The sequence below is a fragment of the Populus alba genome, chromosome 18 (assembly GCF_005239225.2).
Source record: "Populus alba chromosome 18, ASM523922v2, whole genome shotgun sequence".
In the NCBI taxonomy this organism is placed as follows: domain Eukaryota; kingdom Viridiplantae; phylum Streptophyta; class Magnoliopsida; order Malpighiales; family Salicaceae; genus Populus; species Populus alba.
In genome coordinates, this window is record NC_133301.1 from 12,125,831 (window position 1) to 12,195,216 (window position 69,386).

At 32.9% G+C, this 69,386-nt stretch overlaps 11 protein-coding genes across 15 annotated transcripts in view; 6 read left to right on the forward strand and 5 right to left on the reverse strand.

Annotated features, from left to right (window-relative positions):
* Nucleotides 1-230: 230 nt before the first annotated feature.
* Nucleotides 231-2,782, reverse strand: LOC118034216 (cytochrome c oxidase subunit 6b-2). Its single transcript, XM_035039453.2, has 4 exons — nt 2,578-2,782; nt 2,121-2,209; nt 1,933-2,014; nt 231-461 (listed from the first exon to the last, which is right to left on the reverse strand). Exons 1-4 carry the CDS (start codon nt 2,587-2,589, stop codon nt 408-410), a joined length of 237 nt encoding a protein of 78 aa, XP_034895344.1. The 5' UTR covers nt 2,590-2,782; the 3' UTR covers nt 231-407.
* Nucleotides 2,783-3,958: 1,176 nt separating this feature from the next.
* On the forward strand, nt 3,959-5,280 carry LOC118034232 (tetraspanin-15). Its single transcript, XM_035039467.1, has 2 exons — nt 3,959-4,534; nt 4,993-5,280. Exons 1-2 carry the CDS (start codon nt 3,959-3,961, stop codon nt 5,278-5,280), a joined length of 864 nt encoding a protein of 287 aa, XP_034895358.1.
* Nucleotides 5,281-8,235: 2,955 nt separating this feature from the next.
* LOC118034279 (uncharacterized) lies at nt 8,236-9,036 on the forward strand. The gene has a single exon (XM_035039520.2). The coding sequence runs from the start codon at nt 8,359-8,361 to the stop codon at nt 8,839-8,841; it is 483 nt and encodes a 160-aa protein (XP_034895411.1). The 5' UTR covers nt 8,236-8,358; the 3' UTR covers nt 8,842-9,036.
* A 4,836-nt stretch (nt 9,037-13,872) lies between these two features.
* Nucleotides 13,873-15,050, forward strand: LOC118034276 (uncharacterized). Its single transcript, XM_035039519.2, has 2 exons — nt 13,873-14,737; nt 14,787-15,050. The coding sequence occupies exons 1-2, from the start codon at nt 14,386-14,388 to the stop codon at nt 14,846-14,848; spliced, it is 414 nt and encodes a 137-aa protein (XP_034895410.1). The 5' UTR covers nt 13,873-14,385; the 3' UTR covers nt 14,849-15,050.
* A 4,282-nt stretch (nt 15,051-19,332) lies between these two features.
* Nucleotides 19,333-21,040, forward strand: LOC118034275 (UDP-glucuronate 4-epimerase 1). Its single transcript, XM_035039518.2, has one exon. The coding sequence runs from the start codon at nt 19,520-19,522 to the stop codon at nt 20,813-20,815; it is 1,296 nt and encodes a 431-aa protein (XP_034895409.1). The 5' UTR covers nt 19,333-19,519; the 3' UTR covers nt 20,816-21,040.
* A 5,580-nt stretch (nt 21,041-26,620) lies between these two features.
* LOC118034274 (cinnamoyl-CoA reductase-like SNL6) lies at nt 26,621-28,934 on the reverse strand. The gene is made up of 6 exons (XM_035039517.2): nt 28,553-28,934; nt 28,296-28,453; nt 28,002-28,190; nt 27,359-27,512; nt 27,036-27,228; nt 26,621-26,957 (listed from the first exon to the last, which is right to left on the reverse strand). Exons 1-6 carry the CDS (start codon nt 28,674-28,676, stop codon nt 26,876-26,878), a joined length of 900 nt encoding a protein of 299 aa, XP_034895408.1. The 5' UTR covers nt 28,677-28,934; the 3' UTR covers nt 26,621-26,875.
* A 1,500-nt stretch (nt 28,935-30,434) lies between these two features.
* LOC118034273 (uncharacterized) lies at nt 30,435-41,369 on the reverse strand. 4 transcript variants are annotated; one of them, XR_012168703.1, is made up of 17 exons: nt 41,216-41,369; nt 41,086-41,122; nt 40,589-40,780; nt 40,358-40,494; nt 40,116-40,265; nt 38,879-38,980; nt 37,567-37,731; nt 37,301-37,411; nt 36,416-36,513; nt 35,246-35,369; nt 34,209-34,298; nt 34,060-34,104; nt 32,852-33,172; nt 31,911-32,094; nt 31,544-31,584; nt 31,228-31,446; nt 30,442-31,140 (listed from the first exon to the last, which is right to left on the reverse strand). XR_012168703.1 is itself a non-coding variant. In XM_035039516.2 (14 exons), the coding sequence occupies exons 1-14, from the start codon at nt 41,258-41,260 to the stop codon at nt 32,065-32,067; spliced, it is 1,647 nt and encodes a 548-aa protein (XP_034895407.1). In that variant the 5' UTR covers nt 41,261-41,369; the 3' UTR covers nt 31,689-32,064. The 4 variants fall into 4 exon arrangements, 1 of the variants encoding a protein (XP_034895407.1); XR_012168704.1 differs by having other exon boundaries at nt 30,435-31,446; nt 31,544-31,642; XR_012168702.1 differs by having other exon boundaries at nt 30,438-31,446.
* A 1,094-nt stretch (nt 41,370-42,463) lies between these two features.
* LOC118034272 (uncharacterized) lies at nt 42,464-45,531 on the forward strand. The gene is made up of 5 exons (XM_035039515.2): nt 42,464-42,865; nt 42,961-43,143; nt 43,254-43,380; nt 43,463-43,576; nt 45,146-45,531. Exons 1-5 carry the CDS (start codon nt 42,566-42,568, stop codon nt 45,259-45,261), a joined length of 840 nt encoding a protein of 279 aa, XP_034895406.1. The 5' UTR covers nt 42,464-42,565; the 3' UTR covers nt 45,262-45,531.
* Nucleotides 45,532-48,857: 3,326 nt separating this feature from the next.
* On the reverse strand, nt 48,858-55,211 carry LOC118034271 (uncharacterized). Of its 2 annotated transcripts, XM_073406328.1 has the most exons (16): nt 55,193-55,211; nt 54,954-55,042; nt 54,385-54,671; nt 54,199-54,278; nt 53,804-53,904; nt 53,540-53,662; nt 53,262-53,331; nt 52,774-52,860; nt 52,607-52,672; nt 52,406-52,498; nt 52,217-52,273; nt 51,972-52,100; nt 51,794-51,884; nt 51,343-51,431; nt 50,325-50,518; nt 48,858-49,290 (listed from the first exon to the last, which is right to left on the reverse strand). In XM_073406328.1, exons 3-16 carry the CDS (start codon nt 54,593-54,595, stop codon nt 49,158-49,160), a joined length of 1,524 nt encoding a protein of 507 aa, XP_073262429.1. In that variant the 5' UTR covers nt 54,596-54,671; nt 54,954-55,042; nt 55,193-55,211; the 3' UTR covers nt 48,858-49,157. The 2 variants fall into 2 exon arrangements, with proteins under 2 accessions (XP_073262429.1, XP_034895405.1); XM_035039514.2 differs by lacking the exon at nt 55,193-55,211 and having other exon boundaries at nt 54,954-55,186.
* A 9,454-nt stretch (nt 55,212-64,665) lies between these two features.
* LOC118034270 (uncharacterized) lies at nt 64,666-66,783 on the forward strand. Its single transcript, XM_035039513.2, has 5 exons — nt 64,666-65,040; nt 65,128-65,321; nt 65,544-65,628; nt 66,365-66,430; nt 66,529-66,783. The coding sequence occupies exons 1-5, from the start codon at nt 64,957-64,959 to the stop codon at nt 66,619-66,621; spliced, it is 522 nt and encodes a 173-aa protein (XP_034895404.1). The 5' UTR covers nt 64,666-64,956; the 3' UTR covers nt 66,622-66,783.
* Nucleotides 66,784-69,375: 2,592 nt separating this feature from the next.
* LOC118034269 (autophagy-related protein 18b) overlaps nt 69,376-69,386 on the reverse strand; it is a 5,499-nt gene continuing 5,488 nt past the window's right edge. The window contains exon 13 of the transcript XR_004684998.2: nt 69,376-69,386. This exon is cut by the window's right edge and continues 101 nt beyond it. The gene's annotated coding sequence lies outside the window, so the exon portion shown is untranslated.

Consider the following 69,386-nt stretch of genomic DNA (forward strand, 5'->3'; position numbering starts at 1 on the left):
CCCTGGTTGCTGTTCTAGCTTCTTGTCCTTTCCACCAAATCCTCAAAGAGCCATCTCAGGCTTGTTGATATCCTATTCTAGATTCCAGAGAAATCCACCCCAAACTCTGTGATAGAACCATTTTGACCTCATTATATGTATACTTTTTAAGTTCTAATAATCAACAAGGTAACACACTCAAAGGTTGCACCCCTAACAGTGAAGAATAACAATTAACAGTACAATGAAAATAAACAAATTAGAAACCAGCACAAAACATCTGCAATAATTCATGTCAATTCAACAAACTGACAAGGAATTCCAAACAGTGCCTTATTAATTCATAGTCAAAGCACAACCACAAATGTAGCTAGAAGAAAATGAGAAGATGAATACGGCCAGAGACTGTTCAGCTCACTGATGTGAGATCAAAGGGGACCTGGAAATGTTCCATTCTCCCTCTGCTCATTCCACCTCTCGACCTGCAGCAATTCATTCACATGAAAAAGAAAGAAACAATGATCAATTACAATGGTAAAAAAAATTTATTGACTCTAAATGCAAATCACTGCCACTTCAAGCACTAAAGACAATATTCTACAAAACAGATTCCATTTAAGAGGCTGAAATATATAATAGACCAATTATGGTATATTCCAAGACAACATCTCACTGACTACTGACAACTCAGAGAGATGACATACAATGTTTGAGTCAAAGTTAAAATAGTAGAAGGTATGATTCAATATACAAGAGTGGTGAACATAGCATTGCAGCATTAATCAAGAACAGACTAAGTCAGCACATAAAATATTCTGTCTTATAAACTTTTCATTCAATCCTAAACTATATCTTACCACTGACTGGATGCTTCCACATTCTAAGTAATGGCATGTTAAAGCACCAAATGCAGAGATATTCTGTTTACATGTAATCTAGGCCCAAATATTTGTCTATGTTGGCCAGGGAATGAAAGAAAATAGGTCATGCAAAAAGATCTCTATTAGAATCTCAGATTCATAATACGTCAATCAGATACTAACAAGCATAATCAACATGGAGCTTTACTTAGGAATTTTACTTTTCTTATTAGTCTAAAAAACCTGATGTCATTTGGATTAAATATTAATCATATAACTTTCTAAGGATTCTTTTTCCAATAAGGATTAGGATTTAGACCTAGTGCTAGTACAAATAAAGCTGCCTAGCTTATTTTTCAGACATGTTTTGTATATTATCGATCATAATATGTTTAAAAGGTTGTCTGCAAACCCTAAACCTATTTTTCCAGTTCCAAGTTCAATTTTTTTCTAGTTTTTGCCATCAATTTATTGTTCTTTGTTGTTTTGAGTTGATTTCTCTTCCCACACTTCATCACTAATTATACTCTTGAGAAATTGACCAACAAGTTGTCAAACCTAAACTTTTATAGATAGAACAGCAAATATAGATGGCTTGTTGTTCCGCACAGATGACATGTGGAGAGCATGATGCTTGCGAGGTAAAATGGGTTTCTAACATAAAGGCAAGCTTGTCTAATTTCTCAATATTGTAAATAAGCCCTTTGCTCAATATTGTAAATAAGCTCATACAACTGGTATCAGTGTATTCCGATAGCAAATAGGAGCACTACAGTTTAAAACAAAATTGGCAATGTCGTGAAACACACCACATCATGCAGCATCAGACAGGCATGTTTACATTTAGCCTGACTCCCAAACCATGAATGATGCAATAACATTCACGATAATGCTACAATGCAAAGATGACATCCCACGTGAGTAAGAAACCACTTAAATTAATTCTAAATTCAATAATTTGCCTTTTTTACTAGCAAACTTTCATTGAAAATCATTTGCCAACATTTTACAGAGAACTACAGTATATTAAAAAAAATGTCCTTGGCGGATCATAAATTAATTGAGACAAAAAAAAAAGGCTCGGTATGCTCACCCACTCAGAGGGGCAAAGGGAACGGTAGTATTTAGCAAAACGTTCGCAATCATTACCTTCATCACCCTTCGCTGCCACACACCTGCAGTCAATAATAATTACCGTTTATGGGGAAAAAAAAAAAAAGATAACCACTAAATAATAGACAGATAAATGAAATAAAATCGACAAAGACTAATGAACAATACCTATGAAATTCAATGTAGCGGGTGAAACAGTGTCTGGTTTGATTTGTCGTAGGGAATCGATAATCAGCTGGAGCTGTTTTCAGCTCAATCTACGCAGTAAAACAATACCGTTATTACCCGAAGAAACATCACATCATTCTCAAACAACAGATAAAAAAAATAAAAATCAATCACAATTTTCAAAATGTCTCATCGCTGTTTCCTTATTCTTAATTCGGAAAAAAAAAACCTAAATCTTAATGGATCACCCAAAAATCGTAAGCAATAGGAGGAATCAACCTAACTTAAATAATCAATTATTTGTAAAACATGAAAACATAGTACGTAAAATATAGAACACAGCCAGAAGATATAATAATTTTTTTGCAGATCCGAGGAATTGATTGTATGAAAATGAATTCGATTTCCTTTATTTTCAAATCCGGAAAGTGAAGATAGAGGAGAGATTGAAGAATACCTCTTTTCCCATGGCTGCCAATAGCGATCGAATTCAGACAAGAGAAGCGAGAAATCAATCGAAAGAGTTCGAAGGGGGAGAGAGGCTCAGTATTGACTAATTAATTCTATTTTTTTTCCTGCGGTTCGCCCGATTAACAATAAAATTGGGACCCACGTGCATAACGAAACGAAAAAATTGAGAGAGTCATGTTTGGGTACAAGAAGGCATGGACTATGAATCGGGTTATGAACTACTGTTTGGTTGGCTTTGATATATATTAAACCCGAATTACAGTTTTTTTTATTGGACAAGACCGAGACCACTTAACATTTCTTTTATATATATATATATATAAAGTTGCAGTTCGAATCGTGTTTGATTAAAATTTAATTTTTTATATATATTTTTAGATAGTTTTAATGTGTTATGTTAAAAATAATTTTAAAAAAATAAAAAAAATTATTATTTTGATATATTTTTAAACAAAAAAAATACTTTATATCACAACCGCTACAATATTTTTAAATACACCCAAAACTTAGATGATAGTTGATAATGCATTTCTACTTGGAAAAAAGTGAAAATATTTAAGAATGTTAATATGAAAAAAATTACTAAACGCCATGTTTAATATGAAAAAAGAACTAATATTTTTTAATAATTTTTAATTTTTTAATATAAAAAAATTAAAAAATTATTTTAATATATTTTAAAACAAAAACAATTTAAACCATGATATCAAACACCATTAACCTACCTCCAAGGTTGTCTAGTTTTTGGTTTCAATGATACATAATAATCTCTTATGTGATTTACTCATTTTAAATAGTTTAATTTTCTTGCTTTAATGGGAAAATAAAAAGATAAAAAAAACATAGAAGAGTCAGATTATTATTATTATTATTATTATTATTATTATTATTATTATTATTTGAGTATCAAAATCTCATACTTAAAAATTAATATTATGAAACCCGAATCTACCATTAATTAAGACAAACATGTGACTTTTATGTGACCCATAGCTCAAATCAAGTTTAAAATTAAATTTGATAAAAGTTAATGCAGCATAACTCAATCAATCAATAAAATCTTATTTAATTTTTTTAAAAAAAATATTCAAAAATATTTTAAATATTTTAAATAAATTAATAATATTATTTTAAATTAAACTAAACAGAATAAATTTGGATTGATTAAAGAAAAAAACAAGAAGAAAGAAAGCTAATTCTTGATTCCTGTATTCCTTAAACAACGTTGACTCCTTACTTTTTATTAGGATCTCTTTTCCCTCACACTTATGATCCGGAACTCTTAATAAACAAACTTGACTTGGTAAACACCTGACAATAATAAAACCGATTACTACTTGTTGATTTTATGTCAGCTCATCTCAAAAATGGCAGAAAATTCTAACCCTGCAGAAGCACTTGCAGTGAGAACAACAAAAGAGACTACCAAAACTAATAAAGGAATTGTAGAAAATACAAAGTCTGATAAAGGAGCTCAAGTAAGAAAATACGCAGGCTTATTATCAATATTCACTTTTGTGCTTTCTGTTTTGATCATTGCCGTAGCTATTTGGTTGCTTTACATGAGAGATTACGACTGTGAGAAGCTCTTGAGGCTACCGAGATTACAGATGGGCATTGGCATTGGATTGATATTTGTTTCCTTGATTAGCAACATTGTTGTGTTCTTGAGATCACGGTTTGCAGTGCCAGGTTTCTTCATAGTTATGGTGCCGTTGATCGTGATGTTCACAATGGGACTTGCACTTGTGGGAGCTAACAAGATGGAAAGCAAGAGATTGGTGGCGACACCAATGTGGTTCAGAGAAAAAATCCGCAATCATGACGACTGGGAAAATATTAAATCTTGCATTTTCAGTTCAGGAACATGCGATGATTTGGTGTCCAGGTCCTTGAATCTCAAAGCATTTGATTTCAGTATCAAGAAATTATCATCTATAGAGGTAGTTTTATTGCATTTACACATGTTATGTTGTTATCTTTGAATCATTTTTTGCGCCTATTTTACATGGATATGATTTCTATAGGAAAATCGCTACGCATATACATGATTATAAATGCATATTTAACCAATGTTTTCTGCTCCTACAAAAAGAAGAGAGAGGAGGGAGGAGTATGTTTCGAACCCATATTTTTGCTCTTTATGAAGAATTAGAAAGAAGAAAAAAGTTCATATATATATGACCCTATCATTATAGCAAACGTCCTTCTTAATCGCAGTAGCCATGCTTTTTCAAGTGATATGCAATATTAGTTATTTGTTGATTTGTGTGTGTTATTTTAAGCTTTTATGGTATTGAGTGCAACTAACTAATAATCTAAAATCTAAATATATTCTTGCATATCAGCTCTGCTTCCAAATTAATTTAATATATTTTTATTTTGTTTTGTTATATGGAAGTCTGGATGTTGCAAACCACCATCAATATGTCAAATGGAGTATGTGAACGCCACATTTTGGATAAAAGTTGACGGCGCAGTGGATGAATCACAACTGCAATATAGTGACTGTGCTACATGGCGGAATGATCCAAGCAGCCTGTGCTACAACTGTGGATCTTGTAGACGTGGTTTTGTGAGAATAATGGAAAGCAAATGGAGGAACCTCGGAGTCCTCCTCATCTTAATGGGGTTGCTTCTTGTTATTGCTCACATATTATTATTCGTTATGGTTATGTGGGAGAGGTAATAAAGAACGATCAATTCGTCTCCACAATTCAAGAAAGAGAGGACCTTTTCTTATTGTGTTGCCCAGATCGTTTTTATGAAAAGGGTTCCTTTTTTTTTTAATCTTTTTGAAATAAGAATGGTTTTCTTCCTTTTGCTTTGTTTTATGGTGTTGGATCAGTTTCGGCATTTTAGCTTTAATTAGCTAGCCGTAGAAGTAACCTCGAAGCCTTTTGTTTTCCTGCGAAGGATCTTATTATGATGGTTTTTATGTTTTCTTTTTCCCATTCTTGAGAGAACCTGTCTGAATTTGTAATACCGTTTATAACAAAGGTGGCTGGAAAATGATAATTCTGATTGATGGAGAAGGCAAACTCCATGGCTATCCTACTGCTGATTATCGATTCAACAAGAAGACTGGTGAATGGAAAGAATGAAATAAAATTAATAATAAATTACCAAGTGAAGGAAGCATCTAATCTATAACTTCCACAACATCAAAGGAACTGTGCATTTTACAAATGCAGAGCATTGTGTGGGTAGCAAAAGCTTGTGAAAAGCCTCTGATGAAAACTTCATCAGACTCGCATGTTCACCTTGTAGCTATTGATGCAACCTTTGAGGAGCTGCGGTGAGCCCAGAATGCCAGGCAAGGCAGAAAAGCTTCTGGATAGCTTCTGATCAAAGCTTCATCATGTTGACCACCGAGCAAGAGATGGATCAAAAGGCCCTAACCAGTGAACAACACCACCAGCATTGGACGTTGTTGCACCACCAAATGCAACACTGGACACTTCACCATTGCTACTGATGTATGGAATTATCCAATCCCCCAGCTGACCCAACACCCATGTGAACAAGAGTCCTCCCATATCCATCAACATTGGAACCACCACCTTCTACTGGGGGTGGATAAGAAGCATCAGGATTCGCATAGCCAACACAATAGTGGTTTGGAGCTAATACAACACAGATCAGCACAAGAATTAGATAAAAATGAAAGAAAATTTTGAATGATATAACCACCACATTCAGATGCAAGAAAAAGTTGCCGCGTAGTCTGTTATCAACATTCAAGACATCAATGTGCAACCTTCCCTATATTTAAGCCTTTTTCATATTCAAATCTAGCTCTTTTCACCAAAACAGCAGATAAAAATAGTATACATATAAGTCAGAACTTAACAAAATGTACATTATACATCGCAGTGTAAAAAACATTGAATCCTTGTGATATCAATGTTTGTATTAACCAGCATGCTCACAAATAAGACAAAAAAAAATTGATGTTTAATCAACTTTTGTATCATCTATTACTTCCAAGACGAATACAAGATTGCTGCAGTTTACCTTTTTCATCCCTCCCCTCTTGTATCTGGTTTCCTCACAAATTGTCCCTCTATGCAGCATAGCAAGCTATGTCACAGCAAGCAAGGGGTTGCTTCAATATTACAGTTGCCCATGGCAAGAGAATTTGTATATACCAATGCATTTAGCATATGGGTGTTGCAGGTCTGGCCACGAGTCAGGCATAGGCAAACATGGAGCGCACGACCATCTCCAGGGTGCGATGACAAAAGAAACCTTGAGCTCGACGCTCGCAAGAGATGTGTGTCAGACCCACTTAGCAGAGCACCTGGCCAAGTCATTGAGCCTAACAGCACCTATCAGACCCAAGTTTTGGGTCCGGTAGGAGCAAACCCAATAACTCCTGGATTTAGCAACACCTGCTAAACCTAGCTACCCTTGGGCTCTCAGTGGATAGCTATATTGGGGCGTGTTTGAAGCTAGTGCATACCGGCCCTTATTCAAGTGTTCAAGATATTTATTCTCAAATGTTTTCCTCAATACTGTACTTTAGGAAAAATATACAAAAAATTGCTGATAAAATATTGATTCATAATACACAAATGTTAGTCCACTATGGTTAGTGGAAATCAAATGGGTCGGCACTTTGGCCAAGTGTGGAAAACCAACAATATCTCCGAGAACAACCACAAAGTTTTGTCTATCAATTCTAGTTGGAAATTATGCAAAATCAACTTTTCCACTGCCCTCCATCCCTCAGTTTTTGGCCACGTATACGTGCTTTACCTTTTCTGTTCCAATCTTAAGTATCATGATCAAATTAAGTATATCAATTAAGGTTCTCCTTCATCTAGCAAATTATCAATTAATCCATTAAGGTCAAGAATTGCATTTTCTTTCCTGCTGCAGAAGTCATTTACTTGCTAAAAGTTATGTTCTTGTTGTGGCCTCGCAACAATGGCTGGATTTAAGTCTTTAGTTGCTGTTGCCGTTGCTGTTGCTTTAATTTGCTTCTTGCTATGTCAAGCATGACGTAATTTTAAATACATTACAATTACAGATTACAATATAATATTATGAAATAAATTAAGCATCACTCTAAAATTGAGAGAGGCTAGCTAATGTCGCACCTCTTGAGCATGCACGCATGCATCTCTTTTTAGCACACCCGCCCAAACTGAGTCGTCCTTCCCCTCCTTGCATGTGCAAATTATAAGAGCCACTAGCATTGGACCAAATATTGGTATACAAGTGTCAGGAAGTTCGGGATGCCTGAATTCCACTTTCGATACTCAGATAATGACCGCAAGGAAATAAAAATGTCAACAGTCGTAGAAGCAGCGAAGCGTAGTCAACAGAAATGCTGCAGATAGCAACAGTACGTTTCCACTACGGTGGGTGTGTAGGTGAAGTGGGGAGGCAACATCGTAACACATGTCCAAGAATACCGAAATCTCCAACGGTTAGCTTTTCTTGGCCACAAATTTCTGTCCAGCAAAACCCGAGATTAGCCAAATCATCACCTCCACTTCCAAATATTCAATCAAATTGTGAAAAATATTCATTTATCCGGTAGTTCACTCGTTTTCTGTCACGATGTAGTACGTTCAGAATCATCAACTATAAATAGCATGGTCTCTCCATAGTCTCTCCCACGAAACAATCACTCTTCCACTCTCATATATATCTACTTGCAAGATTCAAGAACTATACCCCGCTCGTGTTCTTTTAAGTGCCCTTAATTATATTGAAGCCTCCCTTGTGATTAACAGCTAGCCTTAATTAACGAAAGATGGCTCCATACAGGTCTCTGGCTTTGATTGCATTGCTCGTGATCATGTCAGCTATAGAATCTGAGAGTCGGGTTGCAAGAAAAGACTTGGGTGTGGATCTTGGTGGCGTGGGAGTTGGGCTTGGAGCAGGAGTGGGCGTGGGTTTAGGAGGTAGTGGCTCAGGGTCTGGAGCTGGGTCTGGTTCGGGTTCTGGTTCAGGATCAAGTTCCGGGTCAAGTTCGTCCTCTTCATCCTCATCCCGGTCCAGTTCAAGCTCTAAGGGCGGGTCTGACGCGGGCTCTGAAGCGGGTTCCTATGCTGGGTCTCGAGCAGGATCAGGATCAGGTGGTAAACAAGGTGGTGGAGCAGGTTCCGGGTCCGGTTCTGGACATGGGGAGGGATACGGTGAGGGTTCTGGCAGGGGAAGTGGGTCCGACAACGGTGAAGGCTATGGCGAGGGTCGTGGACAAGGATCGGGCTATGGCAGTGGAAGTGGTAACTAAATGAGAAAGATAATTAATACCAGTGTGGTGAAAATAAGAATAGAACGACTCGCCGTTTGATATATAAATAAATAAACAGATGGTGGAATAAGAGCACTCCTTTGTCCATGGAGTCTTTAACCTAGTTGTCTACCTGTTATGTAACTGATCATGAGTCCCTCTTGTTGCCTAATATTATAGTTGTGTTCATGTGCATGGCTTATCAAATAATTTACCATCCTTGTATTTCTTTTTATGTCACCTTCCGTTAATGACATTGCCATATATGAGCTTCAAGCATTTTATTTCTTTGGCTTACCCTTTCACAAACTTGATTCACCGATAACTCGTTTTTAACACTTGTTTTTTAATATATTTTCAAAAAAAAATTCAAAATTTTTAAAAAATGCATCTTCGACTGTTTGAAAAACATGAGTAGTATAGTTTATCAAACAAGAATCTGTTTGAAAACTTCAGAAGTGATACAAGGATTTTTTTTTTCATTTATTTTTTTCTTCTAGAGGAGAGCTAAAAGCTGTACAGGAGATTAACATGCACATCCTTGCCAATAACCCCGCAGATATCCACTAACAAAATCTAAAGACAATTCGTTGAAGCCTTTTCTTATAAATTATTGTGCCGGTTGCTAAAGTAAAAATTTTAAAAATTTAAGCTGCTAAGAGAAATTTCAAGATATAATTTATATTATGTTTTAATATATTTATTTAAATAAAAGTTTTTTTAACTTAAAATTTACACAGATTTATATTATTTTGTATTTAATTTTTATTAAATAAATAGTAAAGTTTGAATTCGTGACCGCTTGGTTATTAAAGCTCTGATATTATATCAAATAACCAATTCAGTTTAAAATTTTAAATTATTAAATGAGATTTTAAGATATAATTTATATTATTTTTTAATAAAAATAAGACAAATTAGTTTATTTATAGATAATTAAATGGTTAGAAGTTAAATCTCACTGCCTCTATTTTTTCCAATTAAACAAGTTAATATCCAACACTAGATAACCACAATTCGGTAATACAGATACTAGATCATTCATTTCCAGATTTTATGGTTGGAATTATAGGAAGAAAAAAAAGATCATACATAGTGTACTCAAATGAACTAAACATTCAAAAGTAGTTGTGAGCCTCCAATAAACATAAAAAATATATTTAAAAGGCAAGGGAGATTTGTTGTAGCTCCTCTCATATTTTTTAATTCAATATTGCAATGTAGTGATTATTTTGTTCTTCCCATCAAAAAAATAAATACCTTTGAATAGGGGTTTCACAGGTTTCATAAATCATTAATAATTTTTTTGGTGTTTTTTTTTTATTTTTTCATCCAATATTTTTATAAATACTAAGATAATCAAAATACTCATGGAAACAAAAAAATATTAAATGTTGTCGGTCAATGTTTTTGAATTTTTATTTTGATTTTTCAATTAGATGTTGATTAACTCTTAAAATACTCTTGGTCATTAAAACAATGTGTACAAATGTTTTTTTTTTTTTAAATAGCTAGATAATTTCTCCTACACATCCCTACCTACCTGTTTCCCATATGTATTATTAGTTAGGTCTTAAATTTGCTACTCAATTATCGCGAGTTCAAGTCCTCTCAGAATCATTGAAGGCTTATATGATCATTAACTTTAGAATCCGTAGAATTAGTTAATGCGTGCGCAAGAGCTAGTCCAGATACATATATTTATAATAAAAAAAAATATAATAAATTTTTTAAAGGATAAAACCAAACATAAGAATAAAAGATAGAACATATATAATTGTGTGAATGTTATATATCAAATTTCTTAAGATGAATTAGCTCCTTTTTTTCTGTGGGATGTAAGTGATCGTGATAAATCTTTCATCTTTCCATATCTTATAATTAATCAATTTAATTAGCCAGGTAGCATGGTGAACATGCCTAAGCATTTGTCTATTCCTTAATTAATTACAGTGCAACCCAGTCAAACTCCACTATGTATGTATCTGTAGTGGGTTTGGAATTCATGGGACGGCACCATCTTTCATAATCTCAGACTCCAAACATCATGCACACTTGGCAACGCATTTCTCAGCTTTTTTCAGCCACAAACTTTGGACAAATACCAATTTAAAAACGTGTTCACATGATCATGCACACTTGGCAATGCAGGATAATTCATAAAGCAAATTAATTAGAAACAATCGTGCAGGTATATGTCTCCAGGCTCCACTTCTGTGCTGCTACAGTCCACAATCGTACCATCTCTAATTTTATAGACTACAAACATGCCCGTTGGTTTGCATTCTTTAAAAATAATGTCTAGGTCAAGAAAACGTGTTTCAAAAAAATAAAAATAAAAAACAAACTATCTAACCTAGTTTAAAATTTTTATTTTTATTTTTAAATAAAAAGGATTGCCATTGAAAAAAAAACCTCATAAAACTTGTAACTAGATAAATAAATAAATAAATAAAAGGCTCAAGTCAACTCAAGATAGTATGATAGACATATAACTTGATTACTAAGAGGCGAGCCAATTCGGGTTCACCCATAAAATTTATTGTTTAAATTATGAGATTGAGTTAACCTGATAAAAAAGAAATTGAGAAAAACAACAAAGCTAATTTTTTTAATAAAAAAGGACTAATATCAAACGATAAAATTTAAAAAAAAATAAATAAAAAAAAGTACATCAACCAATATTAATTTTTGAAATTCACGACCTGAGTCAATAGATCTAAAGCACTATATATTGAAAAACTGCAAAACCCAATCCATAGCAAATCGAATGCCAAAGAATAAAAAAAATCAATTAAAAAAGATCTAAAATAAATTTAAAAAATAGTAATAAAAAGAATGAGGATGAAAATCAAATAAAAAATAAATTAGAGGGAAAGAAAAAAAAAGTTCATGGGAGGTTTAAATTGAAAAGAAAAATAAATCTAACAAAAGGAGAAAAAAATCAAAAGAATAGAGACAAAATTAGAAAAACAAAATACATCATAAACTTGGATTGAAGAGTAAAATTTAAAACACCAAACTTTTATAAAAAAAGCAAAGGAAAAAAATTAGAAATCAAAAGAAGAACAACCAAATTGAAAAAACTTATACATGACAAATTAGAATTTAAGCATTAAATTGAAACCAAATAAAACTTTAACAAAAAATTCAAAAATCAAAATTAAAAATAAAAAAAAAAAAATAAAGTTGAAATGTCAACAACAAAGAAGATCAACCTGTGTTTTTTGAATGAAAGAGAGAGAGAACAAGGAAAAAAAGCCAACCGATGATAAATCAGCTCGCTATCACTGACATGCACCATATTATGAGGAACAAGACATAACAACGCATCCAACGATAAGGCAGAATGGCATTTTATGCCACTAGAAGGTGCAACACATGCCGTCTAAAAGGAGTGAGTGCCTCTCATATGCAATGCACGCACCAATATCTTTTTAGAATTAAATAATATTTAATTGATGTTAAAAGAAAAAAAATCCTTGATTACCTCGTTATTACAAAAAAAATAAAAAAAAAAGGATTAAAAAACCCTTGAACCTATGGTTTAAATCTTTTTATTCAAAGGGTATGCTTGTGAAATTACTCCACATGAATAAATGAAAAGACCATTATGTCCCCTGGACAATCCTTTAATGGCTAATGCATTGTGTGAAAAGACAAAAATATCCCTAAAAAAAAAGTAAGTGATTTTTTTGAAAATGACAAAACCATTATTTTACTATTGTAATGAATAGTAAATTGAGTCTCGACGTATAATGTTTTTATCTTCACCTTTAGGTTTTTTTTTTATTTGTGTGATCATAAAAAACAAGGACTAATTCCCATTAAAGATTTATTATACACCTTCTCACATATTATTGTGAATGAAAACATTAAATGTTTTCTACACATGTTGCCTGTAAATCAAGAGAAAGAAAACAAATGAAAATCAAAGCTTTGTCGTGAACTCGCAAATGACATGTGTTGCCCTAAGAGAGAGGATTAGCGATAATAATTCTAATGTCATCAAGAAAGGTCATGAATGAAGTCAAGCTGAGGCCCAAAATGTTGCTTGAATGTATCTGGGCAACTTCACATGTTGTCCCTAAACAACCAATTTTTTTTATTTGGCCCCAAGTTCTTTGATAAATTTTCAATTTGCTTTAGCCACTAATTCTTAGATGGCTCTTCAAATAAGTCCCAAATTTCATCTCACACAAAAAAAAGAAAGTTAGGTAAATGAATAGGATGGATTGTTATACCGGGTTAGCTCACTTTGATCATGTCATGACGTGGATCATAAAATTGAATAGATTAACTTAGATTAATTAAGATCAATCTAATATAGGGTTGTCTTTTCATTTTACTCTCTAAGCTTTTTTTCAATTTTATTCTTTTGTGCTTCATTGTTTCACAATTGATTCTATTAGATTAGGTAAGGGTTCAAATAATAGCACACTTAATTTTTTTCATTGCCAACAATTAAAATTTAACAGCTCCTCATTTTATTTTATTTTAAGTTGACTCTAGCACGAGTACCATAACTATTATACACTAAAAACTAAATACATACTAAATATAGATATCGCTCTAGCTTTCCATTTCCCTCTCACGAAAACTTTCCAAGTATATCATAGCTAAAACAATAAATACATAGTATTTGATATTTTTCGCCATTGTTTGCTAGGATTAAAAAAATGGCCAAGTTGAAGTGTCTAGCAATTCTTGGTCTCCTCGTCGCAACTTTCGCTGTAAGTGAAAGCGGGGTTGCAAGAAAAGGCTTGGGCTTCGACCTTGGTCTCCAAGTCGAAATGTTTAAAAATGGCCTCAACTTGGAATGTATATTGTAATTCTCAAAACGTATCGATTTTTTCATATTTTCAATTGCTTAATTTACTTTAAAGCAAATCAATAAATTCATGAAAAAACAGGAGTCAAACAAAACTTTCACCAGCTTTGCCAGATTTTCCTTTGTATTTGGTTCTTGATGCCAACCTGCGAGGTGGGATTCCGAAGTTTGTTATAGTTTCTTTCTTCTTGACCTGGGCGATGCCTTCTCGGTAATGATACTCCAGACATCATCTTCCCCGGCATGTGTTGAAGCGGTAACTTTCCTTAAATTCATCCTTGACAGCAGCCTACAGCACAGGCCAGTCAGAGTCCACTATCTATAATGGGACTGCATGATCTTCATAATGTTGTGTCCACCGTATCAGACACCAAAATCCTGTCCCAATGCTCAGCTTTTTTGCCACCAAATTCTTGTAAACAGCCGGTTTAGAAAGAGAACCTTCACACTACACTTGGCATGCATAAGGCAACTTAGCATTCGATGTCCCTCCACCACTTTCTGATACAGTCTTCACGCCTGCAACTTTTTTATTGTGTCCACTACCACATACCAAACCTCACTATCTACTTGTATAAATGCAGCTCTGTCTTTCCATTCCCCTCTCACAAAAGCTCGTGATCTCTTAATAGCTGAGAAAATACTCTTATAGTAGTAGTATATACATACATAGTATCTGGTATTCTCGGACCTTTGGTTCCTAGGCTTAAAAAATGGCCAATTTGAAGTGCTTCGCAGTTCTTGGTCTCCTCGTTGCATCTTTTGCTGTGAGCGAAAGCCGGGTCGCTAGACAAGACTTGGGCTTGGACCTTGGAGGCTTAGGGATTGGTTTGGGTGTTGGAGTGGGTATTGGGCTGGGAGGTGGTGGATCAGGTTCTGGTGCTGGAGCTGGTTCAGGTTCCAGATCTGGGTCTAGCTCAAGTTCCAGTTCATCCTCTTCATCAAGCTCTAGTTCTGGGTCCGGAGGTGGTTCTGGTGCCGGGTCAGAAGCCGGTTCGTCTGCTGGTTCTAGGGCCGGGTCAGGAGCTGGTTCTGGTGCCGGGTCGGAAGCCGGTTCGTCTGCTGGTTCTAGGGCCGGGTCAGGAGCCGGTTCATCTGCTGGTTCTGGCTTCAGAAGCTGGTTCGTCTGCTGGTTCTAGGGCCGGGTCAGGGTCAAGAAACGGGAATGGTAAATAAGTGAAAAGTACTTTTTTTTATTTTTGGTTGAAAGAAAAAATCAGTACTCCACTATGAATACCAATAAGCACTCACCACAAGGTTGTGAACGTTTGTGTCCTGCTCCTGTGTTATAAGTGCACTGTAATAATGTAATTTGTACCTTATTTACCCTCAATGCGTCTATTGAAGAAGGCTTAGAACCTTCCTAGTGTTTATGCTCTTTTGTCTTTTATTTTAGCATTTTTTTCTAATTTTAATTACCATATTTCTCAACTCCTTAACGATCGACACTAGACACTAAGGATTTATCTTCTTCTTTTTTAATCGACACAAAGGGTGTTTGGCACCTAAGATTAAAGCTAAAAATTGTATGTATTGATGAAGTACGAGCACTTTAAAATTCATAATTTATTATGGAAATAATTTAATTTTTTTTATATTAATATAGTGTTCATCAAATTGTATTATACCTTAACTAATTTTACGAGCTTGAAATTAACCATATAATTCAATAATAATTATATTAGCAATCACATGGCTCAGATTTAAAACTATAGAGGGAGCAAATTCATTGATTCTAAGCTAAGCTACTTAGTGAATGGTCAAATAATTTAATATTTGATTTATATTTTTTGATTATGAACGTATTCAAAATTAACAAATAATTAAATATGATTTTCAAAGTTCTTTAGGGCTATTTTAAAAGCGGTTTTACAATTAATCATTTGATATCTCATGATACTCAGTCACTAATATAATTTCAATTATTCAGGCTGTGAAAAAGATTTAACATTTTAGTAGTTTATCATATTTTAATTCTATAATATAAAGTCAATATAATAAGATTTATATGTATAATTATTATTAACCTCAACGATGGCGCAGGCTTCATGGAGACCTTATGTTGCTTAAATATGTGAGGATTGATTCTCATGATCTTGAAAACTTCATGCGAGATGGTGTTCTTATGAGTATCCTCTCTTAAACAGGAGACTCGCCTTCTGCAATTACATGTTCATGAGTGGAATTATAGGCCTCTTCACGCACGAGTTATCTTATCGAAGCACAATCAAACTGTTTGGAGTGAATTTTAATGTGTTTTTTTTTTATTAAAAATTTTTTTTTTTTTAAATTAATTAAATTTTTTAGTATTTTTATTATCTTGATGGGCTGATATCAAAAATAAATTTTTTAAAAATAAAAAATATATTATTTTAATATTTTTAAACAAAAATACTTTAAAAAATAACAAATGCAATTCCATTTAAAAAAAAAATTCTTTTCTGATCATACATGTTTGATGTTTGTAATTAGGTATATGTATCATTAGATCGATATCATGATACAGAGTCGCCACTGAACATAGACAATAAAAACAATTGTCAAATGTCCTTGTACAATATATTTATAATTGCCTTTTAGTGATACATTATTTCAAAAAAAACAAATGCCACTAAAAATAATGTTTTTTGTAATATTTAGGGACTTGATTTGTCTATTTGAAAAAAAAAATCTCTATTCTATTTTGTTTAAAGATTACTTTTAAAATTAAAAAAAAAAACGTTTTTATTAAAATAAATAAATAAAGCAAGGATTTGTACTCGGTAGATTTGTGGGCATAAATTGGGGCCTGATACATATCTCTTGACTTTCTAGCAAAAATCCAATAACTCAACTTGCCATTTGAGCCCCTAAAAAAGGTATGGTCGCAATGACTTCTTTTCTTGTCGCCATTGTTTTTTAATAATATATATTTTTTATTTTTAAAATTTATTTCTGATATTATTATATTAAAATAATTTAAAATATAAAAAACCTAAAACTTAAGAATTTCTTTTGAGAAATGAATATGTTAATTCTAAAAAACCAACCAAATAAAATAATTAAGAGAACCGGCCTTAATTTCGGTATGAGAACGAGAAACAAAATGAATGGAGAGCCATAAAATCCAGTCTTAAATGGATGGAGTAGTTTTCGACTATCTTTCAACTATTCAGCTCTCGTACTACAGAAAGCAACAAGGAAGTGACAACTTACCCTTTCTGATGTCGAAAGAAAAAGATTGTCCACAGTTTACAATGTATTTTATTATGCTTAATTATGGCTTTTCTACACTTTCGTTTCTATAGTTTTCAATCTTTTTATTCAAGACATTATTCTTTTTATTATTATTATTAACATAAATATTCGGGTTAGCTTATGTGCACTTCTATTAGGGTGTGTTTGTTTTTGCTTTTGCGGTTGAAAGGTTGTGGTTGGGTACAACCCATTTATGCACAAACCTCAACCACAAAAAGCTATTTTTTCTTGTTTTTTTTTTACTTTTTAATGGGTCTCACACCTAAAACTCAACCTCCACCTCAAATACAAACACACACTTAATCCTATAAATTCTAAAATTAATGATTATATAAGTTTCTAATGGTCCTGGTGAAACTTGAACTCATGATTATTAAGAGATTAAATTTAAAATTTAACCAGTTGAGCTATAGACATTATTCTTCATTTGGAAAGTATGTTTTTCTAATTATTTTGACTGTAATCCAGCACGGAGGGGGAATAGATTTCTAACTGCGCTTTTGCCCTTTTTTTTTTTTTTTTTTTTTTTAAATGAACTCGAAAGCCACCACTACTCATATTCAATGTGCATATATGGAATCATCGATCCGACCTGAATTCACTTGTCATATCAAAAGGGTGAAGAACACATAAATATATTCATATACATAATACATCAGCCATGGACATTAACTCGCTTACCTTTAATGGGATATCAAGAGGAAAGACCTCATCAAAGAATGGGGCTGGATCGATGCAATGGGATCCGACAAGATGCGTGTGTGCGTGAGAGAGAGGCTGATGGCTAGTTTTCTTTTTTTACTCATTATTTGATATTTTTTATCATAATCATCATTGCTGTAAAAATAATGATTATAAGGTGAATATATTGCATCAAAAAGATATTTTTTAAAAAATTAAAATACATTAAAAAAGAAGGTATTTTTAAAAATATTTTTATTAAAAAAAGCATCAAATGAATTATTTGCTTGTGAATTGGTTCTGACAATAATAAAAGGAAAAGAACTGTCCTGGAAAGTTCCCGGAGACAGAAGCGAAGAGACCCTAACCCGTGCCACGGGTCAGAAAGGTGGATGAAGGGAGATGATATTCATGTTATGCCAGCCAATTTTAACCGACGACTTTGTCCGTTCGGCCATTAAAGGACCTCCCTTTTATGGGCCCCATCGCCGCAGTAGTGATCCAGCTGAATAAAGAAAAGAAAATGCCAGAGAGACGAGAAGGTATAACAATATCAAATATTAGATAAACAAGATGGAGATTATAAGTTTAGTTAAAACAGATGAGTTTAGTCAAAACAGAACATTAATTTACAGCAGCTCCTTTAGCTTTCAAAATGGAGATTGAAAGGAGCTTGGTTAATCGATGGCTTGGAGCCTTGGACTCTATTGTTCATTACCGCTACACTACAAAATACTAATTATAAAGTCGTAACATATAATCAATATATATATATATATATATATGAATGAAATGAGTAGAAATAATCTTTAAAAAAAATATAAAACATATCCCACGATATTAATAAGTATTAAGATTTTAAGATTTTCTTTTCATTTATTGACTTGGAATTGCCAGACGGGGAACCTCTGATTCAGCTGAAAATACGTAACCGAACCGAACTTGTTGACATGAATTATAAGTAAATTGCAAGCAACTTTTTTAAAAGGAGCATAATGTCAAGGGCAAAGACATTTGGGTAACTAACCATAATCCTGGCAAATCTCAAGGAGCTCTTAGTTTATTCACCGTCAGATTCTGCTACCCTGGCCGTTCCCGGTTTCTTTAGTCTTGTCTCCTCTATCAACTGTCAACTGCTGCAGCATCTTTCGGTCATGACCGGTTCTTCCGGTGTCCAGCACTTCTTTAATTATCCAGTTCTTCTCTAATAAGTTGTTATTATTATTATTATTATGCACACATATTTCCAGCTCCCCGAATGGGCAATTGGCCCCTTGTTCTCACCTCTCCCACGATGTCCAAAAAAGTCCGCATATATTTACAAATAAATATAAAGACCAGTTCCATGTCATTTTTATTATTTTTAATATTAATAATTTGAAATCATTAAAATTATATTAATTTAATATTTTTTTCGCTCATAAACATCCTTTCGCTCCCATCAAGATTAACGTTTAAATCCGTCCAAATTATTTGCTACTGCCATTTCATTTTTCAACAGAATTCGCAAAAACGGTGTGCTGTGTTCCCGCAACACAACCCCTGCTCTTTATCTTTATCTATCTGTTAAAATTTAAAAGTCGAAAACTGAACAAAATACTACGTGGCAATAATTTTCTTCTTTTTATCTGCTGTCTCTTGACAGTCCCTCTCTTTCTCCCTATTCCAATCTGGCCGTCCTTTAACGCGTTCACGCGTATTAGTTGTCGCTTTTTTGTGGGTTACCACTATATATATCCCTTCTCCTCCTCCTTCCATTAGCAGGTGCAGTCTTCCCATTATTCTCTGCATCTGTACCACCTTTTTTTTAATTTCTTGTTCAATTCATTTTCTCCAATCCAGACCATAGCCCACTTTTCTTTTTGAATCAAGACAACCAATACCTATTTCAAGAATCACGTAATAGAAGCCCAGGGGGATCGAAACGAAATGCCATCGTTAGAGGAAGAGCTATTCCCTTCAACACCTGGTAAGTTCAAGATCGACCGTGCCCACACCATGAATCGCCAGTTCAACCGTTGCTTCGCTTCAACAAGCACCATGTTCTTATGGGCACTTTTCTTGATTGCTTTAACGGCGTCCTATTTGAGTTTCCAGTCTTTTGTCGATTCCGGTAGCCGATATTTCACTGCTTCTTGGGGCGGCATTCAGTGGGAGAAACAAATCCGAAATTCTGCCCAGATCCACCGTTCTAAGGGCATGTCCGTTCTTGTTACCGGAGCAGCTGGTTTCGTGGGAAGCCACGTTTCTTTAGCCCTCAAGAAACGCGGAGATGGCGTCGTTGGGATTGACAATTTCAACAACTACTACGACCCATCGTTGAAGAAAGCCCGAAAATCTCTCCTCAACAACCAAGGGATTTTCATCGTTGAAGGAGATATAAACGACGCCCGTTTAATAGCTAAGCTCTTTGATATTGTGGGTTTCACTCACGTCATGCATTTGGCGGCTCAAGCCGGAGTCAGATACGCCATGGAGAACCCACACTCTTATGTCCATTCGAATATAGCAGGCTTGGTTACTCTTCTTGAGGCTTGTAAACTGGCTAATCCTCAGCCGTCTGTCGTTTGGGCTTCTTCAAGTTCTGTGTACGGTTTAAACGAGAAGGTCCCTTTCTCCGAATCTGATCGGACGGACCAGCCCGCCAGTCTTTACGCGGCAACGAAGAAGGCAGGTGAGGAAATTACCCACACATACAATCACATTTACGGTCTTTCAGTTACTGGGTTAAGGTTTTTCACTGTCTACGGTCCGTTTGGAAGACCCGATATGGCTTACTTTTCCTTCACGAGAAACATTTTACAAGGGAAACCGATTACAATCTACCGGGGCAAGAATCGGGTTGACTTGGCCCGGGATTTCACTTATATCGATGATATTGTGAAGGGTTGCGTTGGGTCATTGGACACTTCAGGTAAAAGCACAGGGTCCGGTGGGAAGAAACGGGGACCGGCTCCTTATCGGATTTTTAATTTGGGCAACACGTCACCAGTCACGGTGCCTACACTTGTGAAGATACTGGAGAGGCATTTGAGGGTAAAAGCGAAGAGGAACATTGTAGATATGCCTGGGAACGGTGACGTACCATTCACTCATGCAAATATTAGTTTGGCCCAGAGAGAACTTGGGTATAAACCGACTACTGATTTGGAAACCGGGTTGAAGAAATTTGTCAAGTGGTATCTCACTTATTACGGCTATAATCGTGGGAAAGCTGTGCATTAGTTTTTTTTTTTTTTTTTTTTCTTATGATTTCTGTTTTCCATTGAAAAAGGGAAAGAAAGACAGATGGGAAATAGAAAATCTGATAAGGTCGACAAAGTGGGGGGAAAGACAAATTATTCTTTTCTTGGAGGGGTAAGCCCCGGTAATTTTGTTGTTTCGCTTTATTTGTTTTTGTATGTAAAGTATTCATTAGAAACATCTTATAGTTTTATATTATTTTTATCATTCTTGTTGTTAAACTTACAGTACTGAATTTTTTCAGTATTCTATGGTTTACCCTTTCTTTATTCTATACTAAAAAAATATTTTAAACATAATTATTGTTCAATATCATAACAATTATGGCATTTTTCTAACGATTTTTAATTTAAAAAAATGTATTAATTAATTTAAATTCAGAAATTGAATATATCTTCCTGATTATCAGGTAGATTTGTTGACATTAATTGGATATCTAGATAAATGATAGATATCGAATTGATGAGAACTAAGAAGATGTATTTAGCACCTAAGAAGCAGAGAGGTGACAGCTAAGAGGAAAGACAGACAGCTGGTACAACCATGGTACGCATGTTTGGATGATGCGTCCCCCTTTGTCAAAACAAAATGACAACGTACGGCACCCACTGGTTTCGCTAAATCCAAGGGCTCGGATCGCGTCATTTAGATACAGCTGTAAAGCAGTGTTTTAAAGTATTTTTTATTTAAAAAATTATTAAAATAATATTTTTATTTAAAAAAAATTATTTGTAACATTAATATATCTATAAAAAAAAATTTAAAAATTCAGATTTTAATAAAAAAGAAATAATTAAAATTCACACTCAAACGGTGCCGCAACTGGGACTGCTTGCTTGCCGACGATGATGGGAATAGTTATGAAGGAGATCGGTGGATGTGCTATTTTTTGGGTATTTATGGGCCTTGGGCTTGTTATGGGTCCTTTGGTCTAATATCTGGTAATTTCTCTGGTGGTGTGTTGTATTCATCTCATTCACATTTTTTTTTATACATATAATATCAATGATTTCACAATTGGATATATTTCCATGTCTTTATCTTTATTTCTTTTTCTCACGTTTATTTCATGTTCATTTAATATTTTTTTGGATGTTGGTATTTTTGAATAATAATAAGCTATAAAAATCATACTTTTTTTAAATACCGCTATTTTAAATAATCATAAGCTATAAATTATATTTTTTAATTATAACATGTACAAATTGTGTTATTTGATTATTATTTTAATTGTGTTATTATATTAATATTTTTAATTAATTATGCTAATTCTTTTTTTTTAAATCAAAATTAACATATTTTTGAAATTTTTAAAGGATTAACATCTTTTTTAATAATAATTAGCAATGAAAATGATTAGTTATAATCAATATAAATTTCAATAGAATCATTCTATATTAAAATAGTTATAGTGATTTTAAATTTTAAAAAATTCCTTAATTTAGTTGAGTGGTCGTGTTAGTTTAGATATCCTTTAAGATATATCATATTTCTTAAAAAGATCTTTGAGGTGTGCTAGTTTTTTTTTAAAAAAATTCCCGATAAGAGGTTTTTTTTTTTTTTTTTTTTGGTTAAAAAAAACAAAAATCCTAATCTTTCTTGGTTTGTAGTGTCCTTATCAGCAATTATTAACGGTGCTAATACACTCCATCAATGATAGCAGCAGCTCTTTTGGATTTTCTTGTGATGGAGAAGAATCCAATGAAGGTGTACAAAAACAGAGTCATTGCTACTAAAAAAAAAAAGGCACCGACAGTTTTGTGGACCCATTTTTGATTGGTTAGCATGTGGGACTGTGCTGGCAGGTGATTTTAGAGTCTGGTTGGTTCTGGATTTGAATGGTGGGGCCATTTATCTATACTTTTCAATTGTTTTAAGCGTGAGGCAATTGTACTCTACAATCGCCTTGCTGGATTCCCAATATGGGTTTTTTAATTTTTGATATTATTATACTTAAATAAAAAATAATTTGAAAAATAAAAATTAATAGATGATTTCACGGTAAAGATATCTCATTGCACAAACTCTTCATTATTCGTTTTTTTAATTAACATGGGTGTTTAGAATAACTTGTATATTTTTTATTAATGCTAAAAATCCTGAAGTTAGCGGCCGTGTAACTTTCTAATGACTTTAAAATTTATAAAACTCAAACTATGTTATCTTTAAAAAATAAATTTAAAATCTGATTAGTTAAACTAGATATCTAAAATTACCTTTTCATTAATTTCTTGTATTTTGACCAATTGGTTTATTTATTTACAAAATTTGAATTCTGATTTGTTCTGTGATATGCAAACTGGTCATTGATTAGCCTTTGAAAAGGAGGCATGATAATGGATACTAACGGGATTTGTTCTGTATTATCCTTGTTTGAATTCAAATCCCAGATAACTAGTAAAATTCTACCTAAATTCGGTTGAATTGGATCTTGAGTATCCATCAGTATTCGTAATTTATTTTTAAATGTTATAATTTATATTTATTTAGTATATAATTATCTTATGATAAATGTATTTTTAAAATTTTAAAATTTATACCTAAACCCTGATTTTTTGCCAACAAATTTTGACCGAATGGCAGGGTTTAAAAACTTCGTACCCGTTCACGTTGAAATCTAACCTGTTCTGAAATTGTCATTCCGACGGAAAGATGACGTGGGAAAATGTCTGAGCGGGATCACGCTTGATCTCCTTGAGTTGAGATAAATGGTTTTAGCTTTGATTTGTTATTTGTTTAGAATTACTTCCACTATGATAGCTTCAATCTAAAAACTAAGCAGAAGAAACCACACATTCATGAAGGTGCTGTATGAGCAATGATAAACAAGAAAAAAAAAACAATTAAATACTGTGGGATTTAGTTTGTTGTAACTTCGATTATTTCAAATATAATTTGAATGACCGATAAAAATATAGTTTAACTCTAAATAAATATTTAATATAAATTTTTTTTAATAAGCATTGAGGCGACAACATGTTAGTTCGATTTGCATCAATTTGGACTAGCTTGTTAATATACACACCAAGTCATAAGATCTTAATAACCTCATAGAAAAAAAACCAACATAAATTACAAAATTTTATTTCAATAAACTCAATGTTGAAGAATAAAACTGAATAAAATAATCAATTAAAAAAACAACATGTCAATTTGTATAATAAGTTATGAGATCATGATAACACCATAAAAAACAAATAAAAACTAATTACGAACTTTAATTTTTAATAAATTCGTTGTTAAATAATAAAGTTGAAAAAAAAACAAAAAAAAAAAAACTTGAGTCATGATATCGAGGATAACCCAATAAAAAACAAATTCTGAAGCTCAATAATCAATCAATCCAATGTGGAAAGATGAAATTGAAAAAAAGATCAATTAAGAAAAAGACATGAAAAACAACTCAAGTCAACTAGGATTAACTTGTCAAACTTGTAACTTTCAGTTATTGATTAGGATAATCTTATGTTAAAAAAACCAAAACAAATAATGAAATCTTATTCTCAATCAACCTAAATTTTACAATATAAAATTAAGAAAAAAAAACCCTTAATTAGAAAAAGGAGAAAATAAATCAAAGTGAATTGAGTTAATCAATCAAACTTGTGGTTCAGTTCATGAGTCTCAGATGATCCCATAAATATAAATTAAAAAAATATTATGAAGTTCAATTTACAGTAAATTTAATATTGAAAGGGTAAAATTAAAATTAAGAAAAAAATAAAAAAAAAATCATTATTCTAGTAAATAGTATTATGTGAGGAGGGTTATATAAAACCCCTACTTGTTTAGGTTTATATATATATATATATATATATTCATTTTCCAACATTTATTATTATTATTATTATTATTATTTTGGTTTTATCATTTATTTCAGTTTACGCTTATAATTATTAATCCTAACATAAAAGGTTAACTTGATGATTCACTCACTCAAAACCGAGCACGGGCTAGGTTTTTTTAGAATTTGGGTGAACATTAACTCAATAAAACCTAGTTGATCTCTTCAGATCAACTTTAAGGATTTTTTAATTTTTGTACAAGATGACACTGTTTTAGTTTTTTCAATCTAACATGACATCACTAAAATTACATCGTTTTAGGTTGAACTAACCAATATGCAACTTCAAGCATGGGGTGGGTTTAATAATTATATTTACACTCTAATAAAACTTTTTGCTGTATATGGGTTTTTCTTTTAATCTTGATAGTATAAGGTAGTGTTTAATATTGTGGTAGTAATTATTTTTTAAAATATTTTTTATTTAAAAATACATCAAAATAATATATATTTTTAATATTTTAAAATTATTTTTAATATCAGTATATCAAAACAATTTATAAAACACAAGAAAAAAATTAAGAAAAAAAATTTAATTTTTCAGCAAACACACGAACCAACCTTATTGTCAAATGGGTTCTAATTGACTAATTTGTTTATTATGATACCATAACACTCCTAGAATTAACAAGATATAGGTCCATACTATACTGGTCGACTTAAATTTTTTTCTAAAAAAAAGACGTTAAAATGATGCAAATATTTTTTTTAAAAATAAAAATATTTAAGAATCAAGTTATTGATTTAACTGAATTTAATAATTTCAACTAGCTTAAATAATATGAATTTAAAAAAAATACAACGAAAATAAATAAATACACGGACTAAACTACATCTAAAAAGTGAATGGGCTGGACCGAAAGACATCGCCCAATTTCCTCTTTCAATATTAACGTAGCCTGACCCACAAACAAAAGAAACAATCAATTCCTATACTTGAGCGATCAAAGCAAGAACCTCGCCCAGGACTTCTATCATTTTAAAAAAACAAAAACACTAAACATGCACATGGCCTTAACCAAAATTGTTTCTAAGTAACCCACGTAAAAATAAACAAATTAATCGTACACAAAAGCCACCACCTACACGCGTCGCGCCACCAGGAAGAGCGCGGTATGACGCTTTTAACGCCGTTACGGAAGCCGATGTTTGGCCATTAGAGAGGTTCCAGACTAAAGTGGGAAAAGCATGAGCCTTGGAGATAGCATCAAGAAGAAGAAAGGAAAAATAGTTTCGCACTTCAAAGATTGCAGATTTTCAGGCACTTGCTTTGTTTCTTGGTTCTTATGAATAGTCTACTTAGATCCTTTGGAAAATGCAAGATTTAGAAAAATAACTCCAGAGTCTCCTCTCATCTTATTAGTTAAAACATCTTCAATCTAAATCTTGAAACCTAAACATACATATGTTTTCAGAGACCTAACTCTCCATGCAGGTCATGCATTTTCTCTTCCCTTCATCCCTTCTTAACTTGCAAGAAGTAGCAATGGATGAGAGAAATCCTCCTCCTCTTGGTTTATTTCTACCCACACATATAGTTACAAGAGCACATGGAACAAATTTGCAAGCCTTCTAATTATAACAATGGCCTTCTTAATTATATGATCAACCATAATTTTATACACGGTCTGTAGCCAAATAACTAGAATGTTGATGAAGTCATGAAAAGTCTTTTCACATGCAGCGTTTTGAGCTCCATTTTTTTTTGGAACACAGGTTCTTTGTCGAAACAAGAGACTATCTAATACTATTTCATGGTATATAAAGTTGCAGGTACCTCAGTGAGAGAGTCAACTCATAATAAGTAGAGAATTTGTGTCTGCTAGGTGTGTCATCATATGCCTACGCAGGCTGCACAAAATTTATGTGCAAGGTGGGTGGTTCGCGACTCCTATGAACTTTAAAAAAGAAGCTTGGAGGTGTATGCACATGGCAGTATCGTATAGCCCGAGGAAATTCAGGATTGAGTAAAGTCAAACAGTAAAGTTCTAGCCGGCCGGAATTTTTTATGTTTTCTTCTTTGGTTTTTTTTAGCACCATCAAAGATTTACACCGACTATGCAAGAGCTGGACGAAGAATTTATTTGTTTTTTACTAATAATACAAATTAGTAGTACTAGAAAAAAGCTGGCAAAAATAAACCGGGCTTGATGTAGATCCAGCCTGAACTCGACCTGGCCTGTGTTCCATGAACAGATCTAGGCAGTACCCTCAACCAGCTTGTTCAACTTTTTTGTCCTCAGCCTTTCAGCGAAGACCTCGCTTCCTTGGTATTCATACCTGTACATAGTGAAAGCACCAAATTAGTAAAACTTCTGCGTCGACGTAGCATCTTCACTTCGTTTATAACAACACTACCTTTGCGGCAATGATATCAGAGGGCTCAGGCTTTGAGTAAGTTTGACAGCTTCTTCCTCAGTATGCACAGTCTGATTGAAGCAGAAATACCGCCCGCATGTGGAGCTGTCCTGGAAAGCTCGAATATGGACATCAACCAGGAAGTTCACATCTACATAGGCGAGGACTCCATTTTCATACATTTGAGCTATTCCTGTTACATTTTTTACAGTTGAAACAGATTGAGGATCATTTCAGAATCTCACACTGAGATGCCGACCAATTTTTTCTTTTTTGGTCAAAACTTGAAGAGTAGATGGATATGCCTTCGCATGCATCTGTACCTTTGAGGTATGACATAGTTGATAGGGGGTTCTGTTGAGAGACACCAGGACCCAAAACTAGTCCAGCATTTATGGAAACCATGTTAAGCTTACGATCCATGGCTAAAGCCCAAGCAGCATGTTCAGAGAGTGTCTTTGCCAGGGCGTACCATAACTGTCAAACGACAAGGTAAAACTTTTTAACATGAGCAAATTTTAATCCAGGCACTTCCCCTTTCATAGAAGCAAAATCCCAGTATATATCTTCTTGCCTCTGAGAGTAAGAACTCTGAGAATTTGGTCATGACACCTTTCAGAAGTAGTTTTCAAAGCAATAGACGATGCACACAGAAGAAAACCATCGACACACACACACTAACAGTATTTTTTAATCGTGTCATGACATTTTTTAAATTAGAAAAAAATAAAAATTTCGCTTTGAAATCTTATACTTTTTTTAAAATCGAGCACCAACTTGAAAGATAAATTTAAATGGGTTTCATAACATATGTGGGACGTTTTGAACAATACGACACTATTTCAAGATGCTCACTAGTGGAGGAAAGAAAGCTAAATAGCATCATAATGTGTTCATAGCATATAGCATAATCAAAAGAGAAGGGACCCAAGAACCAGGGCAAAAAATTGTTTCAGGGGTCCAAACCTTCAGTTTCCTGCAAAATTCTTGATCACTCCAAGACCTCTCGTCTACATCCTCCTGTGAACAAATGTTCTCTCTCCATATTGCCGCAGTTAGTGAAGAGCTGAATATAATCTTTTCAATGGTATCAGTTTGTGCACATGCCTCTACCACATTGATTGCTCCTCTAACTTCCAAATCAATCATCTTGTCCTGACAAGATCACATGAAAACAGTGTCTCCTAATCACAAAAGGAAGAGAGCAAAATTGTAGATACAGTGGACAAGCTAGCTAGTTTGATTAGATGATTAACATACATCATAACCATCTGGACAGTCCAAGCAGCAGAACATAGCAGAACAACCCTTCAAAGCAATTAGAATGCTATGGTAATCCAAAACATCAACTTCAAATACCGACAATCTCTCCTCCTCTCTCGCCAAGTCCCTTATCTTCTTCTCCATCTCAGTCTCACCTGAAGAAAACCCAGAACATGAAAGCTGATAATTAACACAAGTCTAAGGACACATAACAATATAATCAAAGACACCAGAGAGTGAAGAAGATGACTTGCCATTATACTTCTGTATGGCTGCGTGAACTGTATATCCTCTACTTAAAAGTCCCTTGAGAATCCAAAAACCCACATAGGTTGAGGCATCAAGAACACAAACTGAGGGCAGCTCTTCAATATCCATCCAGCTCTTCCGACTTTCTTTCAATTTTCTCTTTGCTAAAGTTTATTTGCTGCTCCTCCTCCAATGAGCTTTTACATATATTTATATATACATGTAGCAATGATTACGATAGAATGTAAGATACAATAATAGAAGAAGAGCTGGTGAACTGTGTTCCTACACGTTCCCATCTACTCACCATCTTTTCGCTTGAAAGATCTTTTCGATCGACCTTGTTTCAATTTCATCAACCTTAATTTTATTATTAGTCTAAGCTAAACAATAAAGGTTAGGTTTATGAAGTCAATAAAGAATGAGCATGCATGTATCAAGGGTGTGTCTAGACGTAAAATGTCTGTTTTGGGCAGTAAAGTAAGGACGCAAAACTTCATTGTAGTTGTTTTTTCCTTCTGTTTTACTCTGGGTTCAAATTAAATTAAAGGGATAAAAAAATCATGGCTTAATTTAAGTAGGTAGAAAACGTGATTATGTGTTGGAGAGGAGATGAATTAACTATTGACCTTGAGGTTTGACAAGTAAACAAAAGGGTCATATGTGGGGACAAAACTTGCTATAATGTGCTGTGCTGTGTGTGATCGGAAATGGTCCTTTGGTCTATTTGCTACTCATCGTGCAGGTGCTACGTAACTAGTTAATAAGTCGACGTGCAATCATTGAACTCTTTAAGATAACTCTGAATTTGGTGTAGCTTGTGGTCGTGGTGAATGGTTGTTTTTAATATAGTGTTTTTTTTAAAAAAAATATATTAAAATTATTTATTAAGATTTTTTATATTAACACATTGAAATCATTATAACGTATTAAAAAAATTATCAATTTAATATATTTTTAAATTAAAAAAATAAAAACATTTAAAATAAAAAATAGAAGTTGTGACAAGAACTCCTCTAGAATTAGCACATTAAGTTTTTTTTAAAAAAAATAACATAATTAAAATTTTATTTAAAAAATAAGACAGAATTGTATATGCTGTAATTTTTTTAAATGTGGTAAAGACAATTTTATTAAAAAAAATAAGTTATTATAAATTCTAGATTAAAAAATAAATTAATATTATCTTTATGAAAATTACAATAAATATAATATTTATTTATTCTTTAAAAATAACATTTTAAAATAAATAAATAAATATTAATCTCAATGAATAAATATTATTCTCTCTAATCATCGCAAAAACATGAATTGAGAATAAAAATCTAAAGAAGATGTGATTCATACATTTAGTATTGAGATACGTAAATATCTAAAATCTAATGGAATAATTGAAAACTAATTAAAAAAAAAAACATATAACAATGTTACATATATGCATATTTTTTTTTTTATTATTAATATGGATGTCTCCGAGTCAGCTTGTATTCACTTCAACTAATCTCACAAGTTCTGAAATTAACAACAATATAAGTCTTTAATGACCCTGAATTTATGAGACTGAACTGTGATCTCTAGAAAACAATTAGAGTCTAACCAATTGAGTTATACCCCTCAAGAATTTATATTTATTTATCATTATGATGTCCACTAGTGTGATAATATATTTATATACAAGTTATCTTTTTGATATCTATAATCTATATTCAGGATTTTAAATAGTTTTTTTTTTCAAATAATAAAATTATCTCTTCAATATTTTTTTTTTAAAAAAATGGTAAATGACAATTGCAACTCTTCAATCTGTAATATATTTCCAAATAAGTTTTCTACTATGTTGATGCTAAATTATTTATACAATTTGATTCCAAATTACTTAGAAGAAAGAGGTTCATTTAATGGAATCCACATCTAAACCCATTTTTATGATGGATGGAGCATCAACTTTACGACTAGAAGAAACTTGCACCAATTTTACACGCATGATGCTGATAAATTATTGGGCATAAAACTGGTGCCTATACCATGATCTGGATTGATTATTGGACTGGATTGCCTGTTTCTTATTTGATTAAGAGTGGGTGCGTTCACGGCATGAGTGCAAAGTTTGACAAAGGTAACATATGTGAATAGTTGTGCTTATGCAAGATTATCAGTTATCAACCACGTTTTCTTTTTATACATTTACTTTTTTAAAACACCTTAAAACATTTTGAAATGTCGGCAACTCACCTTGCCTCATCTGGGGGAGTTTGATTCTTGTAGACAAGATTGGATTGGTTTAAAACATCAAGCACTCTTGAAGATGAGTGTAAGATTGTGCAAGGCTTGAGGGAGGCGGTAACCTACTATTTCCTTGACATGTCCTCCTGGCTATTGACCTAAGGTTCACGGCTTGATTGATGTTGTAAAGACGCCAAGCATGTTGTTACGTCGTTTTTACTGATTACGTGACCCTCCATCATTTCTGATGCTCAAAAGAGGGAACAGAAAAGAGTGACTAAAGGCAAATCACCAAAACGAAATTAACCTCACCTTGCATGAAACTATAAGCAAGTTCAGCGCAGGAGTAATTTGTTCCAAATAGCGTAACCTGCTTCGAAGTAAATCTCTAATGGTGAGGAAAACAGTTTACTGGCCAATTGCCTAATAAAAATCAAGGATAGAGCTCATTATTTACCCGATACCATCCAAAGGATATCTAATAATGCTGGCTGCTCAAGCCTTGTGCCCTTTGTTGGGTTGCCGTGCGCGTGCAAATTTAGGAAATACAGCTAACAACGTCGGTGCCTAACCTTCTCCCATATATCCACACCAGATTGCTCATAAAACCACATATTAGGCATATAGTACCAAGTTGAAGTTCAAGGCACAAGTCCCACTTGGTATATAATTGGTTCTGCAATAATACATGATCATAAAATAAAGATGATGCAACTTTGACATCCCTCGCAAATCATCATATAGCAATCCAAGGTAACGATCCAATTGCTTACCTGAAACTATAGCAAAAGAACACAACGATTTCTACCACCAACTGCACTCATGTATAAAGAGGTCAAATGATCAGCTTTATTTATAAAATTGTGGACTGGCTGAGAATGTTTCAATTGACACATTCTGTTAGTAAGAGGTTGCAAATCATGGAACCAAATACATAATTTAAAGAACATATTAATGTACATGTAAATAGGATTTAGGGAAATCTTCTCCATGTTTAGAAAAGTTACCTAATCTCATTATGATATCAAACAACAACTTCTTACATACATGAGAAGAGCATGTTCTGCCTCTTCAATTTCAAATGCAGCTAAAGAACAATTAAGCATTGCATGCAAAAAAGAAAGATTTATTTGTTTATACCTAGTCCTATTGAAATAACTGAAAGGGTACTGCCATGTCCTCGTTGCTGAAACATCATTATCTGAACAAACTTTAGTGTCATCATCCAAAAATGTCAGTCACATGCTGAATATTGGCAAAACCGGCCCCAGATAACCATGTTCAAAATGAGAATCTATTGAATCTTAAATAAGCTTGATGGAACCTAAATAAGAAAAGAAGAAGAAAGAAAGACATTATAAGCAAAGAAGCAGTAGATATAAACGGATGGAATGTGTGGGTTCCCCAAAAGAAGAAGAGAAAGGCTCCATGGGCACTTAGGTTCATGAAAATATTAGTACAGACCAACCAGATAAACCTTGGTAAGGAGAATTAGAGAAGTATCATGTCTATCTGGCTGAACCTAAATGTATTCAAGTTTTAGGCATTGAAAATATAAAATTTGAGCTGCTGTGCTAAAAGATATAAATCTAATTGGAGTTCACAAGTCTTTAGTCAAGGATTTGTCAAGCTACTTCACCTCATATATATACACAGTAGACTGGTGAAGAAAAGTAGGAGACAAAATGCTAAAAGCAGAGACATGAACTGGAAAAGGGAAAATATATTTATTTTCTTCAGAATTGAATTTTAGCATCTTTCTAATAATGGAACATAGTCTTGAATGACAATGACATCCACATCAAAAGATGATGGGATATCTAAGTCCAACATTTAGCAGAAAACTAATAGGGTTTATTTGTTTTGAGAAAAAACAGAACCGAGAAATACAATATGTTTCTGAGTTCTGACAACCCTCCATGATTTATAAAATGAAAGTGTAACATAAGGCCAGGCAACCATGTGGACAGCATTCAGGATAGAAAGAAGAAAGCCTCACATAGAACACCAGTATATTCAGTCATTTTCTATTCGTTAAAGAAGAGAAAAATGAAGTTTTTCCCAAGTCAAAGCAAACATACCTTCACATGATGTGGCATGATCTTGATATCAAAGGGTACATGAAGCCATGCTTCAGGCGAATAGAGCAAAAAGTTCTCAGGCTTGCTTGTATAGACATCTGCATATTGATGGATGTAGTACGCAAAAGCTGATTCTTGACCCTTGTCAGTTAGGAAAGTTGCTCCAAAAGACTTGTTAAACATTTTTTTCATCTTCGACCTTGCCTTTAGCCTCTCATCATTTAGCTCCTCTGAAAGCAACTGACACACTTCACTTCTCTGACTATTGGCAACAGTTGCATGTAGTTTACCAAGCAGTTCTTGTATGATATGAAATTTTGCCTGCATCCAGGAGCAGAGCAGACCAAAATAGGGCTCATGATCAACCAGAAGAAACAACTTTAAGCCTGACAATTTTCACTGAACAATTTAAGTGAAAGACAACCATATTCATCCCAAACAGACAATTTTTAAGGCTTTCTTTCATGGATAGGTGAGATTGGAGGTAACAAAGGAGGGTTTTTTTAGTTCAACTTGTCCTTTTCTTTTCCTTTCTAAAATGCACACAGCAGAGAAGGCTAGATAATGGAAGATTCAAGCTGATCACCAACTAAAACAATAAATATTTGCTTCATTAGATATGGAACATAAGATGAAGATGAAAGGCAATTTAGGCAACTGAACAAGACTGACCTTCTCAAATCAATCCTAATTTCAAAAGGCAGCTGGTGAACTCAAAATGTAAAATCTTTTGAATCTTATAGCACTTACTATATGCCATGAGTCTTATATCATCTTCCTATGATCAAAACAAATACTTCACTAACCCAATCACAGAAGTTGCTCTGCAACATTCTTTTTGTTGTGCTATAGTCTACTTTGTGGCTGATTACCACTGCTTAAGTTTGTAACCACATTTAGCCCCAATTTGTGCTGAGTAATTTACTTGCATGAGACATTAACAAGATTGAAAAATTTTATAGCTCAATACAGATATGCCAAGTCAAGACTAACAACTAGCAGAATAAACTAACAATGATATAGATGAGGAAGAGGATACTTCAACTGAAAATAAAAAATTTCAAAAACATAAGCACTGTACTCTAAACAACAAAGCTTTAAAGGAAGCTAAATGTGCCCAGACACATGCATCCGATTTAGCCAAAGTTGAAAGATATAAATATAAAAAGCTATTTACTACTACTGTCAAAAAGCTGAGCAGAGCATACCTGTTCAAAACGATAATTATCATCATTCTGAATACGTATTTCATTCTGCATCATGAAAAAAACCAAAATAAGAGAGTGCTTGATAAGCTAAAATTTAAAAACATGGGCATTTACTTGACAGGTAGAAAAGAACGAGAAATGACCCCTACTTCTAGTTCATGGATTATAGCAGCAGTGCGCCAACCAGCCTTTGAAGGCCCCCTTAGGTCACTAAAGAGGTGATCACCAAAATAAATCACCTACAAAGGAAATAAGTGGTAAATTGTTCAAACGTCACAGGAGAAAACATTTTCAGTATAACTGTCAAACAAGGATTTGCCAAAGTGATTAAATTTTGATTTGTCCAACAACCATGTACGAAAAAAATAAATTTCCATCGAAAATGATGGGGGGGGGGGCAGATAAGGACTGCTTTCCTTTATTACAAATGAGGTGTATTTTAGTTTCCAGTTAATTAAAAACTCTTTCCGAAGAAATTTAATTACCATAGAAGAAGTGGTTATACATTAAAACCCTTTATTATCAAAAGAATGTATCTTTTACAGCACAATTCATCATCTTTGGGTGCATAATCTTAAATTTTTTTTTGGATGAGTAATTTGTATAAAAAGGGAAAACTGTACATAATCTTAAACATCAAATAACAATCAGAGAAACCTTCTTCTTTCAGCCAAATAAACCTTTTCTGTCCTCAGTTTCAGTAAATCTTTTCTATTAATTATTGATCCAAGAATTCTTCACTATAACAAGCTCATCAAAGCAAAACTATACAGAGAGGTGGTATCTAAACCCAAATTCTTAAATGAATTGATGTGATTTTGGCAATAAAGTTCAATAATGGAACAAAACATATGTTTCTCAAATTTTCATCACAGTTAACTATATGGAGAGAAGGATGATAACAAACTAAGAACGGAAGAACTCTATGCTGAAACACTTATATTTGTTTTGTAAAGAAAATTACACTAAAAAAGCATAGGAGAAAAGGATGTATATTCAAGGCATGTTTCTTTTTTCCCCAAATCAAGAAGATAAGCAAATATGTAAATCCAATTTCAAGAAGGAAAAGGGTTTGCAGGACAAACTTACAGAACTCACATACATATACTTTTACTTATTGGTCTTTAACCACAACATGTAAAATCTACTGAAACATCTTGAAACCAAAAAATCATATATGATGTACCTCTGGACCATTCCACTTAGTAATTTGGAGAAATGATTTGAGCGATCCGTGGTAATAAATTTTATTCGGAAGAAACGCATCCACCTTATTGAAAGCTAGGGTGTCCTTCTCCATGTCATAATAGCTTCATAAGTTTCAAAAAGATGGATCATCAAACAATAAATTATTATACATGGATTTCATTGTTAACAGACATAGAACCAAAGTGCAGGAAAAAAATGAAAGAGTAGGATGAAGGACCACTGCTGGCAGCTTAATTTTATAGCATAAGATAAAATAAAACAGGCAGTCATGTCCTTTTCACGTTTCAGTTTTATAAATTCAGAAATAGACACAATTCATCGAGGTTTGACCACATGGGCAAGGAACTTGCTGTCAGCCGGATAAAGTAAACCTAATTGCATTTCCATAATCTTGTTGATTTCTTTTTGCTAATCCCGTCGAGACACAAATGCAGTAAATTTTACCCTCTTGAGAAGCATGATACTACAACTCATAGGTTGTTAGGTACAAAAGGCCCTCTTTTTACAGAGGTAAATCTAAGTTTTTAAAAGGTTTTAATCCCTATGCTTAATAATTTTATTTTCAGGTTGCCTGCAAGAGACCAACTGATGGAGAATGAAGGGAAACAATGGGAATTACTATTTATATTTAGGAATTTTAATATTGCATTACTATTATATATTTTATTGTTTAGGAATATTAGTATTTATTATTTAGTAGTTGAATTAAAATTTTAGTTTCCTTATTGAATTAAGACTTATTAGGTTTTCCTATTTTATTTGGTTTGGTTCATATAAATTAGCACCTGGACTTTAGTTATTAATCATTGAATAAAAAAACTGAGTTTTCTTCAAGATTGAGTTTGTCTCTCTTGTTGGTGATTTTGGCTCCTATTCTACATCAATTCCCTTGTTTTGATGATTTTGCTCTCTTCTTCTGCATCGCCAAGCTCTCTTGTGGTTTGTATTTGTTAAGTAAAGCATATCCATCACTTCATTATTCATGACAGCTGCAGTTGTTATCATAAAGCCCTTGCGAAGATTTAATCAAAAACCAAAGAAGAAAACTAAGAACATTGTGAAGTGGCAGAACAAAGCCCATGTCTGGTTTCTCTTGCATGTATATGTACAAAATAAATACAAAACTTCAAATGTTGAAGATACTAACCGAAAGGGATGCTCCGAAGTGTAAAACTCTGGCTTATTGGCTTTGGCAATAACAACATCAAAAAGCTCCCTCCAAGAGTCTCTGTAACCCAAAGAATCCTAAAGAGCATGTTGAAGCAAGCCAAGAAACTTACCATTAATTTTTCTGATGGAGTAATGACAGCAACCTTACCATAATGATACTAACAACAAACCCACAAACCAAACAAAAGACAAATAAGCACTCAATCTTGCACTAACTATTGAAACAAGTTCCAAATCATTTCCAGTGATGAAATTCAGCACTTCCAATCATACCAACTGGAACAAGAAAATCGAACTAGGAGCATTCCACGGTCTACAACCTCCTATTTTATGAAATAAATCTCAATGAGCGGCTTTTTTTAATTCAGAAATATGAAAGAAAATATTACCTGACAGGACAAAAAAAAAAGCATCTCAAATACCTTTAAGATGCAAAATTAATTCCAAGTGTCAAAAATGAAAGTTGCAATGGTGGATAGGATTCACACTCTACGTGAATGAGAACATTTCACTCACATTCCTCATAACATAAATCAATTAATCATCAATCAAATTGTGTCATTTATATCATTCGTACACCGGCTTCTATTTTACAGCATCCTATTTTTGTGTTTCCAACACAGCAAGAACAATCTTTTAAGACAATGCACTGAAGATCTATAAACATGAAATATAGAATGCATTTGCCTCTCAAAGTATCTTGAACTATTATAGGGAAACCAAACTAACTAACTTGAAAGAAAAAAATTGTTGCAGGCCAGCTGTTACATTGCAATAGTGTAATAGTGAATGTGACAGGATATTGATCTTCCACTTTTAAGACACAAAAGGAGGTTAGGATTAGATTCTTGTAAGTGAATACCTCCAGCATAAAGCGCATCCCTCCATCCACAAAATTGTAAGGAGAGTTAGTGAGCAAGAAAAGCTTCTTTCCCTTCTCCCTTAGCATTGTAAGAAAGCGAAGTACTCGGCCCTGAAATATTCACCCACATGTAAGAGGTCAGAACTCAGAAGTATCAAGCAGAAATGCCATCTCACATTCCTGACAGGAACAGATTTGGGAAACAGCTCTGTTTAACTTAAAGCGGATTGTAAATAGAGCCAAATATATAAGGAATTGGAACCCACATTTTTTACAAGGTATCTGTAAGGATCAGAAAGAATTCCTCTGTGAACCAACCCACTGCGATGAACATGCTGAATTGCACGATCTACATCTTGATATATGTAAGTTGCATCAAATTCCAGTTTAGCATCAACAAAATGTTGTACAACATCTGCAAGAAGGCAAGCCTACAAAATAAAATGATGACATAGTAGTTTAGGATTAAAGAGAAACACAAATGCACAAGCCAAACAGTCAAAGGTCCATCCTATGGATCCATGAAGGGGATTCTGCAATCAAACAAGAATAGCAAAAATGAATATATGACTGTTAAGCTACTGTGTATCAGCTGCGATCGAGTTCAAGTCCTGTTAAGATACTAGCTGAAACATATAGCACCAAGGAAATCCATGCCAAGCCGTAAACCTCTTTTGACTACAAAAGATCAGCAAACCGACTTAACAGTAAATGCTTGGCCCCTAGACATACCTAATTATGTTATTTACATTTGCAGGACTTTCCAAGAATACTCCTTTGCTTTACCAGTACTTTACAAGGGAGATTCCATTAAGGTACTCTATTTTATAGTTCCAGTTCAAAGTGAAAATAATACTCCGGGACATCTTAAATTAGGGAAGTGGACATAATACATGGGATGGAAAGAGACAGTATGGATGTGATGCAGCCTAAATTTCAAAAGGTATGATGCTTCGGGAGTTGACATAATAAACATTCAAGTTCAGACCTTCATAAGTGCTCTAAATACAGGAAAATTTTCTCGAACTTGCACATTATGACAGTAATTACTAATAATGCCAGGTGGATTGAGGTCTCTAAAGGCTAACACAAGATCTATAAATTCTTATAGTCGGGGATTAATTCATCCCTCCAACCAACATCCTCAGGCTCGGATTAGCTTAATATTGCTTTTCCGATAGAATTATAATGAGACTAAAAACAATGTAGAGGGAAGCTGATTATAGTAGCAAAAGTGTATCCTAGAAAAGAAATAAAGGGGCCCCTCTGCTACATTTTAAGGAATAAAAATGAATATAACTTATCTTCTCTAAGTGAAAAATAAATTCATATTTTCTATATACTTCAACCTTACTGGTTTTGAATACTGACTATTCAAAGAATTCAGAGCCATAATATTTTCCACTCATCCTCAGGATATTGAAGTGTAATAAAATCATTAATACCAACCAGCATGTTAAAACCATACTATCAGCTAGCGCCATCAACATTTCATTACATTGTTTTTAATTTTCTTTTTTGTTTGTGGTCTTGGGTTGGTGGTCCAGAAAGCATAGTGGAAAACAATGTGAAATTAACCTCACTAAAGCAAAAGAAATCCATCAAGCCAACAAGGCCACGTGCTTGGTCGCGACCAATATGTCTTGTGCCATATATCTGTTCTATTTCCTTCCTGTTGAGCTGAAAAGAAAAGAATATGACAAGTCACAGTGTTTTCATTGAAGTGTATAAATCAAAACAATTAATTAAACAACAGCATCACAATATTCTTAGCACATAAACCACAATAAAATTCTAGAAGTCTAATGTTGTGTTGGTTATTGTTGAAGGTTCTGGATTGTGAGAAATGATGAGAAGGGATAAGGAGAGAGTAAGGCAATCCTTCAGAGAATATAATCTAACTGGTAATTTGGGCAGATATGAAGAGTGTTGCCAAAAATTAGAGGGTGTGATATGAAGTTTCATATGGATCCAAAAAATTCTAGTCTGCGGGATGCTTGCAAAAGAAAAACTAATAAAAACATTAAATAAACAATAATCAAAACAAAATACTCGTCTAATAAAAGCAAAAAATCCAAAACTTTGATTATTAATTGGAAACCCAGCCTCAAAGGAGACAAACTACCATAAATATTAATTTATGCCCTGCACCATTAGAATTTCTGAAAACCCACAAATCTCCATTGGCCATGTTTCCACTGGAATCACTCAAACACACGATTGATTAGTCTGAGATTATTCAGCCCTTATCCCATCACCTTAATTCTTCGAGATGTTTATTGTTCCTTTATGCATCTAGAAAAGAGTTTTTATGTTTGTGTGAATCCAGCTATTACGTTGAAAGTTCTTTCAATCCCTTGCAATGGCTACTCGTGTTAATCATCTACCTTAACAAAGAATTTGGGTTAGTATGTATCATGTAGACGTACGGATTTCTCTTGGGATGTCACAAGTTCAGTTGAAGCAAGTTAACTTCTTGGCAAGAATGTTGGTTGGTGTCAATCCATTTAGTTATGTATTAATTAATTAATTAATGGTTGCAGTGGCTCCATTAAGCCATCTGCTTTTCATTAAAAAAAAAAAAAAAGAATTTTCATACAAGTACATGAGACCTGAAACACAACAGGGAGGATAAGACGCCCTCCATTTTCCAATCATAATTTTTGAAGTTGAACAGTAATTCAAGCATTAGAGCTCTTTTTCCTACCTTGCTTTATGAAGAAAAAATCCTACAGCTAACCAAAATTTATCTACAATCCTTGGGATCTATAAACAGGGTAAGGATATAAAGTAAAATATATATATTCTGTGGTACCTTCCGACGCCCGAAGTAGCATCCATCTGGCTCAATTGACCCAAAGAAATCCAACTTCAAGAGACATCCATTTTTCTTGTCATAGGATAGGCCTCTAATGGGAAAGGTTTGATCATATCTGAATTTCAAGCATGTCTCAGGGTATCTAAACTGCCAAAAAATAAACCAAGATGCAACACTTATCACAGAATTCCACATAGATAAAATTTATAAAACAGCAAAAAAAGAAAGTTCAATCTAACCTCATTAACCATATGCTCTTTTGCAAGATCATATATCAATTGTTGCAAGTTAGGAGAGTAATGTGCCAACGTATAGTCATAATCAAATCCATAAACTTGAATATTGTCCAATCTCAGGTTCTTATTCACATATATGCCTAACCCATCAAGCAAGAATAATAAATACACGGACATTGCAATATGCCATGAACAAATGAAACAAAAACTCGGCCAAAACATCATGGAACGCACCTTCAGGGTTCATTTTTGGCATTCCCTTGACTGCCTCAGGAATCCTCAAAAAACCCTGCTTTGCTGCTTCAAACTCGCCCCGAATTTTTGCTACTTCACCATCAAGAACCAAACCATCTACCTCATCCAATTTCAAAACTGTTTGTTCAGTTGACGCAACTGCATTGTAGCTCCGAAAGCTTCCTCCCAGACCTAGAATTGAATTAAAAGCCAAATAAATTACCAGCATGGATTGTCTTGGTTTGGTTTCTCCTATGGTATTTCTTTTTTTCTAGATAGTTTAATTTACGTACATTTATCGGTCGGCTTGAGTTCCTAGATATCTCAAATTTGAATATTACACAAACATAATTATATGCAAATTCGAATTAATTAAAACCTAATTAATTAAATAACAAATTATGATTAATAATTCATTCATTCATTTCCGAGATTATATTATTAGATGCAGCCACTTGTTCGGATATGAAGGCAGGATAGAGAGAAGCAAAAAGAACCTTCTCGAATTCCAGTAATGGAAGAAATATTCGTCCTCTGCAAGCCAAAGATAAATACATTTATCAGAATTAAAAAAAAAAAAAAAAAAAAAACGTTATAAGGAAAAACAGAGAGAGAGTGGGGGGGTACTAGAAGGGAGGAGGGGAGAGGGAGAAGCCTTCGAAAGGAAGCCATGGATGGGCAAGTGGATTTCAGAGACTCTGCTCCATTGTTAGGGTATGTTCAAAGAGAAATGTCAAAGAACGAAACAAAGTGCCTCCAAAAATTGAATACCGCGATCTAGCGGCGATATTTATAGTGGTAGCCGCCCTTTTCCCGTATCCTTGCACACTGCTTAAGGGTTATTTTTTAAAAAAAAGGAAAAAAAGAAAACAAACAAGTTTGAGCCTTTGTTTTTGTGTTTTAAATTATTTTCAAAATTTTTTTTTGAGTTGTTTTATTGTTTTAAAAAAATATTAAATTAATATTTTTATAAATGTATTTTAATGATTTTAATATGTGATATTGAAAATAAAAAAAATATTTTGTTAATATATTTTCATAAAAAACATTTATACATATTGCTAAACACATATTCATAAAACATTTAATATTATGATAACTTCTTTTTTTCCTCAACCAAGAAGAAAAAAATGTTTAGTTGACTAAGATATTTTTTGCCTTTTTATATTTATATTGTATTGTGTTTTGAATATTGATTTTGTAGAGATTAAAATAGCATGTTTTCACTAATAAAAACTTTGTTTCTTATATATATAAAAATTTATTCGTAATAGTTTTAATCAAGATATTTTTTTTAAATTCACTTTTTAAAAAATATAAATAAAATTATTTTACAAATTTATAACTATAAAAACTACCATAATTTAAAAAAAAAAACTAAAATATAATTCGCAACTCCAAAGCTACTCTTTAAGTTTCAAATAGTTTTGTATTTGCAATGCAATTAATAGTATTTTTTTATTTAATACTTTTCTAAATAAAAAATATATTGAAAAACAATCTTTATTTTAATCAAAATATATATTATTAATGTATATTTTAGATATGAAAAGGAAGTGTTTAATTAACATGTGTAATTAAAAAAGTCTAGGTTAAACAAAAAGTGATGTTATTTTTACTTCATCATCAACTTTCGTTGATACATTCGAATTTAATAGAATCAAACGGTGATAAGAGCGCTTATAACAGTTTACACTTTAAACTCAAACGGCTCAAATACTCTCAGGGTAACCTTGCTTAAATCAGTACTAAGGGGATGAAATTGGAAGTTACTATGAAAATGATAAAGATAGCGAAGGAAACGGTGCGTATAAGAGAAATAGCGAGTAAATTCTTGTACGTGTCAATAAAAATGGTTGAAAAAGACGGTTCGAGAACATTTTGATTCTTTCCTTTCCTTTCGTACTGGGGAGAGAGAACTTGAGCTTGATTAAATAAATCAATCACCACCACCTGTCTCTCTGCAGAAACAAAACAATGGTGGTGATCGATCCAGAAGAAACCGTAGTCGAAAATACCCCGAAACCTCCTCAACCAGCACCATCAACATCAAAAACGACGACGGATTCGACCAGCAGCGAAACCACCACAACGACAACGAAAAAAGCAGCAGCATTGAAGGGAAGCGATTCCGATGGATTTGAAACGGCAAGCGAAAGCGGAGTCAGCGACAACGAAGAAGAGCAGGAAGAAAATGTCAATAAAGAAATCAGTAGCAAAAACACCACTGAGGATCAGCCAAAACAAGATACTCAAAACGACGACGAATTGATTCAGGTTTTCACTCTCTCTCATTCTAATCAGCTGATAAGGAGGCAAAATCGATGTTACTTTCTTCGTTTATTATTTATTGAATTTGGTTCTTAAAACAGAGAGGTATAGAGGAAGCAAATGAAGCAAAGTTGGAAGGGAATAGGTTGTTTGGAAATGGGCAATATGAGGAGGCATTATTACAGTATGATGTGGCTTTACAAGTTTCCCCTCCGGACGTAACATCATCCATTGAGTTGCGTTCCATTTGCCATTCCAATCGCGGCGTTTGTTTCTTGAAATTGGTATTTATGTTGTGATTGTTATTTTGTGTCTAATTGTTTGATTTGATACCACATCGATTAAAGCTTACAGAAATTGAAATTGATTAAATATGTTTTTTTGGGGGGTTAAGGGAAAATTTGAGGACACGATCAAGGAATGCTCAAAAGCATTAGAATTAAATCCTTCTTACATGAAAGCTCTTGTTAGAAGAGGAGAGGCTCATGAAAAGCTTGAACATTTCGAGGAGGCTATTGCTGGTGAGTCTGGATTCTTGAAATTTAAAACATGGATTCTATTTGTCAAGAAAGAAAAATTTTAATTATGTTTTGTTATTTGCAGATATGAAAAAAATCTTGGAATTGGATCCCTCAAATGACCAAGCTAAGAGAACCATTCGCCGCTTGGAGCCGCTGGCTGCCGCTAAGCGAGAAAAGATGAAGGAAGAGATGATTGGTAAGAAGAAATGATCAACTTTTTTGGTGCCTTTTATTTGCCCTTTTGTTTCCACATTCTTGAATACAATTTCTTTTCTTTTGGTAGAAGCCTGTGTAATTAGAATTATATTGCACCAAATCTGCATTGAATACTGGAAGATGGTTGTTTCAATTTCAATAGGCTAAAACTTAAGCCTTCTTACTTTCCCTCTCCCTCTCAACATACACCCGCTCCATTTACAGGCAGAAAAGGAAAGTGAAAAAAAAAAAAACATAAACGCACAGTAGTGAAACTAGAGCCCTTTTGGCCCTTGTGTCGAGCTGTGTCGTGTCGTGTCGTGCTATGAGATCAAACGCATTATTAATTTGGACAAAACTTAAATTATTTTTTTAATGAAATTATACATTTTCGTTAAGAAACTAATTGAGTTCTTTGAAAATGAATTCTTTGAAAATCCAACAAATATCATAAAAAAATTACAAGTAAAAAAGAAATAATAATTAAAACATTATGTAGTTATTTTTTTAGTAAATATAAGTATAAAATAATTTAATTAAGATCCATGCAAGTCGGGAAATAATATAGTTAAATTAAAACAATTAAGGTTAGTTAATTTTAAAATATTTAAGGTTATTAAATTAACCATGGAATTAAATATTTGTTAAGTGCTATGTAAATTTTAAAATATTTAAAGTTTTTTTTTTCTTTTAAATAAAATAACCAGCCTTCATTCAAAAAAAAATAATATTTTTTTATACTTTTTGAAGTGGAAGCTAATATACCTCTAACCTGTTTTTATAAAAAGCATCTTTCACCCTCAAAAGTTCTTTGGAGCTCCTGATTTTTAAAATATCAACCAAGCACATTTTTTAGTGCATTACTTTAAAGCAGATTTTTTTAAACAAGAAAAGCAAGGGGCCAAAGAGGCTTTTAAACACCTATTACTCCCCTCTAATCTTCTATAACATTGAGGCTACCAGTGGTGAGGCATTAACTAGATTATGTCTCTTCAACAGTTCATCATTTGCTAAAAAAACACTTTAGATTCTAATGTCTTTTCTTTTTCTTTTTCTTTTTTTCTCTCAGTGATTATACCAATTTAGTAAGTGGTCTTGATGTATGTTTTGCCTTAAATTTATAGAATTATCATTTTTAGGCTGCACTTGGTCTGCATAGAACAGATAAAATGAAGTTTAAGTTTTCTTTGATTAGAATTTTTTGTCCGTGTCCTTATCTGTTACTTGCTATTTAGTGGCTGTTCATTAGAGCATCACATTTCACTTTCACTTTTTTTTTTTTTAAATAGTTTTTTGCTTGACAGATATCATAGTTGTGGAAGCTAGGTGAATAAGAAAATATTTTAATCAATGTGATGATATCTCAAAAGCTTTGTTCTTATTGAAATCATGCAGCGCCTCATTTTTATTAAAGGAGCTTAAGTGCTTTATAGTTGTGAAGTCGTGCCATTGTGTTTGTCTTGGTTATGTGCTCTCTTTTCCTGGCTATGAACTTCATTGTCTCCTTTACTGAGCACATGTGCGTGTCTTCTGATCCTGTATCAAATTTGAATTTGTTCCTGGTGAGCAGGAAAGCTGAAAGATATGGGGAACTCTTTGCTGGGCCGCTTTGGCATGAGCGTTGACAACTTCAAAGCTGTTCAAGATCCAAATACTGGCTCCTATTCCATCTCATTCCAACGTTAATTTTTGGCTGGATCAGGTCCCTTGAGTACAACATCATCAGCTCCTGGAAGAGCAGTGTGAGAAGAAGTCAGTCTGTCTGATGGAAAGATGGTAAAAACCAACCCGATGCTTTATTTTGTGTGCAGAATTTATGAATACAAGAAGGAAGAGGAGTTGATAGAGGAGTAAATGCAAGGGAACATTTTTTTTTTTTTTGGTTCTCTTATCGACAGTATTAAGTGATGCAGTTTTCCTATTTGGGCAGTGAAATTTTAGTTTTTAAATCATGCATTGCTTGGTTTTGTGGTTTGAGTAATCTGTGGCACTTGATTATAGTAACTTTCCTGTGATGAATATTGGTAATCGCTTCCTAAATGTTCTTCCCCGTTGCTATTATTTCACTTTCTCGCGTCCTTGATTCCCTCAAGTATTCCTTAGACTGAGGATCAACTAGTGGCCATTAACTCATCAGTCATCACTTGTTTAAATGATTCAGCTATTTTAGGTATTATCATGTTTTTCTAGATTTCTGATTCCTAGCCTCTTAGACCTGAACTTTCATATGGGTTTTACTCTTTGTTATTGTTTTAAGCAGTTCAAGGAATCTGCAATTGCTTAATGGAGACCATATCCACTGGTGTGTTTCCACGAGGCATGAGAGACTCGGAGTGGAGGGTTGTATCTTCTACTATAGAATAGAATACTAGATGACTTGAAAGAATATTATTATTATTATAATCAGGTTCCCTCCTTACATTGCTAGCTATGTTCTCAAAACTTTATTTATTTAAGGTTTGGGTTTTTTTTTTTAATTTCAATTTTATCCTTTATATTTTGTGCCGAAGCACTTTATAAAGCACAGAATGAAACCGAGCTGGATTTGCTAGAGAATTGGGAGTTTCTATTGTAATGCATGACTTTAAGAAGCCCGACCCGAAAGAAGTGAAAGGTAAAGGGGCTCTTTTTTGACATGGAGGAAAAGAAACGAGTACAAGCTGATTGCAATCAAAAAGCAAACAAAAAGCAACAACTAAATGACTATAAACGGGCCCCTTTAAATAAAAATGAAGACAGTACAAAGAATAAATACCAGAGAAAAAATATTTCCAGCAACTATTATTATAAGAAAAAAGGAGGAAATCGAAGAATCTCTTGAAAAGAAGTATGAGAACTTAACAACGGGATTCACCAATTTCTTTTAGGAAAGGGCAATTCAAATTAAAAAAATGAAAAAAATGAGATTCAAGATACAAATACAAAAAAAAAAAAGTTTAGTAAGAATTTTTTTTTTTCATGGTCATGTGACCTGAGACATAATATTGATGGATTAATTTGAGTTTTATTTTTTTTTTAATTTTGTTTTTTAACATTTGGTTGGTTTGCTTTCTATGCCAAGCCTCTCATTGTATGGGTCATAAGTTCGGTGATTTAACTTGAGTTAACTTAGTTTAGGTTGATATTTTTTTTTAATTTTATCTTTAATAATAAATAAATTGAAAGATGAACTTGAATTATTTTTTATGGAGTTATTATAGTCACATGTTCTGGGTTGCGAATTTGACAGATTGACTAAGATTGACTTAAATTATATGTTTTTTGATTTTTTTTAATTGATTTTTTTTTCAGTTTTATACTTCAACATTAAGTTAATTGAGAATTGAGTTTCATAATTTATTTTATTTTGTTTTCTATGAAATTATTTTTGGTATTATGACTCGAGTCACGAATTTGACAAGCTAATCCAAGTTAGCATGGATTGATTTAATATATTTTTTTTTCAATATTTTAAAAAAAAAATGTCTTGAGATTTTTCTCTTACTCAAATTATATTTTAAACGGTCCTTTGGATTATCTCATGACTTGTCAAATTAACAATTCTCACAAAACTAATTTTTTAAAACTAGAAAATACATTAGAAACACCTATTCTAACCCTAGAGTAACTTGGGCCTAGTAAATCACTGTTCATTTCCGTAAACTGCAATTTCCCTACTTTAGCGAGTGCAAGGGAATTCTTTTGATCCAGTTCAGGTGCTTTTGGAGTAAACTCATCCAAACCCTGACAGAATAACAAGATTTTCATGAAAGGACAGAACAATTTTACAAGCCATTGAAAAAAGAACCTGCAACTTCTATCGGAATTATATTGTAACACCCCAAACCTAGGGGAGGGGCCCGGTGCATAGCTGAAAAGCCTCTCGGACAGCAAGTGCAACACCGAGTTAGGCTTCTTATCCTCACTGTCCAAATGGAATATTCCTCGTTACACATAAGTCCATTAGCCATTCCTTTCATCTTTTCAATCTCCCTTTAATCCTCAAAATTGGGATAAGGGTATCGGATATATACCGCCATTCCACTGTTAATTTTACCACCTTGCACAATCTCTTAAAGCTTTGCAGAGAATACAAGAAAAGGTATATTCAAGCACAACATTGGAACAAATCCAACAAGGAAAATTCCTAAATAAATTAGCTGACAACATACAAGAAAAGGTATATTCTCGCAAGGTCTTACTTTTTAACCAGGATATATATAAATCATAGCTCCAGAAACTCAAAGCAATGGCTTTTCATTGTATCAATGAAGGAATTAGAAGTTCTAGTTAGTCTCGTAAGAGAAAGTTCATGGACCTCATGACCAAACAATTTCGCACGTATTTCTGATAATACAGACTAAGGAGATGGAAATACAGATATGCCAGTTGAGCTAATACAAGATTTAATTGATTAACACGAGCAATTTTGTAGCATCAAAACCTAGAACAAGCCCTCTTCATTCAATAAAAACAAGTAATTGATTCATTAATTAACTAACCTCTACCTTCAAAAAGCAAATATACATTATGGAAATCCAAAAAAAGTTCTCCCAGAGATCATGCCCTGCCTGTGTATATCTGCAATCTCTCCAAAAAAAAATTTAAAAAAATGGTGGGATCATTTATATTTACATGCATACATAGACATGCAGATATTATACATATATTGGTGAAATTCAAGGAGTGTGAATTCGAACTTTAATTATTCCATTGTTATCTTGTGATCAGAACTCAAATCATTCTTTTTTTCTTGTGACGATCTTTCTGGCTCCTGTGTTCATGTTTTTTAAAAAAAAAATTGTTGAGGGTTTTTCCCATTTGTTATTTGTACTTTTCAATCTGGTTACAGAAACCTTGTATCCAGATAGAAATCTTAGCATGGAAACTGGAGAGGAGGGAAAGAAAAGGATCTTGCACCAGTCACTAACACCAACAACAAGATCTTGCACCTACTCTGAGACTAAAGGCTGTTTGACATTAAAGTTCAACCTATTTTTTAAAAAATTTTTTATTAAAATTTTAAAAAATTTCAATTTTTTTTTTTTTTACTAAAATTAAATGTGGTCTGTACTTTTTAGATTGTTTTAAATGTGCTGATATCAAAAATAATTTTTAAAAAATAAAAAAATATTATTGGCATGCTTTTCGGCACAAAAAGCTATTTGAAAAGCAACCGCTACCACACTCTCAAATACCTTCTAAATCAAAGCACCCTCTGCATCGTTTGATGCATTCTCAGAAATTTATTAAATTTCTCCGGGCATTGGCTTCAAGGTTTGAACCCCAAGAAGTCAAGAAACTTTAAAAATCAAGTCAACCCCTCGAGGTTAAAACAAGGTCTTATCAGATTTGATTGTTACATTCGCGTTAAGCTTCTGGTCGGTAACAAAGACCTGACAAGATGAGAATCTTGTAACTCAATAGAAACAAGATTTTATTACAAACAAGCTACTATAAATACTTTACAGATGGAGAATTTCATTTTATTCAAACAGCAGATAGCAGATTTGGTACCAAAACCGCCAGCGCGTCAGTTGTCAGCTGATCCTCAAGCATATAGCCTATACGGTTTTACTTTTACCATCAATGATTTGCCAAGTTTAGATGAACATAGATCGCCCTCCGACTGATGCTTGGACGGTGTTGGCGTTGCTAGCTTCCTCTGAGAGCTGCTTCTCCGCTAACATGGCAGCATGCTGCTCTAGGTATTCTTTGCTGTTCATCTCTGTTAATCTTCATTGTTTGGCAGTTTAGTTAGCTAGGGTTATGATAGAATGTCATAAGCACATCCAAATTTGTTACTGTTATGGGGCCGAAAATTAAATAAAAAGTACAGAGCTGTTATGGGAGGATTCTGCTGTAAGAACTTAAACATAAAAGTGAGAACAAGACGGAAAGGAAAAGGAAAAGGAAACATCGCTCAACAAGCAAAAAGAAAGAAAAGAAAACCTAGGTCATTGACTGGATATGGCATTTACAGTAGTAAAACAATTCAAATTGAACCTGAAATGGAATTTGTTTCAAAATAGTGGAAATAGAAGATATTCTATCTCTAAACCTTCAATTAGTATATCCTACTTATTTGTGTTTCTTTCTTCCTTTTCTTTTACCAACATGTAAGGTATGGATTTGGTTCTGTCCCAACTCCACTCATTCCTTTTGGAGCTTGAGCCAACTGCCAAGTCCAGATGGAGCAGCATTTGCGAGCTTAAAGTAGCATGAAAAGTGACAATCGTGAGATGGTGCTGGACGCTCTTAAATTTCCATAATACAAGCCAGCAGTGTTCTATAAACAAGTTTTGGGGCATGTTTTCATGGCCCCTCTTCCAAAATGATCATATCAGACTTGGTTAGCCAACTATCAAGCTATTGGAATCTGGTTTGTACTTGGATAATATTTCAAATGAAAACTGAATAAAACCAATGCACTGCTATTTTCCATCGAATAGCTCAAGGTAATGTACTTCACAAAGCATTCACAAATATAAAAAATATCATCCAAGGGCATCTCATCAAGAAACATAATAACAGCTCGTGTCCTTTTGGATCACACCTGGGTATATGCATTATCCCATCCCCAAAAGTCCATCTCAAAATCATAAGAAGAACGTGAGCTAAAATCTCAATGGTTTAATTAATGGAATCCATTTTTCTTGTAAATTTACCATTGGTCTCTCAGATAGATTAGAACATACCCGATGAGAGATTAGAATCATAAATACTCTGATACAAAACATAAAAATCTCGATAAAAAAATCCATAATTACCTGCTAATGGTGCGTTCTTTTGCAAATCCAAGTTCATTGTCCACACAGAGATCAGAATCATCATTTTTCCTTGATCTTGTAGAGGTTCTAGGTGCCATTTGCTGGGCATCAGCAATTGTCACTATCCTATCAAAAAGTTCTAGAGGACTCCCCTCAGCTGTACATAACAATATGGCTCTGTTTTCATAAATCACCTGTGGTCATAACGGCAGCAACATTTAAAGAAAAATGCGAAAAACATGTTTCATATAACACCTTTGCAAAAAGAAAAAAGAAGCAAGAAAAAAAAACAAATGGACATCTCTGCACCAGCGAATCCATGAGATGCAAAGAGACCAAGTTTATATATAGTGATTTTAATGCCAGAGATCCACTTTGCAGAGAAGTGATTATGCTATTATATAGTGAGTGGGAACATCATCTGCAATAATATCCCATAAAATTATGTGAAAGGGAAAAGAAAGATGAAGAAAAGGAAAATATGTTAATAATTTCTTGCCCTAGAGACTTTGAAACATAATGCAATCAATAGATTGCATTTATTCTTATTGTGATCTTTTTAACCCAGACACCAGCAAAAACAATTTCAATCCTCAGATTCAAAAGAAAGTGAAAACTATCAGAGCAAACCATCTAGCAACACAGGATGGAACAAATAGATAAATTTTCATTCAGTACCATGGGCATGAAACCAAAAACCAATTACTGTTCAAAACATAAGTTGACAACGAGATATAGGGATGTGCATCCTATAAAGGACAAATTTATGATAGCTAAAGAAACTTCATTATTTGGGCAGCAGAAAGAAAACAAAAACAGGGTTATTTATTTTACTTCACCAGACGAAGCCCTTATTCGACCTAAACTCCAGAAGTAATTGCATAAGAACAAGCCAAACTGTGGCTTAAGCAGGATGAGCACATAGAAGGAAACATAGCGTGATTCCATAGTACACAGCCAAAACTTTGCAGGATCAAATTCAAGATAGTAAAAAAAAAATAAGAAACATTGTACGTACATCAACTAAGGTGACAAATCGATATGCAGCTGTTCTGTTATGGAGTCCAAAGATTGGGACACCTTCCAATGCCAGGGTATGAAAGTTATCTGTAAAGAGAGAAAAGTGCATTCCCTGAAGGACTCATAAAAAAATTGCTTGAATGTGTTTGAGACATGTTGCAGTGGGTTTTTAGACATTTGGCATCCAAAAGATAAAAGAAACATGCTGGGACATCTCCTAGCAACGAGAAAGCAATTTTTTTAGAGTAGGAGAACAAGATGAGTATTAATATGATTTCTTGGTTCTTCATTTTTAGTAACACTTTCAGTTCTATGGTTCAAACCGTGTCTAGTCTATTTCCCAATCTCAAAATGCCAAACGTAACTGCATTTGACATATCCGTGCCCCAAGTATCAGTTCTTTTTCATGAAATATGCAAGTCAAATTGATTCAACTGGGCATGACTCACTGGATAATCCAAAATAATCTGCAGCTCCAAGTGGTTTGTCACAAAGTTCTTCAAAAGGAAAATACGCACATCCATTGGCACCCAGTGGAACCTGATAGAATTAGATTTTAACAACTGTCAAAAACAAGTCAAAGGTTAGTGCTTTTTATGTTCTAGCGAAACATATCTTAGCACCTACCTGCAATGTTCTTCCCATTACTACTTCCACCTCTTGTGGACAAGCTTTTTCTTCCCCAATCAATTGTTGAAACTTTTGTTTAAGGAGGCTAGATGACTCTTTTCCAACAAAGTAGAAACCGTGCTGAGCCTGCAGTCCAAGCATAGTCATTGACATCAAAGAAATTTTAAACACAAAAGAAAACTAACAACAGGAAATACCAAGTGAGTTTTTCAGATCTGCACAAGAGATAACAGGACTCGTACCGAAGTCATCTTCCGATAATCTACTGCTGAACCAATTTCATGAGCCACACATCTTTCCTACAACAATATAAGGCATCTGAATAATACCTTCATACACCATTGTAATATCAGAAATGAATAATAGCTCTCAGTAAGTCCTGACCCTGTGCTAACAGCAATAGCAAGACGTTGTCAATAGAATATATATACCTTCAAAGTCGCAATGAAGGGTAGAAAAAGATCCCTCTGCAATCCACGCTCATACAGGTTATCTGGGGCACGGTTTGAAGTAGCCACAAGAATCTACACTTGTGTTCATCATGCACAAAAATACAAGTTTTGCCTTAACTTTCAACTTAAACCATAGATGTAGGAGCACATTGTGAAGATAGATTACACAAATATACTTACAACGCCATTGTTGAATAAATGTCCAAAAAGACGGTTAAGGATCAATGCGTCAGCAACATCATTCACCTATTATGGACCACCCAAAGAAAGTAAACATATGAAAATAATAATATAAATCAATCAAATCTGGTCAATAAGCACAAGGAAATAAATGGTGACTAGCATACCATAAATTCATCCAGACATAATAAAATAGCCTCATCAGATATCTCTCCAGCCACAACTTCAAGTGGATCTGCAACACCCCTGTGTTTCTGCAAGAATTCAATATTTAACAGAAGCTCAGTATCTACAATTGATCAAGAGCCGAGTTGGATTCATCTAAAAAGCATAAAGTAAAATTCACCAGATATTCTGTGCATGTGCACATGATATGGGTATGCACACGTATGTGTGCAAGTGCAGACAATGCCACGATGAGAGCCAACTTCATTTCCTCGTTAACAACACGACTATACATATGAGAATATTTTACCTGCTAGCTTATGTATATTGTCAATCCCTTAATTTTGTGTGTGTTTGTGTGATAAAAGTCCAGTTACAATTAATTGCTCACAAACACTCAATCATACCAGAAACAAAGCCTGCTTCAAGGGAAAACATTTCTCTTTTGAAAATATAATTTGGACAAGTATATTATGAGCTACAATCTTACTTGCAAGCGACTATGGACATTCAACATGAAGTCGTGAAAATGGATCCTCTTTTTCCTCCAATTGACAGGCCTGAGAAAATAGATATCAATAGGGAATAAAACTACAAATAAATGGTTATTGGGCAACATTGAAGATGAGAAGATGATCTATTCTAATTCTTGCATATTGTCATTCCACTTTAAGTTTGCCCATATTTTTTCTCAATAATCTTGGAACAGCACAGCAATGTAACAAGGAAAGCAAACTGTAACAAATTAGATCAGTAACGCTTACTTACAATTGATTAAAGAACAAGTCCATTAGCATAGTCTTTCCAGTGCCAACGCCTCCATAAAGATATAGTCCTTTGATGGGTGAATATGAAGACTGTGGCATTAAACGCGACCACAACCACCTACTCCTGAAAATAAAGAAAATGGTGGCAAAATTGAATTTGAAATCAAAACCAAAGAAACTGCAGTTCCAAAACTGAAGGTAAAATTGATAAGAAGAAGAGTCCAGTGGAAATATAAACACATGGGAAACAAAATGGAATATGAACCTTCCAGATTTGTCTGAAGCAGTATAGCGGTCCAATTTACAGGCAACAGCTGATTCAACGAGCTCATCATAAAGCCTCTGAAGCTCTCTTAATGTGCCTACCTGCAAAAATCAATTTCAGCAAACCCTTCACAAGGAAGGCCCAATAATCCCTCTTGAAATCTCAAGCGAACCATCCACCATTCACAATTTCTCTTTAATTAAGGCACTAGTTTCCAAAATATTCACAACCAAAGCCACATGAGATTTTCTATTTAAGCTACCAGAAGGCATGGCTGGATAAAATGTCTCAATTAAAACTCCAATAACAAGCTGTTGTTTTTCACAAAACGTTGACAACGATAGACAAAACTACTCTACAATTTTACATCTCCAGCACTCAAGTGAGCCTCATACCTGGCAGCTGTCACCATCCACAAGATCACCAGCGGCAATCCTTCTTTCATACTCCACAAGCGGCCCCCCTCCATTAACATCTGCAGATCCAACAAAACCCCAATACCAAAACCAATGAGAAATCCATTTGCAGAAACACTAAACTCCCCAAAATTAAAGCCAAATGGACCCAGAATAGAATGTCACCTCCATTGGAAACTCTAGCCGCATCCGTCGTCAAAGTTCTTGAAGCCATAAATTTGGGGCAACTAAACTTATCAATATCCGCATTATCGGTAACTCTATAACCGGTATCTATCAAAACCTTTTGACATTTCACCAAACTAAAGGAGTAATTGCATTCTTGTCGTTGAAAAGCATATCGAAATTGGCGAAATGATCGAACACCCCTTCTCATTTTCAACTTCAAAACTTCTCCTCCACGGAGCTTTTACCAATCAAGTTAGCACAAGCTCTCTAGAATATACAGAGTCCTGTAATTAATTGGAAAAAAGCAAACCAGAATTTTCCACTATTTAACTTCATACAAAATTCAAATTTACAAGGAATCATGAAAAAAGAAAAATCGCTGTTAAGATAATTAAATAACGGTCACTTTCAACGGTGACAAGTTAAAAAAAGAAAAAAAAGGAAGGATATAAACCTTTAGTTTTCTGATAATTAAAAGAATCATTCATTAATCATAAGTTTAGTTAAAAACCAGAATATTATATAAATAAACAGAGAAAATAAGAAGAAAGAAGAAAACAGCGCACCAGTTAGGATACAATCTCCTGTCTGAATTTCTAATCTTCAAAGAGAGATGAGAATTCAGAGAGGGAGAGAGAAAGTTATCACCTCCTTCCTTAAAAAAACCAAAAATAAAGAACCAGGTCAATAAAAGATTCTTATTTAATACTTTCGGGAAGAGGCTGCAAAAAAAAGTAGCTGTGGTAGTACAGGAAGAGAGAGAGAGCCTATGTTTTAGGAGAATCCTCGATGAAGGAGAAGAGACCTTTACGAGATTCGAGACTAGACAACTCCGAGTTATTTTGAGGTGGCTGCTTCATGTTCGTTGCGTGCTTCCTTTTTTTTGTTTTGGTTTTACTGTAGCAGTTATTTTTAAAAATATATCAAAATATTTTTTTATTTTAAAAAATTTATTTTTAATATCATTACATTAAAATAATTTTAAAATATAAAAAAATTAAAAATTATGTAAATGTTTTAAGCACTAAGGATAAATATATAGAGAGGGAGGGAGGATTAAAAAAGATAAATGTGAGAAATTTTATATATGATTCTGCAACTATAAATTTTAAAGAAAATTATTTTTTAATATTAAAATAGAGTTATTTTGATATGAGAGGGTTTAATAATATGATCATGATTTTTTAATTTTTTTCACTTTAAATAAACATTTATTTAAAAGACCATGTTTCAAATAAAATTAAAAATTATGATTTTTCAAATCAACCCAAACAATTTTTTCGAGTTTTATTTACCGTCTTAGGTTCATATAATTTGTTTTGAAAAAAATGTCAAAACCCCTCTCAAACCTCCAACCAGATGGGAGTCGGCCACCTAACCATCTATATCATTGACCCTCTCTGTGCATAAATATGATCTAGGCATGTTCATAAGAAATGGTTGATATGTGTTTGTTTTTGTGATTATAATTTGTGTTTGAGTGTATTTTATTTTTTTGATATGAAACAAATATAAAATTAATATTTTTTTAGTTTTTTTATAATTTTAATGTATTAATGTTAAAAATAAAAAAAATTTATTTTAATATATTTTTAAATACAAAAATATTTTAAAAAATATTACATACAAAATACCAAATACACAGTAAAAGCTCAGTTATTTACCGGTTAGAAATGAAAGCCACACATGATATGGCATACTAAAAGAATTATCTCTTTTTTATGCAATGCGCATTCGGATAAGATTTGACTAATTATATTGGATAAGATTTGACTAATTATATTTTTTTAATATTTAAAATTGTTGAAGGAATTATTTTTTAAAATATTTTTTTATTTATAAATATATTAAAATAATATTTTTTTAAAAAAATTATTTTTCACATCAAATCTAAAATTATTTCAACAATTTTTAAAAAATATTTTTAAAAACATAAAAACAAACACAATTTTATTTGGGACTACGATCCAAGGGTGGCCAAAATTTAATTTTTTTTATTTTAAATTATTTTTAGATAATATTTTTAATTATTAAAAATAAATTTTTAAAATATATATATTATTTTAATATATTTCTAAAACAAATACTTTAAAATCCAATTTTACGTCTACATCCACCAGACAAACAAACAAAAATGTGGGCACCACTCCACACCATTCCATCCCATGATTAGCCCATCTCCACAAAACGGACTTCGCTTTTTTTATTTTCCTTGGCTTGTGTGGCCCCCATCAACTAGACAGATCTTGGTGGAATTTGTTTCTATCGTGAACATCGTGGATGTGTACAGTGCAAACGGATGGTTTTAACCGCATCTGACGGTATTTATAGGCTATTTAAGAGTATATTTATAGTTGTTTTTTAAAATATTTTTTATTTATAAATATATTAAAATAATCTTTTTAAAAAATATATTTTTAATATTAATGCATCAAAATAATTTAAAAATAATAATTTAAAATAAAAAAATTTAATTTTTTTTAAAAACATTTTTTATTCTACCGGATGCGCTAGGAAGTAGTATCCAGCTGGCCTCTCAGGTCAATTCAACAAACATGAGGCCTCTGGTTTTTTTTTTATTTACATTGGTGTCCGGGCCAGCTTGCACGCACCACGACTAATCCCACAGCTCACTGAACATCCTGCAAACCCAGTGAGCATGTAAGGCACCGCGAAGATGACAAGCGTGCACGGTGAGGTTTGAATCCAGGATGCAGAGGAAGAGAACAAGTCCCTTCAACCGCTGGGTCAAGACCTCGAGTGCGAGGCTTCTGGTTTTTTCTTGGTCGTGTTAGGTGCCTCCTCTAGAAATAAAAAAACAGAATATTTGGATATAAATGGGAGCTGTCAGCCTTGCAGGTACCCATGCTGCATGCAACATAGGGGTGAGCAAAACCGGTTCGGTTCGGTTTTTTATCAAAAAAAGTAACCAAACCGAAATTTTTTTTTTTGAAAAAAAAAACCGAAACCGGTTCGAACCGGCCGGTTTCGGTCGGTTCGGTTTGGTTTTTTTAGGGGAAAAACCGGTTTGGTTCGGTTTTTTCCGGTTTGGCTCGGTTTTTCAGTTTTGGCTCATTTTTTTCTGGTTTTGGCTCGGTTTTTTCCGGTTTTGGCTTGGTTTTTCCGGGTTTTGGCTCGGTTTTTCCGGTTTGGCTCGGTTTTTTTCCGGTTTGGCTCGGTTTTTTTCCGGTTCGGTTCGGTTTTTTCGGTTTTATAAGCCTAAAACCGATACCGAACCGAACCGATCGGTTTTTTCAAAATTTTAATCGGTTTAATCGGTTTTTTTTTTCGGTTCGGTTTTTTCAGTTATTTTTTTCTCGGTTTTTTCGGTTTTCTCGGTTTTTTTGCTCACCCCTAATGCAACATGCATGAGAACCTTGACTTCTTTTGCTTTCTAGTGTAGTAAAACAAATATATAATAAAATTACACACTGCAAAAAATATATTTTAAAAAAAATACATTTAAGAGTTGTAGATTATATTTATAATTCATGAATTGTAAATGTAACATGTAACCTATTTAAATTAAAAAATTAAAAAAACACAAGATTTTATAAGAAGAAAGAAGAGAGCAAATGAAGTATATAAAAAAAAAATTGAGTCACATCAAAACTTTAGTAATTACAATACTAAGTATTATTATAAAGATCTCGATAAAATAACGTCATTAATACAAATAAAAATATCAATAATAATTGAAGTGGGTTACATAAAATAATTCACTTGCTTTTAGACTCCTTGTATGTTCTATTATAATAATTATTGATAACCTTTTTTTATGTAGTTGAATTCATCTTGCTAATATTTTTTAAATGGTATTAATGATATAATTATTAAATTTTTGGTGTGCTTCTAGGGCTTTAATAAATCATGTCTTTTAAAATTTGCGAAAAAACACTAATAATATTTGTACTATTTACGGATATCTCTTTTAACTTATTTTTTAAAACATTTTTAAAATACAAAAATAAATGGAGCTTTAATAAATAATTTAAAAGGTTGTTGAAAAAGTTTTTTTTAAAAAAAGATTACATAATTTGAAATCTTTAAATACCATAAATAGTATAATTTTGAGACGACTTATAAGATGTTTAATTTTATATATCCATATCTTATTTGTTAAAAATTTATTACAGTTATTTATATAAAATAAAATAAAAAATGATCCCCTACGAGTAGAAAAAACTAGAAAAGCTTTATAATAATAAAAAATAATAATAAAAACTCCTAAGCTTGTTAAAAACGCTCACGCGCCATTTGCGTTATAATCATAAAAATCTAAAATGTTGCACCAGACCCAGCAACGCAGCAAATAAATAAAAAATTCTAGTAATGCAACCATTATAAAATATTTTTTTGCGAAGATTGCCCTATTTTTAATGTATAAGTTTTCATGTATCATGCATTTATTTTAAATTAATAAACGAAAAGATATTGTTTGTATTTTATAAAATAAATTCATAAATACATAATTAAACTGCCAAGTTAAAAAAATATTAATAATAATTAAATACTAAAACAAAAGGTTAATTTTCATTGAAAAAGCAAAATATAAATATAAATGCATATATAAATATTTTATATCAGTTATCCTTTTTTATTTTATAAATTTTTATTTATTTTATCATAAAGACTTATTGTCATTGCTAATAACAAATGATTTTTGTTTTTATAAATATGTCTTATAAATATAGTTAATTTATACAAAACACAAGAGAGATAAAATTCAAGAAAAAATCAAACTAATCTCTTGAAATATTATGAAATTAAAAAATAAAAAAAACCAATCATTAATTAAAAAATAAAATTAAATCAAACAGTTTTTAAAAAAAAAATAAGAGACAGAATATATATTAATTTAAATAGGAAAAAAACAATTTTTTTTTAAAAAAAGCTATGAATAGACCTACGGCCTATGGTTTTTTGTCGGTGACTTAATAATTAATTCTGGATAGGGGAGTTGAAATTGAAGTCATTTTCCACTACAGGAAAAAAGAAGAAGGAATATTTGGACAAAATGGAGCTAGCAGGTGCCAATACTGCAACACGCATGGGGGACAGTTGGCTGTTTGTGAATCGTTGGGTATGGGAAAAATTTTGGGATCTAGTTCAAGTTGCAACCCTACCTCTTATATGCTAGTTTTTAAATAGAGTTTTATTATTTTTCTAAGATAAAAAAAAAAAAAAAAGATGGAGATAGTTAACGCAGAAATAACATGTTTTGTATATTTTTTATTTTGAAAATATATAGATTTACTAAAAAATTGTCATATAGACATTTATTTTATGCATTCTTCATCTATATCTTTTTTATCAAGTATATTATTATTATTATCATCCCTAATCTCACCAGACACTAATCAAGCATAGCTTTATAAAGCGTTCAGTTATTATCATACGGTAAAAAAAACAAAGATAGTAGAAATAAAAATATATTTAGTTAATGAGATAGTGATAAAAATATAAAAATTAATATCTCTAAAAGAATTTTCAATTAATTTTTTATACTTTTGTTACAAATAGAACATGTTTTTAGAGGACAATTTTTTTTTTAAACCAGATAGCTGTATGAATGGGGTATCCAGTTTCTTTTTGGCTTGTTTGTCGAAGAAGCCGCAATGACTTTTTTTCTTTTATTAATTTTTATGGTGGTAAATTATTTTAATTTAATATACTAGTTGAGTTTTTATTATTTCATTGATAGAAATAATAACAAAGTTTTTAATTTTTATTTCAAGTATTTCATCACATGCAAATAGAAATAACAACTTTTATATTTTTTATATGTATAAAATTAATAACTAGACAAGCAAAGAAGTCATGTCATCATGATCCAAATTGAATGAATGTAAAACTGAGAATCCACTCGCATCTCTTTTTACAACCGGAGGTATTTTAAATTCAATATTTCCATTAAGAGTATTTAATCTTTAAAGTAATTTATAAGTGGAAAGAGCTCACAACTATAAGATATGTTTGTACGTAGATAATCTAATTAATTGAATGAATATGATCACGGATACTTCATGTAAACATGATAAGTTAAAATTCAAGATATGATAAGATCAAAAATTACCTCTCTCTTTCACTCTGTGGTCCCAGGTTCGAGCCCTGGAGTTGCTCATATGATGGCCATTAAAGGCTTACATGGTCGTTAATTTTCAGGGCCCATGGGATTAGTCGAGGTACACGCAAGCTGGTCCGGACACCCACATTAAACAAAAAAAAATAAAATTACCTCTTTCAACCTACCCATATATGTTATAATAGCTTGTCATTATCAACAAATTGCAATTAAACAAATATGTGAGGAGGGTGTATGATTCATGCCATCCCTCTCACAATCAATCGTAAATATCCCTAATTTATTAGAGCATTATTGTCCTGCTCAACGTCATTAGCTTCTATCGGAGCAAAATGCCAATCACATCTGTATCGTCCCTTTACCTAATTTTTTTTTATTATTTTAATTTAATATTTTTTAATATTTTTATATTATTTTAATACGTTGATATAAAAAATATTTTTTTAAAAATAAAAAAAAATATTATTTTAATATATTTTTAAATAAAAAAACACTTTAAAAATAATCATAACTACACTTTAAAGGAGTTTTTAAAGTTAGAGTAGGTGGAAATTAAATCAAAGGCTTTGCATGTGAAATAGATTAAAGCTTTTCAGATCATTTTGATGTGCTGATATAAAAAATAATTTTTTAAAAAATAAAATAAAATATTATTTTAATATATTTTTAAAATAAAAAATACTTTTTAAAGTAGTCTAAAGCTGGAGTTGTTGGAAATTAAACTAAAAGCTTTGCATGTGAAATAGGCTGTATTTCTTGCCTTGTTTTTACGTGGTTAGAATCAAGAGCAAAAACAAACATGTCTGAACAGCCAAGAATAAAATGGAGTTTTTCTATTTTTTTTCAAAGTATCACCATTAAAAAATAAGAAAAATAATACAGTCAAAAACTTAATTAAACGAGCAGTGCAATTTAACGAGTTGTAACTAGCATCTATAACCTCTAAAAAATTATGGCATATGCAATTTTATTAGAAGTTATTTTAAGTTTTAAACTGGGTCTATCATAGTTTAAAAAATCATTAAATTCAACTAATATTAAATATAAAAAGAGGCTATCTAATAACAAATAATTAACTAACAAGAACAACTTAATAATAATAAAATATATTTTAATTGAAATAAGGATTTACAAAAATGGCATCTTGTGTAGAAAAATACAATGCCCATTGGGAATGATGGAAGAGACCCGAGGAGACAAAACCAAATGAGCTTCGGGAATGTGGATCCGATCGAGTCTAGGCACATTATTGTGCATCGTAGATGGTGCAATATTCTGGTTTTTCAGGCTTAGCAGAGGCAGCAAAACAGAGTGACAGCTTGTTACATTTCATTTTGAAAAAAAAAATATTTTTTTATTTTTATTTTAAATTAATATTTTTTATTAGTTGATATTAAAAAATATTTTTTAAAAAAATAAAAAAAATATATTTTTTAATAAATTTCTAAATAAAAACATTTTAAATTAAACTGCTAATTAATACATACGATACAGAATATTCCAAATAAAAGATCCACTCACACACACAAGGCAAGGAATCGTGGCACAGGTGTCCTCTCAACGAAAGGAAATTGATTTTTCCTACATCAACACTCAAATCAAATCGATTATTCCAGCTGTCAACAATTGACTTTAGCAAATTAAGTGAGACGCTACAAAATGGCTTGCTTTCACCAGCCTTGCACGTTACACCCACGCTTAGAGCATCTCTTACACCACGCTATTTTTTAGAGATAAAGATGATAAAATAGTATTTTAAATAGTATAAATATGGTTTATTTATTATATATATTTTAATAAAAAAATTATTTGAAAAGCTAATTGTATTAGAGTGAATATAACATTTTTTATGGTTGTATTTAATTAGTTTATTTTTTGTAGACTCCACTTTATTGATTTTAACTTTTTTTAATATAATATTATATTTTTTAAAATGTATATATATTTTAATATTTTATCTGTCACCCTTTATCATGAAAAAGAAGCATGTAGAAAGACATCCATGTACGCCCGTCGCTGGAAATCGTTGATGCAAAAAGTCTTTCTAGTTTATCACGCGGCAATTTGCATTTCTAGAAGACTATCCTTTGAACTTATCACAACCTATCCACCATCACCGTTTCCTTTTAATTTAAATATTATATTATATCTATCACATCATGAGACTAAGATCGATATTTATTTGTTTTAAAACTATTATCTTTTATAAATAAATAAATCTTATTTTTATCACAATTTTTTTATTAAGATAAGTTAAAAAATTTAATAAAATTGCATTTACAGTAATTTTTTTTTTAGATAGCACACGAGACTTACTGGACTATATATTATTTTTTTAATTGTATTATTTTACTACAATGCTACTCTTGACCAAAAAAAAAAAAGTTAAGAAAAAGACATTATAAAAAAACAACATGTCACCTTATTTTATGATCTTCTATTTTTTTAAAATTAAATTTTTATTTTTTTACTTTAAATTATTATTTTCTAGTATTTTCAAATTATTTTAATATGTTGATATAATACTTATGTGATTTTACTTAATGTGTGATTTTACTTGATTTTAGCAACAAAAAAAATCAATCTTAGTGCTAGAGAGTTTTTTTTTTACGAGATGAGTTGCATTGTAGTGTTTTTACCTTCATCTTGACCCAAAAAAAATAAATTGGATCTCAAGAAGTTTTCAAAAACAGGGTAGATTTTCATTTTTTTGACCCATTTATGGATAATTGAAGGCCATGCATGATTTTATTAAAGCATTTAAGGTGTTTATTAGATCTTTCAGATAAATAAACAAATAGTTGAAAATAAGTTTTTTGTTCAAAAAAAACTAGAAACTTACTTTCCATTCATCTGAGGTGGCTGACATTCAAACCAAAGACGGCGCGTCAGTTGGCAACTGCAAAAAATATATTGAATAATATATATTTTTTAAAAAATCAAGCCCAACTTAAAAAAAAAATAGTTAGGTGCACCTGTCCATCCTTTAGGGCTGGGAGTGGGCTCACTATGCCTAACCTCCTCAACTCATTTTTTTTTCTTAAATTGCTTGAATTTTGTTTAAATGAAATATTTGAATTTGTTTTTGAGCGGGATATATGATATTTCTATGGCATTAGTAGGTCTATTTTTTTGTTATGTCCTTCATGATTGTTTTTTTTCTAAAATTTTAGTCAAAATTAATTATCCTTGAATAAACATTCTTGTCCTTTTTTACTATGTTAGCAATTATTTTTCACGCGGATGTGCATTTTTATAATTGTATAATTAGTTAAAAAAATGAATTTTAAAAAGTTTTTCGTCACAGTGCACCAGTGGTATATCATTTTTTTTTTCTTTTCTAATACATAAGCATGAAAAAGTATAAAAACACGTTTTAATATTCTTTTCTAATATATATATTACATTGATATAAAATATTAGAGCCCAGCCTTCGCAGGGGTGCGGGCACGAGAATAGTCGAAAAAACTGAAACTGATAAAGATGCCTTGTACAATGCACGTGACGAGAGAGAGGGAGGTTGGCAAATTACGTAATTATTAAGCTTTTCTGTAAGGTACAAAAAGACGCAGTCGAGAGATTTTTCACCAACTCCTAGACTCCTCCAGGTAAGTGGGATTAGAATGGTTAAATTACTTGTTATTAATTAATTAATTAATTTATTTGCTTTGAAGGTGTCCCCTCCTCCCCTACCATCATTAGATATCCGATGATTTGACAAGTACACGTAACCGCCTGCCGGAATTTCACATCTTATCTCACTACTCAAGCACATGGGAACAACTGAAACAGTACAAAACACTGTCTCCAGAATTACCCGTGATCTTTATTTCTTTTTATTTTGAACACGTGGGAATATTTTTTATCTTTGAGGTATGTCTCACGAGTAGAATCTTGAATGATTTTTATTTTGTAAATAAATTTTATTTTATAAAGTATAATTTAAAATTTTATCTTATTTTTAATTTTTTTATGAAATAAAGGTATTATTCTATTGTACACGTTGTCCTTATCTGTCATCCTCGAAAAAGTTAATTACATCCTTCAACAATTATTACCCTCAACAACCCTACCTCTGTCTTATTTATTAAAGGTTCACGCTTTCAAATTACAAAACAAATCCATTCTAAAAAAAAGAGTCTTCGAGCCTCCTGTTATGTGTGAGAAACTCAATCCGGGAAGAAGAATATTAACACGGGCTTGGGTTAAGAGAAAGCTAACTGGGCCGAGCCCAAATAAGTCTGGGCTTCAAGTAAACGATGGAAGGGTCAAATTCGGCAGCGCCATTCAACCACTCCTCTACTCTGTAGTACTGGGATCTGGTTCGTTCGCCTCTCCGTTTCCTTCACTTCTTCGATTCGCTCACGTTCCCTCCGTTCCTTCACACACACAGAGAACAGATAAACGTGATATTTTCATTTTTGAAGCCCTAAATTAAACTGTGAGAACTTATTAGAATCAATCACCTGAGAAGCAGAAAGAAAATGGCAAATCAAGGCGCAAAGAAGCGAAAGGAAGAGAACTCCCGTCACATGGCTAACCTCCGTCGCCTCATCATCGCCTGTAACGTACGCTCCTACTCCCTTATCTCTATCATTTCACTATTAACTTGCCGATTGTTTCCCTCTTTCTTATAATTATTTTGTTAATTTTAGGTTATTTACGTGTTGGTGAGGTTGGTGATTTTCCATTCCAGTTTCACGTGGAAACACTGGATTGGTCTGATTTTGACATCTGTGGCCTATTTTATACCTTATCGACAACTTGCTGCTATGGCCAGCCCTGCTTATGCTGACGACGGTGACCTTCTTGATGGTGGATTTGATATGAGCACTGGTGGGATTTGTGGGTATGTTTTAATTGTTCTAATTTTAATGACTTGACTCATTTTATTAGGATAAATGAATAGTTGAATTGAGTCTTCTGTTGGGTATTTTGGCTAATGATTTTGCATGGAAGCTGGCTTTTAATTTGTCTTTAGACATTGTGCTGTGTGTGTGATGCCATTTTTTATTCTGTTGATGCATTATGAGATATTGTTGCCTGATGTTGGTGATATCTTGCATTGCAGCTATCTACATGATGTTATCTACATTACGAGCTTTGTGCAGCTCATGTCCATCATATCTGGAAAGTTTTGGTATACATACTTGGTGGTAAGATCCCATTTACTTGATTGCTCATAAAATTGCTTCTATATGTGCATGTTAAAGCACCATGAGTGAGAGCTTTTGGAATTTTCTTGAGAAAAAACTTGTAGCATGGATAAATTGCAAACAAATACTGGTATCCTGTTCTTGCCTTTGAAGGGAAGATAGACCAACATTCACTTGGGTAGTTTAAATCATCTTAAGTTTCTTAATCATGTCTGAAATATATATAGTGTAGTTTTAGCTAATCCTATGGTGACAAAGTTTGAGTATTGATATATTTTGATGAAGTTATTGTACAGTTATACTAGTCTGCAAGCATAGGATCTGAACAGTTCAATTTAAAATTGATGTGAAGATATGGTATATTTTGCTAGTTTATTGGCACATCTTGTGATTTTATCTTTCCTGCAACATTAGCTTGTTGCTTGCTATGAGAAAATGGGTAACTCTAACGAAAGGGAAATTGCTTTTTTTAATGGCTCATTTAGAAGACTAAACTCCTTGGTTTACCCCTGCCCATGCTTTTCCAATTGGGAACACTTGTTTCCTTCTCTGTAGGGGGAAGGATAAGGGTGGTGCATTGGGGATTGAGGTGAGTTCTTAACAAGAATGATGTGAAACTAGGACCTGAAGTAGGAGATGTCTATTTTCGTTTTAGAGATGTTATTGAAGATACACATGGAGAGAATTTTTTATGATTATTCACATGGTGAGATGTTGGTTCTATGTTTCTTTCCAGATACCAGCATTCGGAGCTTACAAATCTTTTGGATTCTTCAGAGGATTTTTATCAAATGGTTCAGAGGTATCTTTTCTTACCCTATTTTGGTTGACCATCTTTTAAAGGCATTAAAAACTTTTATGACCTCCATATAACCCTGGCTGTGATCTTCCCTTGATTAGGAAGGTGCCGAGGATGAAAAAACCCGCAAGAAGAGGGAAAAGTTGGAGAAGAAAGCTTCACGAGGAAAGTTTGTCAAGACAAGAACTAGATAAGTTACACGATTGAAATTAGTTAAACCTGACTCATAGGTGAAGTTGGTTCTTATAAAATGGAGGTTGCTTGCCAATTTTAGACAATTATGAGGAGTTTGGCAAATCTGGTGTAACTCGAGGAAATTCATGATATAATACAAGGATGGATTTGTTTTTCTTTTCCTTTTGGAGAAAGGGAAATGTTGATGTAATCTCTGTTTAGTTTGGTTTTGAGTGGTTTATAACCGTCACTATTGCTGTTGCTATGAGTATAATAAGCTAGTGGGACTACAGCTTCATGCACAATGAAGAGAGATGACCCCGGGGGCGAGCCTCGGACATCTTGTGCTCTGACATTAGACCAAATCACCTTTAGTTTGGTAAGATAGTTTAGTCTTAAATAGACTAGGCGAAACCAAACCAATGCGCACTCTCTTCAGGGAGGCGGCTTGGTGAGTATGGGACAAGCCCAATATTGGCAGCTCTCACCTTGTTCGAACAATTTTTTTTTTCCTGCATAATAAAGCTGAAATTTGATTTTCCGGTGAAGAAATCCCAAGCCATTTCACCATCTTTAGGATGTAGGGGGCTTAAAGTTTATTGTTGACATGAATTTTCTTGGTTGCTAATCTTGATGGATCATCATGAATGTTCTGGATGAGTAGTGCCAAATGATTGTTAAAGAGATGATGGAGGTGGCGGCGGTGATCATAGTGAAACTAGAAGTGTATAGAACAGTAAATAATATCCGATGATTATTATTCTCAATCAACGTGATTGATCCTTGAGTTTACAATCAATCCTTTGACCTTGTAAAATGTTGAACCCTTACTCCAATCATCGTGAGATTCTCATAGATAGCCGTCAGAAATAGTCCATCGGCAAAGCGAAACATGTCTACAAGGAGATTAAGAAAGAGGTTGTTCGTCTATCACGTCATTGTACACCAGAGGCTCTTCTTGCTAGATTACGTCTCGTAGAAGCTTTGAATGCCTATCCCCTCCAAGCTTACAATGATTCTTTATTTTTTTCTAGTTAGTGATTAGTCAATACCAAGGAACAAGTGAAGCGAGAGAACTTGTCATGCAATTGTATCTTCAAAAAGTCGCGTCTTATCTCAACGTTGAGCATAAAAATGTTTCAATCACTCGTATTTCTAGAAAAAAAACAATCAACAAGTAGACCTCTTGTCCAAATCATCAAGCTCTAATTCTGTGGAATTTCTTGTTGATGTTTGAGTAGAAGTCTTGAAAGATGGGTACTTTTTCTTTTTAATACGGTGGTGCACAGTAGAGAAAAAGTTGATGTCTTTGAATAAACTTAATATTAATTTCCATCATAAATTTAACAAATTAATATGATTTTTTTTATGTAAAAAATAATTGAGCAGATCGCGCGGGTCATCCTATTAGAAACTATTTGCATATAGGAGAGCTACCCTCAAACAGAAATGAAGACATTCGTCTGACAGGACGAGCATCGGGATATTGCATAATTCACAAGGTCTTGCAAAGAAGATCTATCTCGACCCCATTATTGAAATGTTTGTACCCACATGAGAGCTCCTATGTTTTACAAGAAATACATGAAGACATGTGGTTTACATATAGGCTCCTGCAACTCAAGCAACACGTGTAGCTTTAACAGAGATAACCACAAACAAAGTGATTTCTTTCTTTTGGAAGCATATTATATATTGCTTTGGCTCCCCGAGTTTTGATAATTGATAATGAAACACGATTTGACAATTATAAGATGAGAGAACATTGTCAGAAGCTTCATATAAATTATTGTTTCACTTCAGTATTGCACCTCAGATGAATGGTCAAGCTAATAGATTTAATAAAATAAATAAAGGAAGCCAAGTTAGAGCGAACAAAATTATTAAATGGAATTTTACAAGTTTATAGAATGACTTGAAACACATCAACTAGTGAAACACTATTTCTTTTACATGAAACAAAAATCATGATCCCTGCTGAATCGAATATCAAGCTATCGAATTATTTTTTATGCCTCAGAAGGGTTAGATTGGCTTCTGAGGGGTGCATATTCATTTTTTAAGGGAGAATTTGGGCATCAACTTTTTTTTTTTTTTTTTTTTGCAAGACGCAGATTCTCAAAGCAGGTACTTATTTATTCAGCAGATAAAATTTCAACATCAACCAGCCCCCCGGGCTATGATTCGAGAAACGAAAACAGCAACAACCGGAGCTAAATAAATAGGAAAAGAGGCAAAATTAGAAAGAAAAAAAAAACACGAAAAAAATTGAGGTCTTTTAGCGCAGAATCCAAAATTTCTCAAGAAAGGCAGCTCCAAAAAACAAAGAAAAAAGAAAAAAAAAACACGATCATGAGAAACCATGAGAGGCAATCTAAACAAACAACAGCACACAAGCAATCGAAGCCTATCCAAACAGCAGATCAAAAAGGAAAAATACCATGAAACACACACACACACACACACACAAGAACCCACTAATTATAAACACCCAAGAAGCCGAGAAACCAGTCCATTTCAATAACAAAGTGGAGACAGAGAGAAAGGAAAAGAAACTTGTTCTTGAAGGGTCCTGGCAAGAACAAGGTCAGCATCAACTTGACTAAGATTAGTGAATGGAGTTCTTATTGAGATCTGACGTAGAGGACCCCCCGGCGGTTCACTGTGGGTTTTTTTTTTTTTTTTTTTAAGGTGAGATTTATGGAGAACAATTTCCATTATTTACTTGAGGAGATCACTTCGTTCACTTGAAAGTTTAATCTAATTGAAGATAATTACCATCAAT

Excerpts from the sequence above, each read along its gene's own strand:
- LOC118034216 (XM_035039453.2), bottom strand. Across the intron at positions 2,015-2,120 it reads CGCTACATTGAATTTCATAG|GTGTGTGGCAGCGAAGGGTG; the intron begins GTATTGTTCATT and ends TATTGACTGCAG. Across the intron at positions 462-1,932 it reads CCCTTTGCCCCTCTGAGTGG|GTCGAGAGGTGGAATGAGCA; the intron begins GTGAGCATACCG and ends GAATTGCTGCAG.
- LOC118034232 (XM_035039467.1), top strand. The coding sequence starts at position 3,959 with ATGGCAGAAAATTCTAACCCTGCAGAAGCACTTGCAGTGAGAACAACA. Across the intron at positions 4,535-4,992 it reads AGAAATTATCATCTATAGAG|TCTGGATGTTGCAAACCACC; the intron begins GTAGTTTTATTG and ends GTTATATGGAAG.
- LOC118034279 (XM_035039520.2), top strand. The coding sequence starts at position 8,359 with ATGGCTCCATACAGGTCTCTGGCTTTGATTGCATTGCTCGTGATCATG.
- LOC118034276 (XM_035039519.2), top strand. The coding sequence starts at position 14,386 with ATGGCCAATTTGAAGTGCTTCGCAGTTCTTGGTCTCCTCGTTGCATCT. Across the intron at positions 14,738-14,786 it reads GGAAGCCGGTTCGTCTGCTG|AAGCTGGTTCGTCTGCTGGT; the intron begins GTTCTAGGGCCG and ends TTCTGGCTTCAG.
- LOC118034275 (XM_035039518.2), top strand. The coding sequence starts at position 19,520 with ATGCCATCGTTAGAGGAAGAGCTATTCCCTTCAACACCTGGTAAGTTC.
- LOC118034274 (XM_035039517.2), bottom strand. The coding sequence starts at position 28,676 with ATGGATATTGAAGAGCTGCCCTCAGTTTGTGTTCTTGATGCCTCAACC. Across the intron at positions 27,513-28,001 it reads AATTTTGCAGGAAACTGAAG|TTATGGTACGCCCTGGCAAA; the intron begins GTTTGGACCCCT and ends GTCGTTTGACAG. Across the intron at positions 27,229-27,358 it reads AACTATGTCATACCTCAAAG|GAATAGCTCAAATGTATGAA; the intron begins GTACAGATGCAT and ends AAAATGTAACAG.
- LOC118034273 (XM_035039516.2), bottom strand. The coding sequence starts at position 41,260 with ATGGCTTCCTTTCGAAGGCTTCTCCCTCTCCCCTCCTCCCTTCTA. Across the intron at positions 41,123-41,215 it reads CTCTCCCCTCCTCCCTTCTA|AGGACGAATATTTCTTCCAT; the intron begins GTACCCCCCCAC and ends TTTGGCTTGCAG. Across the intron at positions 38,981-40,115 it reads GCTACTTCGGGCGTCGGAAG|CTCAACAGGAAGGAAATAGA; the intron begins GTACCACAGAAT and ends TTTTCTTTTCAG.
- LOC118034272 (XM_035039515.2), top strand. The coding sequence starts at position 42,566 with ATGGTGGTGATCGATCCAGAAGAAACCGTAGTCGAAAATACCCCGAAA. Across the intron at positions 42,866-42,960 it reads ACGACGACGAATTGATTCAG|AGAGGTATAGAGGAAGCAAA; the intron begins GTTTTCACTCTC and ends TTCTTAAAACAG. Across the intron at positions 43,577-45,145 it reads GATGAAGGAAGAGATGATTG|GAAAGCTGAAAGATATGGGG; the intron begins GTAAGAAGAAAT and ends CCTGGTGAGCAG.
- LOC118034271 (XM_073406328.1), bottom strand. The coding sequence starts at position 54,595 with ATGAGAAGGGGTGTTCGATCATTTCGCCAATTTCGATATGCTTTTCAA. Across the intron at positions 52,499-52,606 it reads ATTTATTCAACAATGGCGTT|ATTCTTGTGGCTACTTCAAA; the intron begins GTAAGTATATTT and ends ACACAAGTGTAG. Across the intron at positions 50,519-51,342 it reads GATTTGTCACCTTAGTTGAT|GTGATTTATGAAAACAGAGC; the intron begins GTACGTACAATG and ends TTATGACCACAG.
- LOC118034270 (XM_035039513.2), top strand. The coding sequence starts at position 64,957 with ATGGCAAATCAAGGCGCAAAGAAGCGAAAGGAAGAGAACTCCCGTCAC. Across the intron at positions 65,322-65,543 it reads AGCACTGGTGGGATTTGTGG|CTATCTACATGATGTTATCT; the intron begins GTATGTTTTAAT and ends CTTGCATTGCAG. Across the intron at positions 66,431-66,528 it reads TTTTATCAAATGGTTCAGAG|GAAGGTGCCGAGGATGAAAA; the intron begins GTATCTTTTCTT and ends TCCCTTGATTAG.